Source organism: Rhinolophus ferrumequinum, chromosome 4 (genome assembly GCF_004115265.2).
Source record: "Rhinolophus ferrumequinum isolate MPI-CBG mRhiFer1 chromosome 4, mRhiFer1_v1.p, whole genome shotgun sequence".
Classification (NCBI taxonomy): domain Eukaryota; kingdom Metazoa; phylum Chordata; class Mammalia; order Chiroptera; family Rhinolophidae; genus Rhinolophus; species Rhinolophus ferrumequinum.
In genome coordinates this window covers 45,369,971-45,442,059 of record NC_046287.1, presented here as the reverse complement: position 1 = coordinate 45,442,059, position 72,089 = coordinate 45,369,971, and the positions used below count along the sequence as shown (strand labels likewise).

The 72,089-nt window shown below is 38.2% G+C and overlaps 2 protein-coding genes, 1 long non-coding RNA gene and 1 pseudogene across 3 annotated transcripts in view; 1 reads left to right on the top strand and 3 right to left on the bottom strand.

The window, feature by feature from the left end:
• PCCA (propionyl-CoA carboxylase subunit alpha) overlaps positions 1–25,181 on the bottom strand; it is a 341,190-nt gene extending 316,009 nt beyond the window's left edge. Inside the window, exons 1-4 of the mRNA XM_033104125.1 lie at positions 25,034–25,181; positions 11,723–11,800; positions 3,780–3,827; positions 3,604–3,672 (exon numbers count right to left, since the gene is read on the bottom strand). Of these exons, the coding sequence (XP_032960016.1) occupies positions 3,604–3,672; positions 3,780–3,827; positions 11,723–11,800; positions 25,034–25,138 (300 nt within the window). The 5' untranslated portion in view covers positions 25,139–25,181. The remainder of the gene's footprint in view (positions 1–3,603; positions 3,673–3,779; positions 3,828–11,722; positions 11,801–25,033) is intronic.
• On the bottom strand, positions 19,962–20,200 carry LOC117021262 (60S ribosomal protein L39-like). The gene has a single exon (XM_033104124.1). The coding sequence runs from the start codon at positions 20,198–20,200 to the stop codon at positions 20,045–20,047; it is 156 nt and encodes a 51-aa protein (XP_032960015.1). The 3' UTR covers positions 19,962–20,044.
• Positions 25,182–32,242: 7,061 nt separating the features above from the next.
• Positions 32,243–64,131, bottom strand: LOC117021265 (uncharacterized). Its single transcript, XR_004422825.1, has 8 exons — positions 63,518–64,131; positions 62,683–62,718; positions 62,105–62,156; positions 61,434–61,507; positions 52,149–52,286; positions 49,939–50,048; positions 49,599–49,761; positions 32,243–32,373 (listed from the first exon to the last, which is right to left on the bottom strand). It is a non-coding gene; the product is annotated as an uncharacterized LOC117021265 (long non-coding RNA).
• LOC117021260 (asparagine synthetase [glutamine-hydrolyzing]-like) lies at positions 37,738–40,342 on the top strand (annotated as a pseudogene).
• Positions 64,132–72,089: the final 7,958 nt, after the last annotated feature.

Here is a 72,089-nt window from a genome sequence, read left to right as displayed (position 1 = left end):
AAAATACTACAAAAGACATTTGGAGACAACTGGGGAAAGTTGAATATGGTTTGCATGTTAGATTATATTATAGAATAACTGGTAATTTTCTTAAATATGATAAGGTATTATAGATATGTAAGAAAATTTCCTTACTCCTGGAAATGAATATTGAAGTATTTGGGAGTGAAAAGTCACGATGTCTATAATTTACTTATCACATAAGTTACAAACAATAAGTTATTTAGCAAATTCTTTAGTAAAAAAAATAATGTACACATTATATTTATACACACACATAAGTGGATAGAAATATATGATAATGTGTCAAAATGTTAATAATTGGTGAATACAGGTGAAGGATATATAGGTATTCACTGTACTACTCCTCAAATTTTCATTATGTTTGAACAAACACTTAATATAAATGGCCAATAATACGAAAAGGTACTCAAAATCAATATTCATCAGGGAATCTAAATTTAACATAAATTTAACATAAAATCAGGGAATCTAAATTAAAACCACAATGAGATAACATATAAAGTCACTAGAACAGCAAAAATCAAAAGTACTGATATCAGGAGGTGTGCGCAAGGACGTGGAGGAACCTGAACTCTCATACATTACTGGTGGGAGTATAATATGACACCACCATGTCAGACAACTGTTTGACAGTTTCTTATAAAGTTGAACATGCATTTATGCCAGGGGTCAAAAAAAATACCACCCATGCATCAGCCAAATCCAATGTAAGGACTGTTTTGTACAGCCCTAAAGCTAAGAATAGTTTTTACATTTTTAAAGGGTTATAAAAAAAAAATCACACACAAAGAATACGCAAAGGAGACAGTATGTGGCCTGCAAAGTCTAAAATATATTTACTATCTGGATAGATAATATATTTATTATCCCAATATAAAAAGGTTGCTCACCCCTTACTTACCCAACAATTACACTCAGGTATTTACTCAGGAGAAATGAGAGCACACATATGTTCACAAAAAGAATCGCACAAGAGTGTTTATAGAAGCCATGTTCATAGTAGCTAAAAATTGGTGGGGGTGTGTGTCTGTAATCTGACCAGCTCACCCTAAAATTCACATGGAAAAGCAAAGATACAAGAATAAAGAAGACAATTTTGAAGAACATGATGGGAGAAGGGAAACGATGGAAGTAAACTGCACAATCATCAGCCAACTACTAACTGCCAATGCAGTTTCCTAAAAGTTGTTTTATATGTTGGGGTTCTCTATAAAACAACTTTTTTTCCATTAAACATTAATTATTTGTAAGTTACTTGGCTTTCCTTCTTTGTGACTTATCACTTAACAGTTGTAGTAACTGTTAGTCTTTTCCCCCTATTTAAAGGTTTAAAAATCAGCTGTTTTTAACATAAAACATAAATAGTATTTAAAATCAAGTGTTGCAGTTGTTTTCTACTGCAATAATATTTACATTTCAATTTGTGAAATTAACATATAAAGCATACAAGTTTTTTGACTCCAAGTTACATTTAAAATGCTCACCTCCTGAAAATAAACATCGAAACATTAGCAATACATCTGAATAGCATGAATTGTTCCTATTATCAATATTGTAAAGCTGATTAGATATGATGTTAACCTTTGTGATCACATGTTAAGGAAGCAAAATATGCTGTTAGAGGAATTCACCTTTTTAGCTTTCTTGAGACTGAACCAGAAACCAAACAGCAGATTTGGCGCTATGGCTGAGGCTTAAATTAAACTTTGAACATTCTAACCATCATTATCCTGCTTTTACTTATAGTATCTTTCCAGAAACTAACTTAAAGTAGGTTGTATTAAAAGGAAGTTTTGACAGGACATTCATTGCTTCCGTTGTGGGGCCAGACAAATCTTATTCTAAATTATGTATTATAATCTCTGGTATACTCACTATATAAAGTAGCTAAAAGTCTTTAAAATATAAAACCACCACCTGTGCTTTAAGAAAGCTATGAATGACCAAGACTTAAAACTTACACAAACTCTTTTGAAACTAGTTTTTTCAAAGCCTGGAAAGTGATAGTCTATCTCTAGATCAGAGTACAAAGCTAGAAACGTAAGAATGGGAAAAATTAGTTGTGCTATTTGGAGCAAAAACTTAACAGAAGTAGATTATTCTGTAACACTGACACTGAAATATAAATATATAGAAAAAAAATAAAATATAAATAATTGTGGACTATCCATGCCAAGAGTCACCTCCATGAGAACACAGAATAAAAAATTAACTACATTTTGATGTAGGAAAAAATAAGTGAAAGGTTACTGTGAGACTTAAAAATAAAAAGTCAGTGCCCATAATTCATTTTTCTCTCTTAACTTATCCACAAATGAAAATGTCTCCTGACCTAATACACTAAAAATAAACACAAAATGAGAAAAATTAATTTTAAATTTATTAACTAGCTTGATGGTGACAAACTATTTTCTAGAGGAGTTTGCTGTTAATAAATGCCTTGGTTTGCCAATCAAGAAAGAGATGAAAGTGATAGTTCTCATTCTTTCACGAATATCTTGTGAGGAATAGAAACTACTATTGAAACTATCACAGTTAAAGCAAATTATTAGTAAAGAAGCCAGAAACCAATATTCAAAAATATCAAAGAGAATATATAGAAAACAAGTTTATCTAATTGCTTTTAGGTAAAAACTGAGTATTTTTAAAAACTCCTATCAAATAGACTAGATAAATACTTAACCTTTATTTTGAGGAAATTAGAGTAGCTTGCAATTGTTTCCATTTTTTAAAAACCGAAGAGTCACAACGAGGCAAAATGAACAACATACTTCTAGATAAAATAAGAAATCACAAAAATTGAAAATTCTTTATATTAAATTACTATGATAAAAACTGACATTACCAATAGGTTCCATAGGCAAAAGCAGAATGAAAAACAGTAACGTGCATGAAAATTCATCTACTTATATTTCATTCCATAAAGCTCCAATGATTTACATTCTTTTCCCATGGGATTTTTTTCTACTCATTCATAGCTCATTACTGCTAAAAAAAAAATGCCTGTTGTGTTAAAAATCCCGAATAAAATTATTTATCATTCACTGCTTTATGCTATACCTTTTTTTGTTTCTGTCTAATTAGCATTAGCCTATATTTCATTTATCAAACTTTCAGCTGAACACAATAAAGCTTTTAGGCCGGTTAAACAATTACAGCAGTACCTTAGTGACACTGGAGTTATGCTATCGGGAAATGTGCTCTAGTACAGCAGCATTACATAAAAACATTTCATTAATCTTTAAATCTAACTTTCTCATGCTCTGCTTACATCTACTTGGTGACCAGCAATCAGTCCAGCAATTTTTTTGTATTCTATCCTAGGCTTTTAAAGCCTTAAAACAAAAAAAAGTTAAGACATCCATTGAAGACATTATAATGCTCCCATTTTGCTTAATACAAAATACAAGATTGAGTAATTAAGTCGTTTTTGGGTTTTTTGTTTTGTTTTGTTTTGTTTTGTTTTTTAATTGTGTATGCCCTTTTTAGGCCAAAGGAAAAAAACACCTACACATTTCACTTTTTTTCTATTTGACCCAAAATAAGGTCCTGATTTAAATAAAGCAAAAATATACTTACAGAACTAGCATCAACATCACTGTGGATAGCAACCGTCTTAATGCCCATCTTCTTGCAAGTTTTAATAACCTATTTTAAAATACATTAATGTTATCTATTAATAATGATTTATATTTAAAGGGATTTAATAATAAAATTCAGAGTAAAATGGAAAATAAGATTAAAATTCTACTCACCCTACATGCAATTTCTCCTCTATTAGCAACAAGAATTTTATCAAAAGTCTGAAAAGAGAAACACAATATTGTTATTCTCCCTTTGGGACCAGAAAATACCAACTCTTTCCACAGTTAACATTGGACATAATCCTAATAAACATTACTTCCCAGAGTAGTACTAAAAACTACACATATGTTCATTTATAACCAGGCTGCTACTAAACTCATCTGGTAGGATCTGGCCCTATAATTATTCTGCGAAAGTATCAATTGACTAGGTTCAATCATTTATAAGTGAATTAAGAACGTCCACTTGATTTATTTTCTAAATTCAGGGAAATTGTGTCATGAGTTCTTTATCAAAGGAAACTCTGATATAATTTATATGTTATCTCTGTTGGACTGGGGCATAGCATTAAATGATATTTTCAATAACTCAAACCAGTTAAAAATTCTGCTTATATCCAAAGATTCCCAGATCAAGCAGGTTATGCTATTTAAATACAATGTTAAGTTTGAATACCCATCAAATTTTGAAGCAGCTGAGGCCACATAATAGAAAGAGGAGTTCCATTCTGTAGTTCCATTATGCTAGAGACCTAAATTCTAAGCCCAGCTTTGTCACTTAACGACCTATTTGACTTTGAGCAAGTCAATCTCTATTGGTCTTGATTTCCACACATATACACTGATAGCATTCTTTTTCTTATCCTCATTAAACTTTGTTTTAATGGGTCTCAAAATTCTGTGACAGATTTTTGGTCAAGTTGTTTCCATTAAAAAGTACTGATTTTAAAAAAGGAATAACTTAAAAACTGCCACACACACAAAAGGAAAAGAAAAAGAAAAAAACCTAAATAGTCCAGGAAACATTCTCCTTTCCTTCTGAAGGTTTTAGAAAGCATTGTAATCATTAACCAGTCTTTTTTTTACTATCAAACTTAAATGGCCAATTGAGACAAACAGTTCTAAGGCTATTCTTCCACCACTGAATGACTGGGGTGGTCAGGTATAGGGATAATATTCATTTAGCCTTCTGAGCTTTCTGGGCAGGCTTGGTGACTTTGTCACCTCCAGCTGTCTTCTTGTCCACTGCTTTAATGACACCCATAGCAACTGTCTCACGTGACAAACAGCAAAACGGCCCAAAGAAGGGTAGTCAGAGAAGCTCTCTCAACACGCATGGGCTTGCCAGGAACCATATCAATGATGGTAGCATCACCAGATTTCAAAACCTTCGGCCATCTTCCAGCTTTTCCCAGAACAATCAATCCCTTTCAGCTCAGCAAATCTGCAAGCAATGTGAGCTGTGTGACAAGTCAGCACAGCTGCATATCTGGCACTGATTTGGATCTGGATGGTTCAGGAGAATCACCTGAACCGTGAAGCCAGCTGCTTCCATTGGTGGGTCATTTTTGCTGCCACCAGCCACATTGCCATGATGAACATCTTTGACAGACACATTCCGGACAATGAAGCCCCAGGAAGAACTTCACTCAAAGCCTCATGGTGCATTTCAACAGACTTTACTTCTGTTGTAACGTTGACTGGAGCAAAGGTGACACCATGCCGGGTGGGAGAAACCCAGTCTCCACTCGGCCCACAGGGCAGGACCAACACCACCAACTGTGTAGACATCCTGTTGGAGGGCTAGACACAAGGGACTGTCAGTTGGATGATTTGCTGGCAGGAAGCAATCCAGAGCTTCAAGTGGCATGGTTCCCCTGGCATTGCCATCTTGACGGGTAATTTGCCATTCTTTGAACCAAGGCATGTTAGCACTTGGCTCCAGCAAGCTGTCACCATTCCAACCAGAAATTGGCACAAATGCTACTGTGTCAGGGTTGTAGCCAATTTTCTTAATGTAGGGTAACTTATTTAACGACGTCCTCGTATCTCTTCTGGCTTTAAGGTGATTCAGTGGCATCCATTTTGTTAATACCAACACTGAGCTGTTTCACACCCAGTGTGTAAGCCAGAAAGGCATGCTCACGGGTCTGCCCATTCTTGGAGACACCGGCTTCATATTCACCACCACCAGCAACAACAATCAGAACAGCACAGTCGTGTTTTTTATAAAGTCTCTGCGTTCTGGGGTATCAATCGTGGTTACATAATGCTTGCTGGGCTCCAAAATCCACAGGGAGATACCAGTGGTGACACCACACTCACGTTCAGCTTTCCATTTATCCAAGACCCAGGCAGACTTGAAGGAGCCCTTTCCCATCTCAGCAGCCTCCTTCTCCAATGTTGCAATGGTTCTTTAGTTGATGCCACTACATTTGTAGATCAGATGACCGGTAGTGGTAGACTTGCCAGAATCTACGTATCCACTGTCAATGGTGTTGATATGAGTCTTCCTTTACCACTTTACCACTTTGGCTTAGATTTAGAGGTGGTTTTCATGACACCTCTGTTCTGGAGGTCAAACCCAACGCAAAAAAGCTACACTGATAGCATTCTAATGGGACACTATTTAATAAGGTTCTCTTCCTTCTCTAAAACTATATAGGCCAATCCTTTTTAAAGAAACACACACACAACAATAAGAAATTTGGATGCAATACATTTTAGTATATAATCATTTCTGAGTTAGTGAATTATTACAAGTTAAATGAAACTATAAAAAAGTTTTACTTATATTTTTAAAAGAAAAGAAAAAGTTATATATAATCTTAAAAGTATTCTTGTATAATTTAAAGCAATATTTTAACCCAACAGTGAGTCACAGACTCTCAGAATTGGAAAAGGCCTTCAAAGTCTTGGATTAACCTTTATGTGACACACGGCTTATTCCACCAAACAGAGGCAAAGCCTCTGCCTTAAAAACAGGTAAACTCCTAACTTGATAGAACTCTTAATTTGATATAATCCTGAGTCATTTAGAGCCTTGAACAGATGAGCCATTAAAATACCTTAATACCTTAATCTCACCTCAGGCTTGAGATTGCAAAATCATCTACCTTTCTATGGTCATGAGTAAGTAAGTCCCTGCAAACAGTAAGTGCATACTAAGAAAAAAAGTCTATACTTTCTTGCACTGCATTTTAAAGTGTGAATTCTTATTAAGTATTAAACACTACATCTGCTAAAAGCAGCACACTTTAAGTTACACATTAGACAACTGTTGTAGTGAATATAACAAATCATGATAACATTATAGGGATTAAGTAAAAATTCCATCTTAATTTCTACCCGACAAGCAGAATGGTGGTTAAGAGCCAGTCTAGAGCCAAGCTGCCCAGATTGGAATCCCAACGCTACCACATGTTGTTCCTGTGTGTTCTTCTGTGGGAAAGTCATTCTTCTTAACCCTCAGTTTCTGGTATATAAAATTAGAGTAATAATAGCACCTGCCACAAAAGATTATGAGAATATGAACTGCGTTTAGAATAGTGCCTAACACATAATATATACTTGGTAGGTGTTAGTTACAGCTATTGTTATTCACCCCTTTGGGCCACAAGCCAGAGTCCTACGAATCAAGAAGTGTGACCCCCATCTATCAGGGAAAAATATCACAACAAATATTTGCACCTGACACATCTCTATTCAGGGCTTGTGATGGTTAATTTTATGTCAACTTGACTGGGCTACAGGGTGCCCAGATTAAACATTATTTCTGGGTATGCATATGAGGGTATTTCCAGTAAGACTAACATGTGAATCAGTGGACTCAATAGACTTTCCTCCCCAATGTGGGGGAAGTATTAGCCAATCTGTTGAGATTCTGACAGAATAAAAAGTGGAAAAAGGGAGGGTTTGTTCTGCCTGGCTGGTAGAGCTGGAACATCTATCTTCTCTTGCCCTTGGACTGCGATGTACCCCATCGGCTCCCCTCATTCTCAGAGGCCTTTAGATCTGGACTAGAATTATACCACCAGCTTTCCTAGGTCTCCAGCTTGCATATGGCAGACTGTGGGACTTCTCGGCCTCCCTAATTGTGAGCCAATAAGTCTCCATATATATCTCCTACTGGTTCTATTTCTCTAAAGAACCCTAACTAATCCAGGACTATTAATGTAGTACCAATTAATACATGAACTCAATAAAGCTAATCATATCACTTAATCTTCCATATATAGGATTTTCTTTTAAATAAATAACATATATACATGATTCAGAAATTAAAAGGTCAAAAGGGGATATGCTGTAGAGACAGCCAGGCTCTTGCCCCAAAGGCTGCCTCTATTACCAGTTCCCTGGATATTCTTCCAGATAGGCTATGCATATAAAAGGGTATACAAATGAAGTTAAACCAACTTTAAAACTCCCCCTCTGCATCAACAATTATAGGTAAACATCAAGTGCATTCAATGTACAATAAGGCACAATCACAGCAAAATATGTGCAGCGCTATAATACCGCTGTGTGTAAGAGTCTGTTACATGCAGAGAAGGCAGACTGATGAGCACGGGTAAAGGCAGTAACACTGAAAGCAGAGGGTAGCACTAAAAACTACATAAAGATCAAGCGCAAAATATATATGGGGAGTGGTAGCAAAAAAAGCTAGAGTAAAAGGGCCAGATAATAAAAGGACTTACATACCATTTAAGGAACTGGAACTTTCTGAAGATACTCTAATGGTAGGGAGGGTGGGGGGAGACCACCTTTAAATCAGAAACCTGAGTCACTGAAGACAGAAGGGCTTTTAGGTACCATGAGAAATAAAGAACTTTGCAGCAGCTGTACTAATGATGTCATCGGGATAAGAAACACATTGGAAGTTTCCTGAGGCTCTTCTTGAAGTTATTTTCTTTTAATCCATTCTCTCTCTATCCTTTCTTTCTTCTTTCCCTTCGCTGTTTAGATCTTCATAGCTGGGTTCTAAAACCACCAAGGACAGACACTTCACTCCATTCAGAGATCAAGAAGGGCTGAGCTGGCCCATTCCACTGGGTACTTGGAGGAATAAGAGCAGAACTCCAGACATTGAGTCTCTCACCAAACGCTTGAGAAGGGGTACAGCACAGAAGGTAAATCTGTCAGCTCGGGAGAAGGACAGGCCTGAGTTTACACCTAGCTTACACTTACTATCTATGGATATTGAGCCTCAGTTTCCAAATGTACAAAATAGAGTTGTTAAGGATAATATTGAGCAGCTGACATTTAGGGCACATGATTGCCATATACCAGGTACTGTGAAAATTCCCTTCTGGGCACTATTTAATTCTCATAATAGTCCTATGAGGTCAGTTCTGATAATATCCCCATTTTACAAATGAGAAAACTGAGGCTTGATATGACCAAATCACCTGCCTAAGTCACTTACAAAGTTAACTAGTGGTAAAGCTGGAGTTCACACCCAGGTATTCATGCCAAAACATACTATGACATGACGTGATCAGAGTATAATGGTGCAAGTTTTAAACACTGTATTATTAATACCACTTAAGATCACATTTGTTATGGCAGGGCCACCATAGTACCATGTTTCCCCGAAAATAAGACTAGGTCTTATATTAAGTTTTGCTCCAAAAGACGAATTAGTGCTTATGTTCAGGGGATGTCATCCTGAAAAATCATGCTAGGGCTTATTTTCCACTTAGGTCTAATATTCAGGGAAACACGGTACTATACTGGCTCACATTAACTTAAGGCCTACTGAAACTTCCTGGTCTTTCTCTAAGCAAATTACTATTAAATATTCCCTATTCCCATGAACATACATGAGACAAGTTGACTTGCTAAAACTCAAGTCAAAAAATAATATTTTTAGTAATGATTAAATTTCACCTGATTTAATTTTGACTTGATGTGAGTCACTGATAAAATGTGAAGAAAATAGTCAATGGCAACTTCAGAGGAGAATCAACATAACAAATATGTATTAGCAAAGATTAGGTCCCCCCGGACTTAAGACAGTAACAATATACAAACCAGTGCAGTATTTAATGAGTGGCTACAAAGACAGCAAGAATCCCTGGAAATAGAGAAGTCTGATTAAATGTACCCCAAATGAAGGGCAAGTCTACCAACTTGCTCTAAATATGCACCTGTACTACCAGTCAGTGTGTATCACAGAATTTATGACTGAGGACACTACATTTTCTCCACAAATACCTTAGGCAAAGGAGATGCAAAGATAGCGGGCAGCAGATTTGATTTCAGATATTTACGAAAAAATATGCACCTGCTTAGTGGATTCTAAGGGAAGGAGACTCTCTTTAAAATGTCCTAAACCAAGATAGTTATACACATTTATTTATCTTTAGTAATTACCAATGACCACCAATGCGATAAGCCAGTTGGCTATTCCTGTAACCTATGAGGTTGTAGAGAAAATAAGTCTCAAACCAAACTCTGCCACACATATACATTTACTAATAGACATAACAATCTTAAAATCTGCTGGATAAGCTCAAGGAAGTCTCAATTTCCTACACTTTGTAATGCCCCAACAGTCTGCATGAAAGCTTTACCTGAAGCAAATGCATCACTATTCTGATTTGACTAACCATATTGTCAGAATCAGGTTAACAAGAATCCCTAACCCAGTGGCAGAACACATGCCTATTTCACATAGGAATCAAGCTTAGGTTCTATCCTTAAAAGTAAAGAATGAAAGGCCAGCTAGGTTGTTATAGACCTCTAATTCAGGGGCTGAGAATTTCTATAATAGCCAAAACACATATCATGAATACCACTAATGTCATCAGTAAGAGCCCATTTCTAACACCTACTATGCTAATGAGAAAGGCTATTGATGTTTACAGGAGAAAGATGTCTGAACCGCTTGAAGTATTTCCCCTCCCCACCCCACCCTTGAACGTGGCCTCTTAAATAAATGCTAGCTAACCACTTCTACAGTGTTCCCAATTAGGAAAGCTGATTAGCTCTAAATGGGAACTGAACACATGTGCGCAGAAATGTACATACACACATGCACCCCAAGGCATACTGTCTATGCTGAAGCTTTTATATTAAACTATAGATTTCATAACAGGGAGTTTATCATAGCTAATTCCTCTGGACCTGTGCCGTCCAATAAACTAACCACTAGCCACACGAGACCACTGAACACTTCAAACGTGGCTAATCAAATTGAGATGTGCCAGAAGTGTAAATTATACACTGGATTTAAAAGACTTGGTACCAAAAAAAAAAAAAAAGTAAAGTATCTCATTCTCATTGATACTTTTTATGTTGATTATATGTTGAAATAACATTTTAGATACTGAGTTAAAATATATTATTAATTTCATCTGTTTCTTTTTATTTATGTGGTTATTAGAAAATTTTTAATTATACATATGCCCTGTAACAGTGTCCACATTATATTTCTATTAACTGTAATGACGTAGACCTTTTCTTTCTCTAGATCTGAGTAGTTTCGTTTACTCGTTTACTTCAACAGATGAGTTAGAAGGCATCTCGGCTATTTCACTGTCAATCATTCATATCAGTTCTACTTTCATGAAATTCAACTGGAACCATCTCAACCAAAATTCTTCTCCTACCCTCTTTGATGCCTTTGTCACAGTAAATCATGTTTTATCTCTAATCACCACTTCTAGTTCCTTTATCTCTATTACAAGCCTCAAACATTATCATATATTAGGATTTTAATTGGAATTCCCTTGTCCCAAAATTTACAATACACATAATTGCCTTCAATCAAAACAAATATTGTAAATATTAAGTAAATGGAAAAAACAATAGTTTAATCAAAAATCTCTCAACTTTAAGAACACTATATTAGTTATTCTGCTAAAAACAAGGCAATCATTGTAAAAGTATTCAATTTTTGGTATAGATACAAATACAAAATTAAAGACTCAGGTTGTGGCCCACAATGAAAAAAGGAACAAAGATTGAACACCTATAATACAAAACCTATGTTAAAGCAAAAAATCATTACACAGCATTAATAAAATTTAATCTGTCCACTGAACACAGTGTGGGGACAAGAAAGCAAAACCACTAAACCTTGGCTGTGGAAAGTTTTTCAAAATACTTACTTTTTCATTAGAATCATATCCCGCTGAACAGAGATTACGGGACACTATCAAGTGCTGTCTTGAACAGTGTGAAACATGCTACAGAGAAAAAAAAATGAAATAAATTACAGGTATTTGAATGGGTTTTCAAAAACATTTCTTCACAGTAATGCTTCCAGTATGCTTCTAGCTAAAATGTTTTATTAATCAATATATATAGTTCTAAGCAACATGCCACAACTATGGAAGGTAAATCATAACCACAGACATCCCCTTAGCATGCAAGAGAAACCAAAGGCATCATAACAATTTCCAGAAAAATATAATAAAAGTCAATGAATCAAATAAAATGTGAAGACAGGTCTTTCTTTCTGATCATGGCAGAATAAGAATGTCACATACCACACAGAACTTTATATAACATAAAACAAGTCTTGGCTTTCAAGCAGCTTCCATTTTAAGTGACCAGAAAATAAATCAATTTTTATTTGCTGATGTCTTGAACATGGTTTCTTATTTTTTTTCTGGTACAAAAGCGGTTTGGCAGATAAAAGGGAAAAGGTAATACTAATAGAAATCAGGTAACCAAGTTCACTTCTAATTCATTGTTTATAAATGTTTGTGGGGAAAGCATACCTTAAGGACTTAAAACATTAAGAATAATCACTAATAAAAATTATAGGCAAGGTTTAGGAAAACAATTTACCCAATAGTCACTGATAAAGCCAGACCCAAAAAGGAGGGGGTAAGCAAAACTACTACCTCCTAGAACTTTCTAAGAGGATAACAACTCAAAAAAGTTCAATGTTTTTGTAGCAACATTTTTAAATGAACTCAAGGATTTATACAATTATTTTTTAAAATATCAATTCCCAAATTACAAAATGTAACCTTTACATAAAAGTGAAGATAATAGATACAAAAGACACATTTTACAAAATCAAGCCTACACTACCAAGTAAAAGACTAGTGAACAATGAACTGAGCATGGGAAGAAAACTATTACTCTGTCCTTTTAAAGAGCAAAACTTACTCTCGTATCCCTGCACGCATACCTGAGTTCAAGAGTATTAGCCGTTATTGTAAAAATAAGAAAACTGAGTCTCAAGAATTTTAATTTTTCACAAGTCACAGGGCTAGGCTGTAATGGTTACAAGATTTAAACATAGGCCTGTTAAAAGCATTCTGAAGTTATTTTTTATTTTAAGATAAAAATAGTGGCACCTCCCACATTAACACTAATGTCTATGAAAAGATATGGTTTGGGGTGAAAAAACTACAGTGTACTAAGAGGATCGGACCATTCCGTATGTGTTCAAATAAAAATTCAGTCTTCCACTGCCTTCAGCAGTATAGCTATAATTTAGCAACTTTACTCTTACATCCAACTTACTAGGATAAAGAATATTCCTTCCCCTAAAAAGCATGTCTTATGTTGACAGCCTTAGCCAATACAGAAAAATTAGGAATGAGAGACAAAAGCTACCTCGAAATTTCTCACATTTATACTGCTGCAAGGTAGCACCACGACATTTACACTAGAAAGCGTAGAGCGTACCAGCTTCCTAGCAATGTAATAAAATGGAACACAAAGTAGTTTCCACTTTTTCTCTAATACTGTAAGGTACATAATGGTCTGTTGTGGGAATATGTCAACACATCCTTTCACAAAAGGCAAAATCATACATATGTCTTTAATCACTAACAAATAAAGAGTATAACTGATTCCTGGTGGAAAAAAATCAACTGTGAGTCTTCCATAGACAAAACACAATCTGGGACAGACATTTTAAGTATTCTAATCAGCTTTGGAGAAAGAATAAACAGTGGCGTTTAGGTCTGGGGAAGGGAACACTTCCAAAAGCACCATACCACCTGGGAAAGAACTCTAGGAGAGGAAGTCAAGAAACCTCAATTCTAATCCTAGCTCAGCCTGACACTATTTCTACAACTGGAGCAAACCACTTTTAAACACCTTTGCTCTCTAAGAAATTCAAGCTTAGATGACTTCTCTCTAGGGTCCCTTATTAACCTAAACCACTATTATTCAAAAAAACAAAGCTTAGTAAAAGGGTATCTAACATATGCAAGCATTTGATGATTGTTGAAGGATATGCAGTTAATCCCAACCGAACGTGTGGGCCAAGAAGATAGAGGCACGGATTTCACTTACTGCTGAACTACTCTGAGAATAACAAAAAAAACAGAAGAAAAAAAAAACCACGCAGCGCTACGTGGTGGAAATAGAGCTAATGACAGCTGATATTGGAACAGCACAGGGGTTAGGGATGTCCAACCCTGCACTGTTGAAAATCCGCGTTTAAGTTTTGACTCCACTGTGGGCCCTCGCATCCATGTATTCAGCCAACCTAAGACGTTTTCCATCTGCGGTGCGAATGCCAAAAGACTGTTTTCAATGCACGGTTGGTTGGATCCTCAGCTTTGAAACCGCCATACAAAGGGACAACTATATTTCTTGCAAAAAGCTCCACGTATAAGGACCTGTGCGGTTCAAACCTGTGTTGTTCAAGGGTCAGCTGTACATAGATTCTAATAAATATGAATTACACATTAGGTTTCTAGGATACCTTTGGAATAAAAACCTCAGGATTCTACTAGATGGGCTCATGAAGAATAGACTGAGTTACACTTCATCCAACAGGAGATTTCTGAATCCCAGAACGATTCAGAAATGTCTAAGCCACCAAGTTCTAAGAAATGTTGGGTTGGCTGACTCAATGTATACTACGTTTCCTGTCAGGAAACTACGAATAACATAAAACATCTATGCCACACAATTCTTAAAACTAAACCAACTCTGTTATAAGTTACACCTGGCCAAAATGTAGGAAACCATGTAGCACTATACCTAATTGATCAGAACCTTTTTGGAATCTTATTAGTATTTAAAAATACTTGGTTCTGAAGATCTTGGGGACTATATTTTACCACCATTATCAAAAAAGAAAGCATACAGCTTTGTACACATGTGAATTGGTGATAATCTGGTCCAAACTTTTAAAAACCATGGATGTCCCTGGTCAGCCAGGTAACTAGAAGTGAAAATGGTACAAGCAGACAAAACTGTAAGAGCAGAACAAGTACTAAGGAGAAACAAGGGCTTGGGCCTTTCCCACAGTGAGTATGGATTGGTTTGTAGTTAGCCCCATAAACACTCTCTTTGTTCCTGTTTACTCCTAGTGGACTTTCATGGAAATTCAAAGTTATAAAGAATATAGGTCAAAAATCAGACAGTTTTGTAGAACTACAACATAATTTTTTTTCCCCTGCAGGGAATAAGTTGGCAGAAATCTTCTAATTTGGACTTATACACAGAATTATGTTTATTATTCTTCGTTAAGCATATAACTGGCTACAAGCCCAGTCCAAAATTCTTTTAAGACACTTCCTAGCAATGGGAGTTCTAGAGAAAACTTTAATCAACTCCATTTATAAAGACTATTTAGCCTATCATAGTCAAAAGGAGAAAGGTCAGCATATGCAAAATGACTTCCCAATAACATACTGCATTAGTTATCTTCTGCAAGAATAAAGATTTCCTATATTTTCCACACTTAGAAAGGAAATGCCTGCTAACACATGGGAAGTAGCATGACCTTCAGAGTCACAAGACCTGGGTGAACTCTTTGCTCTACTGCTCCATAGCTATGCAACATTGAGCAAATCATTTCTCTGGACTCCTGTTTCCACCTATAAAATGTAGGTGATGACATCTCCCCTGCTTTCCTACAGACTTGTTAAAAGGATTAAAGGAGACTTTATAAACTGTAAAGCACCAAAGAAATGTAAGGTATTATACACAAAAACTAAACCTAATTATGCAGGAAAAATCCCCTTCTTTCCTAAAATCATACCAGACCATTGGGAGTTACCTTTAGAGTAATAATGTAGTAATTAAGAGTTCTGCTCTAGCCTCAGACAGATTTTGACCTGGGTTCCAATGTTGGCTCAGAATTTCTTAAATATACAGGACATTTCCTCATATATAAACTGGGTGTAATAACAGTACTTATCTAGGACATAGGAAGCTATGAGGATTAAATGAGAATGTATAAAATGCTAGCATGGTTTTGCTATACTAGAATAAGCATACAAAGTCATCTAAGCTTTTTTAACAAACAAAGGGTGAAATATACAGCTTTTAGACAAACTAGATACCTGCTTCCAGCCATTGGAAATGGAGAAACGAATATCCTTCTCTAAACTAAAATAGAACCTACTTTCACATTCTAAACTTGACCTCATGTGCACAGCCAAAACTGGTAAAATTCAGTAGCGATTATCTTAAAGAACAATTTCAACACTAGATCTGCAAAAACTACGGTTGCTCTCAACATATCCACAGTGGATTCAAGTGAATAACAGTAAAACCATTCTGTTAACAGGTTAATTCCTTATCAAGATGCACTCTGCTTTGAATAAGAAACTATCTTCAAAACTGAGTCAAAAGAGCCATAAAATGATCTTACCAAAATAAAACTAAACCTTGGTTAGTGCTTCAACTTCAAAGTGTCCAGGTAAAGATCCTCTCTTCCACATTTCATTACGCAGAGCTAGGGAGCATCTGCTGAGTACTTATTTCAGCTTTTCAACAAACCCAGAGGGACCTTTTGAGGGAACGCCCTCTGAAAACACTAATCGAAGTCAGGTTTTTTCACTTAATTAAGCACAGCTTTTTCTTTCAAATAGACATTAACTATGTATTTAGTCCTCAGGACCTCACTACCATGTTTCCTCGAAAATAAGACCTAACCGGAAAATAAGCACTAGCATGATTTTTCAGGATGACATCTTCTGAACATAAGCCCTAATTTGCGTTTCTTGGAGCAAAACTTCATATAAGATCCGGTCTTATTTTCGGGGAAACACGGTAGCCGGATATCCTAATCTTCAACTTTTTACCAAGACCTTCTGTTAAAAGTGAGGCTGAACACCCAGTATTTGAGGGAGGGGGTCCAATGTCACGATTATCAGGCTCTGCCTCCGTAGTAAGCCAGAGCACCAGGAAACTATACACGTCAACTCTGAAACTTCACTGTCCCACCATGGCTCTTCTACCAGGCCATTCCTCCCCGCCCTGCAGCCCATGCTATTGGTGCCCATCCAAAGCCTCTTCACCAGTCAGCACAGGGTCCCATCGCAGGGGTAATTAAGTAATTAGGCAGTGGCTCACACCTACTTCCTAGTCTGGCCCGTTTGCTTCAATCAGACTGAGGTTCTGCATCAAGCCAGGGAGCTCCCCCTCGCTCAGCCCCCATTCTCAAGTCCAATGACTGACTAACATGGGGTTCCAAAGGCCGACCCCCTCGCCTCAACATGGGACCAATCTGGTAGTGCAATCTGTGCTTCACAACTGGCTGTCCAACGTGGCTGCCACCAGCCACATGCAGCTACTGAGTACTTAAAATGTGACAATTCAAATCCCAATGTGCTCCGAGTGTAAAATACACATCACACTGGAAGACTTAATACCCAGGAGAAAAAATGTAAAAGACCTCATTAACAATTTTTAAGTTCCATGTTGAAATATTTTGAGTATATTAGGTTAATATTAGTTTCACCTTTTACTTAAGTGGTAGATAATTTCAAACTACATTTGCAGTTCGCATTATTCTATCAGTGCACAATCTAGAGCGATGTGTCTCAAGCTTCACTGAGCATCAGCACCACCCGGGGGGCTTGTTAAAACACACGGCAGACCCCCCCCACCCCGTTTCTAACTTGCAGGCCTGGGGTGCTGCTGGAAAACTTGCATTTCTAACAAGTTCCCAAGTAATGATGCTGCTGCCGAGAACCACTGCTCCAGAGTTCCTCAGGGGATGAGACTGAAGCTAGTCTCCAACTGGGGCGCCTTCCTTGCTTAGCTTTTACTCCGCAGCTCTGTCCTGCTTGCTTCACTCTTCTCTTGACCACTGTCTGCACAAAATCCCTTTTCAGGCTCTGCTTCGAGGAAACCGACCTATCCCGCCTCCACGGAACTGTTTTTACACAACTATAACTTTCATAAAGTGCCAGATTAACAGCAACCAGTGAGATGGGAAACATCACTGCATTTTTTTTTTTTTTTTTTGTAAAATGAGTAACAAAGAAGGTACTTATTGAATTGCTAGGACAGGTTTGTTTATCCTGATGAACAAATGCTCTTTACTGTAAGACACAAACAGCTTTATTGCTTAGCGCATTCCTCGTTTCCATTACTATTATGAAGCTCCAACTAGTTTTTGTGCCCAAAACATATAAATTTCCCTTTTCTCTTTTTTACTAAGTTGGTTAATATGGTATAATAAAGGTGCTGAAGTTATATCAAAGTTTGAATCACGGATCTACCACTGAATTGTTGTGTGACCTTGGGTAAGTTACTTAACCTCAGCTGTAAAAAGGAGAATCATTTGAAGGTGATTTGATGATCAAATATGAACACAGCTCTTTTCTCCTTTGCCATTTTCAGTTAACCCCACAATCATCTATCAACCTGAGAAAGTGGTTTCCGAGGACTTCCCCTGTCCCACACCCATTACATGACCCCACAAATGACAAATAAGATCAACCATCCTCTGTATGTTATAAATTCAATCCAAGTTTTTTAATGTAACTATTGTCTTGATCTTCATGCTTCAGCCTTCCTAATCTCTAAAACACCACACTCAGGGGCTTAGGTCAGTGACTTCAGGGTCATTTTTTTTTTTTAATTGAGATATAACTCACACCCCATAAAACTCATCCTTTTAAAATATACAACTCAGTGGTTTCAGTATACGCGTATTCACAAAGTTGTGGAACTATCACCACCATCTGATTCCAGAACATTTTTTCATCACCCCAAAAAGAAACCCCTTAGCTGTTAGCAGTCCCATCCCCACTCCCAACCACTAATCTACTTTTTGTCTCTATATCTGCCTATGCTAGACATTTCGTGTCAACAGAGTCCTACAACATGTGGCCTTTTGTGTCTTCCTTTTAAGGGTCCTTGGTTCCTCTCTTTCCTTACATGTCCCTTCTAACCCAACAGCAAGTACTATTGGCTGTAGTTCCAAAGAACATCCCACGTCTGACCAGTTCTCACCAACTTCAGTGCTGTCACGCTAGTGCGAGTTACCACCATCTCTAGCTTGAACTTCCACAATGGTCTCCCGGCTGGTCTCCCTGAATCCACTCTTTCCAATTTTGTAAATCCATTTTGTTTAGAACTTTTAATGGACTCTATTAGGATACATTTCTAACATCAGCTCCAAAGTGATTGTTTTACCTTCCTCATCTCCTAACATTCCGCCCTCATTCACTCCACTCCAACCACACTGGCCACACCACCTCTTCATGAAATTACGCCAAACTCAACCTCACCTCAGAGCTTTTGCCTGGACCTTCCCTTAGAAAGCTAGTCTCCCAGATTGTCACATGGCAAATGGGTCAGTTTTCTGTTCAAATGCCACATGCTCAGAAATGTCACTCCTGTTTCCTTAGGTAGCCCCCATCCAACCCCACAACACCGCTTTATCCCATTATCTTTTTTTCCCTCTCAGAGCAATTACCACTCTTTGACCTTATCTATGTATATGAATACTGTCAGTCTCCGCTATTCAAATATAACCACAATGAAAGCAGACATGTTTAGTATTATGGCCCCAGCACTAAAGAGTATCTGACACAAAGTAGGGATACTGGATTGACTGGTGGCCCCAAAATGATGTGTCCATATCCTGGAACTTGTCAATTTGACCTTTTTTGAAAAAAGGGTCTTTGTAGATATATTAAAGGATCTCGAGATGAAATCATCCTGGATCCTGTCATGGCCCTAAATCCAATGACAAGTATGTTTTAAAAAGGAGAGGGCACAGAGGGAGAAGGACGAGAGAAGGCTATGTGAGGGCAGAGGCAGAGATTAGAGTGGTACAGCCACAAGCCAAAGAATGCCTGGAGCCACCCCAAGCTCCAAGAGGCAAGGAAGGAGTCTTCACTAGAGCCTTCCAAGGGAGTGTGGTTCGCTGCAACTTGATTTCAGATTTCTGGTCTCCACAAATGTGAGAGAATAAATTTGTGTTGTTGTAAGCCACCGGGTATGTCCTATGGATGCTGTATTAGTTTTCCTCACTGAAATTATGAGTCTATATCTTCTAACATTTTTTTTTTAGAAGCCTCACATATTTATTACTGAACCAACCTACTAGTGCAGAAACATATTAAAGACAAAACTCATTTTCCCTATAATTTCCCAATAAAACACATCCAACTGTTCAGATAGTAGCGATTTTTTCAGTGCCACGGTTAAGATCCAAGCAACCCTGACACAGCAAAAACACGTGGTGCCATCTCATGTGCGATTCCTTATAGACCCAGCGTGGTTCTTCTCCAATGTCTCCTCTTGGAGTTGTACCTGATTTTATTACCAGTTTTCATCCGAATCCATTGGGGAATGGGCCAATTCTGATTTTGTTTCTTGGCCAGGAAACGCTTGATCCTGAAAGTCTTGTGAGAAGACATGGCGAGGAAGAGTCAGCCGCACGCCCTACGATGGCTGCGAATAAAGAGAGCTAACATTTTTGAAATTCACTTTTATTTTGATCTTATTATACTGATCCCATCACAGTTTATGGTCATTTTTATTAATGAAAAGGTCAACAGGAATTCAAAATAAATATAAACTATTTTTTTTAAATCCTACAATATGCTCATTTTTTTTAAGTATATATTTGCTTCAACTATTGGAGAGTATCTTCAATATAAAACAATACTACTGAAATTATTTTCGTTAAAGACCAAAGACTTGATTAAATTCTTCCTTCAATCTTTATTTTTATTCCCTCACGTCTCTACGCCAGGGGCCAGGGACATGGTGAAGCAGTATGTTTTAGTTTGTTCTGATCTGTTCAGTGCATATCCTAAGCAGTTAGTAGATGCTCCACAAACACTTTTTTTTTAAGTGGAGAAGTATAATTTTTTTTTTTTTTTTTTTTTTTTAAGATTTCATTGGGGAAGGGGAACAGGGCTTTATTGGGGAACAATGTGTACTTCCAGGACTTTTTCCAAGTTAAGTTGCTGTCCTTTCAATCTTGGTTGTGGTGGGCACAGTTCAGCTCCAAGTCCAGTTGCCGTTGTTAGTTGCAGGGGACAGAGCACACCATCTCTTGTGGGAGTCAAGGAGTTGAACTGGCAACCTTGTGGTTGAGAGCCCACTGGCCCATGTGAGAATCGAACCAGCAGCCTTCGGTGTTAGAAACATGGAGCTCCAACCGCCTGAGCCACTGGGCCAGCCTACAAACACTTTTTGAATGGATAGATAACCATATCTCTAGCTAAATGGATGGATGGATGAATGAATGCTATGCTGCCTCCTCTCAAACTGTTCCTTTATATCCTATTGTCTCTTCTTCCTCCTTTCAAATCCTAATTTAGGGTAATAAGATTGAGTTTATTCCATTAAATCCCTTGGTATCCATGGGTGATTGGTTCCAGGATTCCCCACAGATAACAAAAACCTTGGATGCTCAAGTCCCTTATATAAAATGGTATAGTATTTGCATATAGCCTATATTTGCGTATAGGCTACAAAAGAGTATGACTACACATCACTTCGTTCACGTGGATTCAGTGTAGTAGTGTTCAGAATGTGGCAAATTCAAGTTTCGCTTTTTGGAACTTTATGGTATTTTTTTCTGAACCTTTTTAATCCATAGTTGGTTGAATCCATGGCAAAACTCTTAAATACAGAGGGCCAACTGTATTAATTTACCCACTATATCCCTCAGAGTTCACTTATTCCAACTCTTTTACCTCAGATCACTGACCCAAAAACCAGCCAATGGTTTCCCTCTTTCTTCCCAGCAACTCAATATGACTTTTGTAGTCATCTAACTCCAGATACCTAAAATGAAACACTATGTTTCTACAAAAAAAAAAAAACCCTTCTCAAATTTCCTTTTTCAACCCTGTTCTCTCATCTACCCCCATTTTTTAATACAGGAATCATTTAGACAACTAATTTCCTTCACTGTCTTGATCAAAAATGTCACCATGTTTTCCCTTTAGAAAAGGGTTTTACCAATCACTCCTCTATTCTGAACCTCTTAAGAACAAAATAAAATCCAAAAAGCATATGTATAAATACATAAATGTCCATAAGCATTTTATTATACCAGAAACTGGTTTCTGTAATAATCTTAAAAGATTTTTTTCCCCAATGATTATCAGAAATCTATCAGCATGTTGGAAAGATTTACTTCCAGGCAATTTTAAAGTATACAGAAATACTTATACATCTCTTCCTATGACTAGATAAGAAAATCATAGACTTTAGGGAACATAAGACTTACCCATTCGAGCATTTAGATGCATCATATAATGAGACCATCACTCAAATGAGAGACAAAAGCCATGCGTTGTTGGAGTTATACCATCCAAAATACAAATCCTACCTCAGCCAACTGTATCCTTAACAAGTTACTTAACTGCTCTGAGCTTTGTTTCCTGTTATATAAAATTGGGATTTTTTTTTACCTAGTTGTTATGTGGATAAGACGTAATATATGAAAACCATATAAGGCATAAAAAGTTCAAAAAACTGTAGCAATTACCATAAACCCAACATGCTGGAGCCACTGAGAAATGTAGACAAAAGGAAAAACTGGGTATTTAAATAGAATGTGTTTAAAAAGCTGACACAGGGTATAAATGTCTAACTATTACATTGTTTTTTACACCTGAAACTAATAAAAAAATTAAAATAAAAAGCTGATACACAAAACAAAAATAAGTAAAGGCTAAAAGGTGAACTCTACATATACCCCAAAAGCAAACAAATTCTGTTAACTGGCTAAAAGAATAGTTAGAATTCTCTAGACCAGAGTCTAGAATTAGCAGTCTGCTTTCCAACCAAATGGTTTGCAGAGGTAGAGGAAGAAACGGGAAGAATAAAATCTTCAAAAGGTTCTGCTTCAAACATAGACTCAGTGGAGCATATTTCAAGTTCACAGAAGAGAAGCACGGAGAGAAGCTAAGCAGCATCTCAAGTTCCCCTAAAGCGATAGTGAACTACAGAGATTCTTCCCACCTCCAGGTGAAATTCTTTACTGGCAAAACATAACTCTCTACTCCAACCAGTATCGTCACACATTCAGCACCTATTTTGTCAAACACTGTGCTAAGAACACAAAAATAGACAAGATGCAATCACTGCCAACACGTTGAAAGGAAGAAACCAGGTAAGAAAAATCAAAGCTTCTATATCATACAGTAACTGTATAATAAGTGCATTTACAGTAAGTACAGTAACAAATTTGCTCTCTCAGACTCTCCAATCTAAAATACAGCAGTGTAATCCCTCCTACCTCCAACATGAATGGCTTCCCATTGCTGTAAGCTAAAGACCAAACCTAATAGCATGGGCTACAAGGCCCAATGTGGTCTGACTCCTATCTGTCTCCCCAGCACCATCTAGCCTCAGAAGGCTTTTCTCAGTTCTTCTATCTTGTCATGCCCTCTAGCCACAGGACCTTTGTATATGTTATTCTCTCATACATAACACTCATCTCCTCTCTCTTTGCCTAGAAAAGTCACTTTGCCCTTCAAAAGTTGTTTCAGTTATCACTTCTAAAGGAAAACACTCCCTTACTTTACACAAGCAGTATGAGTAAGAGCATAGGTCCTAGAGTTCCAAATCCTCGCTCTGCCACTTACGAGTTCTGTAGTTTTGAGCAAGTCACATAACACCATGCACCTCAATTTCTTCATCTGTATATGGGGATTATATTGCTGTTGTGAGAATTGAATAAATTAATTCAAGTAAAGTATCATAACAGTATGTAGGGCACAGAGCTCAATATCTCGACTTGGTCAAATCCCTCCATTCCATTTTCTTACAGCACCAGGACTTCTCCTCTAACAGCATTTTACACTTATTTGCCTCTCCCTAATATACTAAAATTTCTAAGAGAGCAGAAACGATATTGTTCCCTAGAGATGGTACACAGGAAGTACTCAATAAAGATTTCTTGGAAAAATTGCTGAAAGGAAGAAGCTGAGGCCCAACTAAGTGACTTGTCTAATATAATACAACACTTCATCTGTGTGACTCCAAAGACCATGCCTTTCCAGTACACCATGCTGCCTCCTATGTAAATACATCAGTCTGACAACTGAAATTGATGTGGCCAACAAAGATTAAAAGATTAAAGAATGGTAAAAATTACAAGACACAAACAACATCATGCTCTTTGATTGTCAGCATTCTGACGTTGACACAAAGGAAACACAAGTGCAGGCTTACTTCCATTGCCATGATCAGCTCCAGCTCTCACATTGCTCACCTGGGTTCCCTCCTCTTTACAAGAGTAGGACGGGCCAGATCATCTCTAAAGTGTCGTCCAATTCTAAATTTCAGTGACAATAAATCAAGTCATGTGGCAATTTTTTAAATATTTTTTAAAGGAAGTTTAACAATCAGACTGAACCAAATGACAGGTGGTTTTCAGGGAGACCTTCATTTTAAAGAATTTGTTCAAGTGACTTAATAAACCCTATTCACAAAGTAAGCTAGGTAGTCTTTGCTTAGAAATTACAAGTGACTCCATGTTGAGAAAAAGTGTTAACAGCCACACACAAACACTCCAACATATGAGTTCAGGCTGCCACCGTGAAACCCTAGGACATACAGAACAGTGGCGAAAATGTGTTTAAAATGTGTTTTAGAACAGTACAAAATTCAGGCTGAACAGAACATAGAAAAAAGATAAATTCACAGGATGCATATACAGTATACTAGGATGTAATGCAATCAAAATAGGCTTTCAACTCAAATGTAAAAGATAGTAGCAATCCTGACATCCTATACTTTAAAACTTGAGAGAAACTCACTTCTGCTGCAATCCACAGCGTCCCTTCAAAGCAGGAAAGAGGCAAGAGAAAACGGAAACTGTAACGACCCTTAAAAATACACCCTGGAAAGCTTAAGCCAGAGCCCAAAGACACAAGATCGTCTGCACGAGAAATGCAGGTACATTGCTGCCAGATGGCTGTCAGCCACTCCCAGAGAGAGAGCAGAAAACATGCCTGCTGACTCTCCGGGCCCCTCTGCCACCCAGGATCCTCGGAGTAGTACTAGCTGCAGCGAGGGACGCCTACTCTGCCCTTAGTCCAGCGCGGACTCCAGAAGGAAGGGAGTAAGCGGCCCGGACCTCCGCGGAATTGGGGCCGCGGATGTCGCCCGGGAGCCATCCGGGAGCCACCCGGGCGCTCTCTCCCGCACTGGCCACCGCCAGGCGGAGCGGGCCTGGGAGACCAGTGAAGTCCAGGCCCGAGGGGAGTCTTGTCGCTCCTCACCTTCAGGGTCCACAGCGCTGCGCTCCGCATCAGCTGATGCGGCGATCGCTGCCCACGCCGTCCCGCCGAGATCAGAGATGCTGCGCCCACCCAGAGCCCCGCCATTGTCGCCCAGGCCTACCGGCGTTCTGCTGACCTCTCACCCCTCCGAAGGGGGCGGAGAAGGGGAGAGGCACTGCTTCGGCCAATCACGAGCCAGCGATCGGCGGCCCCGCCCCCTGCCGTGCAGGAAGGGTAGGAGCTGGTCTGGCAAGTCCTCAGGAGCTGCGAGCCCCGCAGCTGTAAAGGCGCGCGCTGGGACCCCGAGGGAGGCGGGAGGGCAGGCGGGGCTGCCGGCGGGACCCGATCCCGGGAGTGAGCGAGGCGGGGAAGACTCTGGAGTTCTGGCAGCAGTTAGTCCCCGCCTGTTTGAGGTAAGCCCTATACTATACCAGCGTCCACTCTGCAGCCGACATGCAGCCAGGCTACTCAACGCCAGGGAGTCACCTCTACCCGGTGATCACGCTGCAGCCTTGAGTGTTCTAAGTTACAGACATGTGCCCAAACTATGGTCTTGTATGTTTGAAGGCATACATCGCAAAATATCAAACAAACTAAGGTAAGGTTTTGGACAAGTGCAGTAACATACAGAAATTACATTCTAGGTCTAGCAATCAGAGATGCGAGCTCAAGTCCCACCTCTGCCTCTATAATATCTGTGTTTTTGAGGAGCATTAGCCATAACCAGTCAGTTTCTATCCAGTCAGTTCTGACCAGAGTCAGTTTCTGTTGCTTGCAAACTGATGCTTGCAAGCAGGCAACTTTATTAGTACAATTACTGAGGGCCAGACCTTGTGCTACATGTCTCAAATTCTGTCTCATTTAATCTTTTTTCTAATTTATTTAAGTTTTTTTTCTCTTTTCCCTTTCCGCCGCCCCTCACCCTTGCCTGCCCTTGGTTCAAGCCATCGTTTCTCAGTCTATCCCTGGCCCATGCTGGTATTATGAGCCTTGAGCTCCCCAGGGGCTGTCGGTGGGGCTGCTCACAGCAGCTCATGGCAGCTTACGGCAGCTGTCGCCGGCCACTCATGATCAGGATGGCTGCCGGCCACTCATGGCAGCCCACAGCAGCTCATGATGGTTGCCAGCCACTCAGGGCAGCTCCAGAGAGAGCTGTTGTTCAGTCTTAGCTGGAGAGGGGTGCAGCTCACTGGCCCATGTGGGAATCGAACTGGCCACCGCTGGGGCATTAGGAGCACAGCGCTCCAACCACCTGAGCCGCCCGGCCAGCCCCCTAAATTCTGTCTCATTTAATCTTTAGGAGAACCCTAATGGTTTATATATTATGCCCATTTTGAGAAACTGAATTTATGGAGAGAAAGTCACTCAGCTAGAAAATGGTTAAACTAGGTTTTGAACCCAGGTTGTGTTTAGGGACTAGGCTTTTGTTTTATTTTGGAAATTTTTTAACATACACCAGAGGAAAAAAAAGCAATATTATAATCACCCAAGCACCCATCACATAGCTTCAATAAATTAACATTTTATCAACCTTGTTTCATCTATTCTCCCTTTTTATTCTTTGTTGGAGTATTTTAAAGCAAATCTCAAACACCAGGTCATTTCACCTATAAATAGGCCAGTAAAAGGGGCTCTGCTCTAACTATTTTGCTACTCTTACAGAGTCACCTCGAGCGAGTTACAAAGCTAAGAATGACCTACAATGTGTTACAGCATGGCAAATGCCAACAGAGATACAAACAAAATATTTGGAGGTATCAGAAAAGTGACATTTAATGGGACTTTAAAATGTAAGCAGGAACTCCCATGACAGACAAAATGAAAACGAGTATCAGTTTCACAGGATTTCTCATTTTGTATCCAAGACTGGAATCATTTCCTACTGAGGAAACCTGCTTTTCTTTTCTCTTGCTTTTTCTTCCTCCAATTTTTAACCCTTTGGATTGGTTCTCTTTAGATCCTGTCTGTTTTGTTTTACAGAAGTTCTTTTCATGAAAGGCATTTGTAGCAGAAATTACTTGTTCCAATCATATCTATTCTCCACTCATTCCTTTAGTAAGAGAGTTCCTGAGTTTTAGATAAACACATGGCCACATAGCTAAAGGCTGCAATATCCAGCCTCCCTTATTAGAGGTGTGGCCATGTGACTAAGGGCTGGGTTATGGAATGTAAGGATTGTGCCCTTAAAGAGTAGGGGCAAACCGTCTATTTGCCCTTCTCTCCTTCCTGAAAGAAGATATGCTGGTTGGTGCTGGAGCAGCCATCCTAACCCACAAGACAGGAGCCCTGTGTTGAAGATATCAGAGCAATAAGATAGGAGGAGCCCAGGTTCCTAACACCACGGAGCCATCTTATCAGCCTTCTTTCGCTAACTTCAAACCATATTACAATGCTATAGTAATCAAAACAGCACCTATGGTATTGGCATAAAAACAGACACAAAGATCAGTGGAACAGAATAGAGAGCCCCAAAATAAATCCATGTATATATAATCAATTCATGTATAACAAAGGAGCCAAGAATATACAATGGGGAAAGGACAGTCTCTTCAATGAGTGATGTTGGGAAACTGGACAGCCACATGCAAAAGAATGAAACTGAACCAATGTCTTACACCATACACAAAAAGTCAACTCAAAATGGATAAAAATTTGAACATAAGACCTGAAACCATAAAACTCCTAGAAGGAAATATAGGTGGTAAACTCCTTGACGTTTGTCTTGTCAATGATTTTTTTGGATTTGACACCAAAAACAAAGTCAAGAAAAGCAAAAATAAGTTTTGGGTTTTGTTTTGTTAGTTTGTTTTTAGCTTTACTACATCAAACTAAAAACTTCTGCACAGCAAAGAAAACCATCAACAAAATGAAAAAGCAACCTACAAAATGGGAAAAAATATTTGCAAATAATATATCTGAGAAGAGGCTAATAGTTAAAATATATAAAGAACTCACATAATTCAATAGAAAAAAGAACAAAACAATCTGATTAAAGCATCAGCAGAGGAACTGAACAGACATTTTTCCAAGTAAGACATACAAATGGCTAACAGGTACATGAAAAGGTGCTCAAAATCACTAATCATCAGCAAAATGTATACCAGACCTACAATGAGATATCACCTTTAGAATGGCTGTCATGAAAACGACAAGAGATGACAAGTGTTGATGAGAATGTGGAGAAAAGGGAACCCTTGTGCATTGGATGGGAATGTAAACTGATGCAGCCACTATGGAAAACAATATAGCAGTCCCTCAAAAAAATCAATAGTAGAATGATCCAGCAATCCCACTTCTGGGTATATATTCCAAGAAAATGAAAACAGGATATTGAAGAAATATCTGTACTCCCCTGTTCATTGCAGCATTATTCACAATAGCCCAGATATGGAAACAACTTAAGTGTTGAAGGATACCATTTCCCCGAAAATAAGACCTAGCCGGACAATCAGCTCTAATGCAAATTTGGAGAAAAAATTAATATAAGACCCAGTCTTATAATGTACAAGACTGGGTCTTAGGTAAGACCCAGTATTATATTATATTATATTATATTATATTATATTATATTATATTATATTATATTATATTATATTAATTATATTGACCTGGTCTTATAGTAGAATAAGACCAGGTCTTATATTAATTTTTGTTCCAAAAGATGCATTAGAGCTGATTGTCCAGCTAGGTCTTATTTTCGAGGAAACATGGTAGCAGAGTTTCCCACCCCAAAATACGGACTTTGGGATATTGATTATTTTAGGATGGTAAATTTTAAGACACAGCACATCTAGGAGAAGCTCTAAAAACCCAGTAGAAGTTACCTTTTGTAAAAGGACATTTACATTTGTAAGGGAAATTGCTACCTGTAAGGCTTTCCCTCCTTGTACCAGGCCTGCCTTCACTATTAGTGGAGAAGGTGTGGACTTAATCTGACTAACAGTCTTACCCTTGTGTACTGTGCTTTTCCTGATACCTCCCAAAACTGACTCTCCACCCCCAACATCTTTGTCTTTAGCTGAAGGTGGTATTTAAGGTAATGGCTTCCACCATTGTGGTGAGTTACTCAGTGTTCCTGGCTGTCTCCCAAGTATACAGGAGGTATACATGTTATTAAACTTTGTTTTTCTCCTGCTAATCTGTTTTGTGTTAATTTGATTATCAGTCCAGCCAGAAGAACTTGAAGGGTAGAGGGTCATTTTTCTTCCCAGATAGTGTCCATCAACAGATGAATGAATATATACAAGGTATGATCAAACAATATGGTGAATGTTTAAATTTTTTTAAAAATTATTACAGTAAAAGACACATTGCCGTTAATCCCCCTCAAAATACTCCCCCGCGCTTCAAACACACTTATCCCATCTTTCTTGCCACTTTCTGAAGCAGTTCTGGAAGTCCTCTTCCATAAGTGTCTTTAGTTCTGCTGTCGTGGCTGCTTCAATGTCCTGAATTGATTCAAAAACGTTTACCTTTCATGGTCATTTTGACTTTGGGGAGAGCCAGAAGTTGCATGGTGCCAGATAATGGTCACTGCAGATCACCAAAAACTAATTTTAACATTTCGTGTGTTTCTTTAGCACTTTTTTGCAGTTTGAAGCAAAATTTCATGCACTGTTAGGATCCATGATTTACGATACACTTTAAAACACATCTTCTCTCAACCGTAGCTCACACCCAAATGACTGCACCAAACAAGTTGAAACTTGTCACACAATTACTAAGATTCGATGCGCCACTTTCCGTATTGAAGATCCCTGCCTTTCCATTGGATGGCACTCCGCAGCAGCATTCACTGTATTTTGTGGTTACATCTTGTATAAATGTGGCCAAATGGCACATGTTGCTGGACTACACTTGGTGTAACACTCCTCTCTCTAGGTAGATAGACAAGCAGATAGATAGATGATAGATAGATAGATAGATAGATAGATAGATAGATAGATAGATAGATAGATAGATATAATGGAATATTATTCAGCCATGAGAAAGAAGGAAACCCAGCCATTTGCAACAACATGAGTGGACCCTGAGGGCATTATGCCAAGTGAAATGAGCCAGACAGAGCAAAACAAATACCACATGGTATCACTTATATATGAAATCCAAACAATAAGAAAGGAAGTCAGATTCACAAAAACAGAGAGTAAAAAAGTGGTTTCCAAAGGCTGAGTGACAGGGGAAATAAGGAGAGTTTAGTAACAGGGTACAAACTTTCAACAGTAAGGTGAATAAGGTCTGAGGATCTAATGTAAAACATGATGAGAATAATTGTATTATAGAATTGAAATTTGCTAACAGAGCAGAATTTAATTGCCAAGAAAAATGAATATAAAAATAAAAATATGTATGAGTGTGTTAATTAACCAGATGGCGTGAATCCTTTCACAATGTATACTTATATCAAATCACCATGACGTGCACTTTAAATATCTTACAATTTTGTATGTCAGTTATACCTCAATAAAGCTGAAAATTTTAAATAAGTATGTTTAAAAGACTCCTCAAAATTGTCAAGTTCATGAAAAATAAGGGAAGACAGAATCTATCACAGACCAGACGTGGCTAAGGAGACATGATGACTAAATGCAATGCAGTATCCTGGATTGGATCCTGGAATGAAAACCTGTAAAAACCACTGAAATCCAAATACAGTCTAGAGTTTAGATAATAATAATGCACCGGTGTTGTTTTCTTCGTTTTAAGAAATGTACTGTGTTAATAGAAGATGTTAACATAGGGGAACTCCGTGACAAGTGCAAGGGAACTCTCTGTATTTTGTCTTTACAACTTTTCTATAAATCTAAAATTATTCCAAAATAAAAAGTTGATCACCACTAAAAAAAAAAAAAAAAGTAATTGAAATGTAAGGAAATGATATTCTGGATAAAGGACTTCCAACACAAATCACAAATGGTAGGACTTGAGCAAAGGAAGTGTTTAGAGACAAAGCTGAAGGGAAAGGAAAGGGCCAGGTCCTGAAGAAAGTAAATATTATACTATGAGGTTTGTGGTTTTTATCTTTGAGGCCAGAAATTACAATGTGGCAAAAAGTGAGCCATATATGGCACAAGGCTACATTTGGTCTTCAGTGTGTGTGTGTGTGTGTGTGTGTGTGTGTGTGTGTGTGTGTGTGTGTGTGTGTGTGTGTGTGTGTGGTGTGTGTGTTAAATTGAATTAGTTAACCAAAATGTCCTTCGATAGATGAATAGATAAAGAAGTTGTGGTATATATACACAATGGAATACTATTCGGCAGTAAGAAAAGATGATATAGGAACATTTGTGACAACATGGATGGATCTTGAGTATAATGCTAAGCGAAATAAGTCAGACAGAAAAAGCAGAGAACCATATGATTTCACTGATACGTGGTATATAAACCAAAAACAACAAAAGGAAAAGACAATCAAATGAGAAACAAAACCTCATAGACACAGACAATAGTTTAGTGGTTACCAGAGGGTAAGGGGGGTGGGGGGTGGGAGATGAGGGTAAGGGAGATCAAATATATGGTGATGGAAGGAGAACTGACTCCGGGTGGTGAACACACAATGGGATTTATAGATGATGTAATACAGAACTGTACACCTGAAATCTATGTAATTTTACTAACAATTGTCACCCCGATAAATTTAAAAAAAAATAGGAAAAAAAAAGAATTAGTTAACTATATTCAAAATATGGCAGCTTTTATATAAAATTCCAAATTTTCTACTTCTCTTGAGATATCAAAAGGTTTAACAATGCAGGGATTCCCATCCAAAAACATTCAAAGGCAACTCCATTTGCCATACCTGGTCCTTTTCTCTATAGGTGGGTGCTTGTGTTTTTTATTTTTATCCCTATTCTTTAGGTGGGAAACCTGAAGCATCTTAACCCAGGAAGTGATATTATATTTGCATTTTAGAAAGTATTTTGCATCATTCTAGAACTAGAGCAAAAATGTCCATGTGTATAAATACTACAAAGATGGAGGGGGAAACAAACATAAATAAACTAAAAACAAGTTGCAGAAAAATATACACAGTTGGATACCATTTTTATCAAAGCTTTAAAATATGTGTAACAATCTCATGAAAGAACATATACATAAGTAATAAAGGGATGCGATAAAGTATTGGAATGCTAGTCTATAAATTTGAAAAACAGGTTACTCTTCCCAAGGGACGCTGTATTAATAAAATACCACAGACTGGGTAGCTTAAACAACAGATTTATTTTCTTACAGTTCTGGAGGTTAGAAGTCCAAGACCAAGGTGCTAGCCAATTCAGTTTTTGTTGAGAGCTCTCTTCCTGGCTTATAAATGGCTTTCTTTTTGTGTTTTCATATGGCCTTTCCTCCACGCACATGTATGCAAGGGGAGAGAGAGAGAGAGATCTGTTATCTCTTATAAAGTCACTAATCCTATTGGTTCAGTGTCCCACCTTTATGACCTCTTAACCTTTAATTACTCCCATAAAGGCCCTATCTCCAAATATAGTCATAACCAAGGTTGAGTCTCCAACAAACGAATTTGAAGGGAACACATTCAGCCCATAACACTTCCTAAGAGGGGTCACATAGAGCACACTTTTCCCCCAGCAATGAAAATGTGTATGCAATGTTTCTGCCCAAGAAGGGCTATTAGAGACTCAGTGACCGACATTTTTATTGGGGGCTGGTCACGTAGATGCCCTCTGCGTAGCATGGACGATTCCCAGAAGGAAACCAGGTATTCAGCATAAACCACATTGTTTGCACCATCTAAGTACAATGGCCCACACCGATCAGTGGGGTACAGTGGGAACACCCTCTTATCCAACCAAGAGCCAACCGCCAACCTTGCAAGCAGGCCCTTCTTTTTTTTTTTTCCCCTTCTTCCACCTCCCACCCCCCACTCCAATTCAAGCTGTTCTCAGTCTAGTTGTGTAGGACACAGCTAGGAGCATGGCACTCCAACCACCTGAGCCACCTGACTGGCCCACAGGGCCTTCTATAGATAGTCCCTTCTGCACATTTACCAATGACCTCCTCAGCTCTGCTTTATTACCCCCACCTCCTGGATTAAGATTACTGAGATATCCAATTGCTAAACATTAAAACTAGTAATTGTGTACAAATTATTTAGAGTCTACTTTCCAAGACCATTGTCAATCAAGGACAATCATAGTACATTTATGACTTCAAAGAACCTGGAGGTTCATCAATGTCCTTACTGGCCATAACATGTTCTCTCTCTTCCAAGGTAATCATTGATTATATCCTTCTAAATTAATTGTGTGTCGTACTTCAAGCGAGAATCCCAGAGTGCTAATGAACATAGTAGGCAAGCTCTTCAGTCTTTTTACCATAGCAGATACAACTTGGTGACCACCTTAATCCAACAAGGGGAGTGGAGACACTTTAAAATATAGTCAAGGATGCTTCTAGGGCATACCCTCCTACCTGCAACCAAATCCTGCCAAAACTGTAAAGAGAGAAAAGACAATAGAAGCAAAACTTCTCTGAACACCTCCAAATGGATTGTATAAAATTGCCCAACAATGGGATGGGAATTCAGGGAGCTGGAGCTATACATTGTCATATTTCAACATTACTACCAATAACGAAACATGGGAATGAAACATGGGAATTCAGGGAGCTGGAGCACTGTCGTATTTCAACGTATGTACGCTTTCTTAATTTTCCTATTTTCCTTCACCTTTTTTAGTGTAAGGCTCTGGATTGTTGACAAACAGCTTGTTACCTCTTAACTATGGTACATATAAGCAATGGTTTGCTGAGGCCAGATAGAAACGGCTTATGAGAATCAATTGCTAAATTGTCAGGAATCTTGCCAGCTGTTTGTTAAGTCCTGGGTAGCTTGAAATCAGCCTGCGGAAATACTTACACAATGGAAAGCAGCAAACACTACAATCAGGGCCTCCTCGACTCCCACTCTCCCAGAGAATCTATTGTTAAATGTTTATCAGCACACCACTGCCTAGAAAGTACCCATCCCCATCCCTAATATTGCCCTTTGCATTCTTAGTCACTTCTAGGCTTATGTCCAATACTGGCTACAATTTGCTTATGACGTGGCTAAAACATGCAATTAAACCAACTGTTGAGTTTGTAGTCACTTTCCTTTGGCGACCACCCTGGTTCATTTGGTACCAGTTTCTAGGTATCAGTTGTTTCCCTTGATAATTAGACTCAACCACTAAGTGACTTTTTAGATGGCAAACACCTCAATAGGCCAGAAAACCAGAAATCTGAAATTCCTTATCATATTGTACAAGAAAGGAAGATTCCTATCTCCACTTGTGGACCTTTCATGGGTACTAGTCTTTGTAACTAAATTTTCACAGTAACAGAGCTTTACAAAGAAGTAGGAAACAGATGGCACATATTCAGAGGTTATCTCACCTTTACACACCCTGCAAGACTGGCATCTACTTAAGCTCAACCTTGAGTTCTTTTGCTTTAGATCTGGCTCATAATTTCTCTACTGGCAACTACTCACAACTAGCAAATGGCTTAGATGTAGCATCTGTACATTAAATGCTTTTAAAAATAAATTCAGTCACTGGCACTAACCAGACCAATCTTGATGAGTGACACTATTTTTTTACTCAAGGTCCTGCTGGACATTTATTTCCCTTGAAAATTTACTTCGCTTGAAATTATGCTTTTCTTTCACAACTTTGTTTTGCTCCAAAGCAGGATGTTTCTTGTTAGAAGGAGATTGGAAGATACAAACATTTCTCACGTCTGGGAAAGGCAGGCACCACTGCTTGTCAGTACAAACCTGGGCATCTTGACACAGGCCTGTGCATTTAATTCCTCTCATTAGAAAACTGATACTCCCACACAGGTGGAGGGATCCCAGTTGTTTCTTTTCAGGCACAAGTTCCCCTCACTCTGAGTACCTATTCTTTCTTAAAGTGGGCACTAAGTATTTTGGCTTAACCATAAGGCTGCAATTTCAGGCTGGGCTGCTTTTCAGGCTGGAGAACTTCATATGTTGAATGGTAATGGTGTAAACTCTTGGCAAAATGCTAGGCTTAATTCCACTGTAATTATTTGTGCAATTATGAAATTGATATATATTCCTATAAATATCATCGTAGTGACTGTTCCTTTATTATTCATTGTTATATCTCCTATGCCTGACACATACAGTAGGTATACAATAAATGTTTGTTGAATTAAAACTACATATATTTCAGTTTATATTGATAGGTGCAATTCAAAGTTAACATTATAGTTCTTTTTTACTTGGCTTAACTTGGAAATTCTGATCCCTAATAACATTAATTTTTACTTATTTTTACTTGTTTTATAGTATACAAAAGTATATTTTTATATTTTATAATATACAAAAGTACAAAAACAACGTTACCAACAATAAACTTATCGAATGCAGTTCAAAATACTTTTGCAGTTTTTTCCTTAGAGTTTATGTAGAAAATGTTACAGTAGTCTATGTTCCAAAGTTACTTCAATTTTCTCAGTGTGATTACATTTTATATTTAGTTCCGTTCATTTGTTTGTGTCTGTGTTCAATGTTAGGGTTTGTTTTTTCTTATTTGACTTTATTTTATTTTTGAATATGTAAATTTTGATTCAGAAATCAAAACTATAAAAAAAAGACACTCAGAGAATTCTTGCTCCTACCCTTATTCCCTATACCCATTCTACCCATCCTCTATAAGTAACTATTTCCGTTTTCAAAAGTTTATTTTTTCACAAAATAAGCATATAGTGTGTGTGTATATATATATATATATATACACACACACAGATACATATATACATATACACATACATACTTATACTATACATACAGTATGTACATGTATATACATGTATAAGTATTTGCATATGTGTATATGTGTGGACATGCCCTCATTTATTCAACCAGTCATCTATGGATAGATAGTTGGACTTGTCTTCAAGCTTTTCCTATTACAAATAATTTCACAATGCAGAGCACAGCGCATATCACTTTGTATTTGCGTATCTTCAGCTAGGTTTCCAGAAGGATCACAATGTCAAAGGGTAAATGCACACATAATTTTGTTAAATATTGCCAAATTTTCCCTCCAGAGGGGTTTTGCCCTTCTGTGATCCCACCAGCAATGTGTAAGAATACCTGTTTCTCCCCAGGCTTATCAACAGAGTGTGCTGCCAAGTTTGTAGATTTCTACTGGTCAAGAATTGGGAAGGGTGTGAGATTTTACCCTCCTTGTATACTAACAAGTCAGACGAATATGGTTTTGTGGGTGCTGCCAGAAGACATTAGATTTCTAGGTCACAGACAAGAGAATCTATTATTTACGGTGCAGCAAGAGCCTGAGCTTCATGTGGCATCAGTTCGACTTGCCCCCGAAGTCCCAAGGGGATGAGGAGGAGTGGCCCAGGTGGATGCTGAGCCCCGGTGGATTTGTGTCATAGCAGAGGAACACCAAACTTAGGAAACCCCTCATTCTTATAAGGGGCAGCTAAAAAACCTGTCCAATCTTTACCGCAAAGGAAAATATTATCTTTACTATCTTGGTCAGGAAATAAATCTGCTCTCTGTCCCAAAGGGAGACACTATTTTTGTCCTCCCAGGATGTTTGCTATACAAACATCTTTGAAAAGATAGTTGAGAACAAAAGCTGTCACTAGATATATAGAAACACCCTGGGGACCGTCTCCCAACACTGCCAATCTGGTAAGTGAAGAAGAGTATTTCAGTATATTTTAATTTGCATTTCTTTTATAAGGACTGATGCTGAGTATTTTTTCAAACACTTTTTTCAAACACTTGAAAGGCATTTGCCTTTCATCTTCTTCTGTGAACCATCTCTTAACATTTCTGGTCATTTTCCTACTGGGTTTTTGTCTTTATCTTTAAAAAAAAAGTTTTATTATGATATTTACATATCATAAAGTTTACTTATTTGAAGTATATAATTCAATGATATATAGTATATTTATATTAGTTGTGCAACCATCACCATAATTTTGGAACATTTTTTAATAACCTCAAAGAAACCTCATACCCATCAGCAGTCATCCCTCATTCCCAACCCCCACCCATACCCAACCCAGCCCTAGGTGACCACTAATCTATTCTCTGTAGCAATAGATTTGCCTATTCTGGATGTTTCATATCAATGTTGTATAATAAGTGATCTTTTGTGACTTTATCCATTTAGCATAATGTTTTAGAGGTTCATCCATGTTGTAGCATCTATCAATACTATATTTTTGAGTTATTTATCTAGGATAGAAATTAGCTATATCATGTACTTTAAACTGCAAATATTTTCTCCCAGTTTTCAATTTGTCATCTTTTGACTTTACTTATGATGTTTTTGCTAAGGTAAAGCATATATGCATATACATATATATATATGTATATACATATATATATATGTATATACATATATATATATGTATATATGTATATACAGAGGGTGCCAAAAAAATGTATACATATTTTAAGAAAGGAAAAAATCTGTTAAAATTGTAATACTCAATATATACTGGTAACAAAAGATGAATACAAGTCATGTGTATACATGTTTTTGGCACCCTCGGGTGTGTGTGTGTGTGTGTGTGTGTGTGTGTGTGTGTGTGTTAGATATGTATTTGAATGTATTAATCTTTCTCTATGGCTTCTGGAATTTGAATTAGAAAGGCTTTCCTTATGTCCAGGTTACAGAGAAATGGACCTAAGTCTTCTCTTGAACTTATGTTTTCCGTTTTTCACATTGAAATAACTGATCTATTTGGAGTATATTTTAATGTAAAGTAAGGGGCATAAATCCAAACATATATTTTTTCAAATGACTCTCCAGTTGGGCTAACACCATTTTTTAAAAGTTAAATCTTTTCCCTCAATGATTTAAGATGCTACTTTTGTCATATACTAACTCTCCATATGTACTTAAAACCATTTCCATTAGTTTGTCTAGCTAGGCATCAACACCACACTGTTGTAATTATAGGGTCTTCATAGTAACTTTTAATATGAAGTAAGGCCAGTTCCTTCTTATTGCTCTTCCTTTTGAAGACGTTCATTGGTATTTTTTGCTTATTTACTTTTCTATATGAAGTTTAGGATCCAGTGCCAGGAAAAATTTCACTGGAATTTTTTTTTGGAATTGCATTAAATTTATATGTTAACTTGGGGAGACTTGACATTTGATAGTGATCGGTCCCATCAAAAAACAAGGAATGTGTTTCTATTTTTGTTTAATCCTACTTTTGTTATTTTTCAAGACTGTTTCAAAATCTTCTTCATACAGGATTTGTGAATAACCTTTTAAAGCACAGTCATTCCATCCTCTATGTGACCAGGCCAATTGAGTATGACCAATCAATTAACAACCCTTCTCTTTGAGGAGAGGTGAGGAAGTGGGCTGACAGAGAGGTAAACAGAAGAGCAAACATTTCCCTGACTTTTTCTTCTATTAACTCCACTGAGGGTTTTGCATATATTTATGTTGCCAGCTACGCTATTATATAGTACTCACTGAGACACTGTCTTTAATAAGCTTTATTGGATAATATGACTGAACATAAAGAGAGATCGGAAATAGACTACATAGTAAATTTTGGGATCTAGTGTATTAACAGGGCTTTGGAGTTAAGTTATTTCTACTCAATTCAGAGACTTCTGAAGGGACACCTCATCTCCCCAATGAGTTGATTCCAGAAGTAGTCAGAGGAGAAATAGCAACAATCAGTAAAGTGGTTTCACAAAGAGAAAAGCAGGATTTCCCTGATACTCTGTTAGATTCCTCTCCTTTTAAAGATAGCTGTACGCTAGGTTAATTCTAGGCTTGCTTTAAAACTTAATGGAATAATAGAGGGTGTATAAAATAAGGAAGTCCAGGGGGAAAGGGAAAACCTATTTCTTACTTCAAATCCTTACTGCTCCTCTTCAACTCAGAGAACAAAAAGGTTTATTATGTAAGACCACCAGCAATCTTGTGTTAATAATGTTTGATCATCTCTCTGTTGGCACCATCATGTCAGCCTCTTCTGGGACCCTGAAGTTCCCCCACAGGTTGTCAAAATAAAAGACCTCCTCTTCCAAAAGGTTTCCCGTGCTTCCAGTCTTTCCTAGTACCCTTGTTCCCCCTTACAATGTACCAGAACATCCATACAATGAGGTACTACTAAGTACCTGTAAAAAGGAATGAGGAAAATTTCTATATGCAATAGTCGAGTAATTGCTAGGGCATATTGTTGAGAGAAAATAAAGCAAGGTAGAGAAAAGTATGCACAGTATGCTAGCATTTATCTAAGAAAAGACTATCAATATCTATATATGTTTCTATTAAAAACAAACAATGGAGACAGCCCACAGCCCTTGCCTCCACTCTTCCCTCCAGCCTACCTGCTTCTGCCCAGAGAGCCTGTAACTCCAGTTCAGCATGTGTGCCATTTGGGCCCTTTTGGGCAGTGACAATTGTCTCTCCGATTAGTGTCTGAGTGCTATGAAGATTGCGCACAGATGTCCAGATGCATTTCGTCCTCAGAATGTCAATGGATACACCAACTGCCACTTCGGATTTCACCGGTTGGTGGTGGTTGACAACGTGTTTGGAATGCAGCCAATTCGAACAAAGAAATATGCTTATTTCTCAGTGGCTCTGTTACAGTGGTGAAATCTACAACCATAAGGAGATGCAATACCATTTTGAATTTTATTATTAGACCAGAGTGAATGGTGAGATAATGCTTCATTTTTAGGACAAAGGAGGAACTGAGCAAATAATTTGTATGTTGGATGGGGTGTCTGCATTTATTTTATTGGATACTGCCAATAAGAAAGTATTCCTGGGGAGAGACCACTATGGAGTCAGACCTTTGTTTAAAGACATGATAGAAGGTAGATCTGGGACTGTGTGTTCAGAAGCTAAAGGTCTTGTTACCTGAAGCACGCCCCAACTCCTTTTTTCAAATGCAGATTTTTCTTTTGGAGACACTATGAAGTTTTAGATTTAAAACAAAATGGCAAAGTTGCATCAGTGGAAATGGTACAAATCATCACTGTAGAGATGAACCTCTACATGCCCTCTAAAACAGCATTGAGGAACTATTCCCAGGTTTTGAAATAGAAATTGTGAAGAGAAGATGAGAATTGGAGATGGCAAGTGTGGACAACTCCTTCAAGGACTTTGGCTATAAAGGAGAGTGAGGAATAGAACATGAGAGATATTACAGCATATACAGATATGTACATGCTTTAAATGATCCAGTATAGAGGAGAAAAACTGATGGTTCAAAAGACGGGGAATAATCCCTAAAACTAAAACCCAATCGAACAAGGAATACCTGCTGTGATTCTGTTGGGGTAAAATAATTAGTGTTTGTCTGGGGTAGGGTTTCCTACCCCAGGAAACCCTGGGAATTCTTTTCACTTTCCCATTCTCAGGAATTCTTTTCACTTTCCCATTCTCGAATCCTGAGAAAAGTTGGTCGGGAAATCAGGAAAATCGGCTCCTTGAACCCAAGTGGTTGGTAGTATCGGCCGTCACTTTGTGGAAATGATTCATCGTGGAGAATAGAAAATAGTTTATATCTCAGGATTCGGGAACAGGAAAGTGAAAAAAATCCTGAGAATGGGCAGGAATTCCCACCTGGAAATCCTAGTCTGGGGAAGTAGATTTATTTGTGTTATTTTTACTTCTTTATATAGATGCATAATTCTGGATCCTTTTTAAAAATGCTATTAAGAAACATTTGATGGCAAGCAGAAAGACTGGATGCCTTTGGTCAGGAGGCCTGAATTCCAGCTTAGTTGTTGCTACCCTGTTGAGGCAGCTAAAAGAGGTTTCAAGTACAGTACACTCTCCAGACATTTGCAAGTGACATGGAAGACAGTCCCAACTTACTGGCTCTAAGAAAGACGGCAAATCATATTGGGAGTGAACACTATAAAGTCTTTTTCATTCTGCGGAAGGGGATTGGGTCATGGATGAAGTCATATTTTCCTTGAAAACTTATTATAACAGTTCACGCTTCAGTAGGTATGTATTGCATTTTTAAGTACATGTGGAAGAACATAGAAAGCACAGTGATTTCTGAATGTTCAGATGAACTTACACTGGGTGATATTTTCACAAGACTTCTTAAAAAGCCAAGGAAGAGAGTGAGAGACCTCTGGAGAAACTATTTGTTTGATGTTCTCTGCACAGATGGAAATACCACTGCCCACGGCTTTGAACTGAGTCCCATTCCTGGAACACCAGTTTTCTTCCTATTACTTGTCTGTGCCACCAGAAATGAGAATTCCAAAGAATGAGATAGAAAAAGAGATATTTGAGGACTCTAATCTGATACTTGAAAAGAATCTCTGGTGACCAAAAGAAACCCTCAGTGATGGCATAACCTCAGTTAAGAATTTCTGGTTCAGACAAAAGACGCTGAAAAGTCAAAGCAACATTGAGAAACAAGAACAAAGTTCAAGGTATCACACTACCTGATATCAAACTATACTACAAGGCAGTAGTAATCGAAACAGCATGGTATTGACATAAAAACAGATATATAAATCAATGGAGCAAAATAAAGGGCCCAGAAATAAATCCATGCCTATATGGTCAATTAATCTATGACAAAGGAGGCAAGAATATACAGTGAGGTAAAGACAGTCTCTTCAATAAATGGTGTTGGGAAAAATGGACAGATACATGCAAAAAACACCAGACCAATTTCTTATACCATATGCAAAAATAAACTCAAAATGTATTAAAGGCTTAAATATAAGACCTGAAACCATAAAACACCTAGAAGAAAACATAGGCAATAAACTCTTTGAGAGTGGTCTTAGCAATATTGTTTTAGATATGTCTCCTTGGGCAAAGACAACAAAAGCAAAAATAAACAAATGGGACTACATCAAACTAAAAAGCTTTTGCACTCTACAGGAAACCATTCACAAAATAAAAAGAAAACCTACTGAATGGGAGGAGATATTTGCAAATGATATATCCAATAAGGGGTTAATATCCAAAATATATAAAGAACTCATACAGCTCAACATCAAAAAAAATCCGATTTAAAAATGGGCAGAGAACATGAATAGACATTTCTTCAAAGAGGACAGACATATGAAAAGATGCTCTATATCACTAAACATCAGAGAAATGCAAATTAAAACCCCACTGAGATATCACCTCACACCTGTCAGAATGGCTATCATCAATAAATCAACAAACAACAAATGTTGGTGAGGATATGGAGAAAAGGGAACCCTCGTGCACTGTTGGTGGGATTGAAAATTGGTGCAGCCACTATGGGAAATAGTACGGAGGTTCCTCAAAAAATTACAAATAGATGTACTTGATAATCCAGCATTTCCACTCCTGGGTATTTATCTGAAGAAATCCAAAACACTAACTCGAAAAGATATATGCACCCCTATGTTCACCGAAGCACTATTCACAATAGCCAAGATATGGAAACAACCTAAGTACCCATCAATAGATGACTGGATAAAGAAGCTGTGGTACATTTATACAATGGAGTATTACTCTGCCATAAAAAAGAAAAAAAAGAAGAAACAACAAAATCTTTCCATTTGCAACAACATGGATGGACCTAGAGGTTATTAAACTAAGTGAAATAAGTCAGACTGAGAAAGACAAATACCATATGATCTCACTTACATGTGGAATCTAAAGAACAGAATAAACGAACAAACAAAACAGACTTATAGATACAGAGAACAAACTGATGGTTGCTAGAAGGAAGAAGGCTTGGGAGGGTGGGTGACAAACGTGATGGGATTAGGAAGTGCTAATTGGTAGTTACAAGTCACAACGATGTGAAATACAGTATGGGGAAAAAAAATACAGTATGGGAAAAAAAATACAGTATGGGAAAAGTCTGACAATGATGTTCCTGAACTTGTTGCAACGATGTTGCTAAACTTCTTTGATATCAGAGGGATTATTCATTATGAATTTGTACCAACTGGATGGACAGTTAACCAAGTTTACTATTTGGAAGTGCTGAAAATGCTGCATGAAAAAGTTAGCCGACCTGAATTTTTCGCCAGCAATTCATGGCTCTTGCATCATGACAATGCACCAGCTCACATGGCACTGACTCTGAGGGAGTTTTTAGCCAGTAAACAAATAACTGTATTGAAACACCTTCCCTACTCACCTGATCTGGCCCCCAATGACTTCTTTCTTTACCCGAAGATAAAGGAAATATTAAAAGGAAGACACTTTGATGACATTCAGGACATCAAGGGTAATACGATGACAGCTCTGATGGCCATTCCAGAAAAAGAGTTCCAAAATTGCTTTGAAGGGTGGACTAGGCACTGGCATCGGTGCATAGTTTCCCAAGGGGAGTACTTCGAAGGTGACTGTAGTGATATTCAGCAATGAGATACGTAGCACTTTTTCTTAGGATGAGTTTGTGAACTTAAATGTCAGACCTCGTATGCTACAACATGCATGAACCTTGAGGATATTATACTAAGTGAAATAAGCCAGTCACAAAAAGACAATATTGTATGATTCCACGTATACTTGGTACCTAGAGTAGTTAAATTCATAGAGACAGAAAGTAGAAAGGTGGTTGCCAGGGGCTAAAATGAGGAGTTATTGATTAATGGGTACAGAGTTTCAGTTTTGCAAGATGAAAAAAGTGTACATTATTCATATTTTTATTTTAAATCATGTAATGTATTATCTATTAAAATGAATAGATTTCTCAGACAAATAAATAAAATTTATTCAGATATGTTCTTCCCTGCTTCTCAATGAAAACTAAAGCATGTCACAAGACTTTTGTCTTACATATTTAATGGTCCTATAGTTACTTTAAATCACAGTCTCAATTCCATTTTAAATAAAAATGTTAGATCACATAAAATAATGACAGCTTCAAAGTTAACTTAATGGTAGGTCTTGTCCTATCCCACAGATGGGCTTGGGAGCGGGTTAACCCCTTTCAATAGCAGAAGGGAGCACGGCTCTCTTTCCCCTCTTCAAGCTTCCTTATTGGAATTTTACTAACCTTCCTTGCTAACCCACCCAGAGGAGAAGGGAAATGTTCTTATTTTACAGGTAAGGTCATAAAATGGGTTCATGCTTTCTATGCTTGCAGATATTTAAAGCTGACTCTCTTTGAGGGCTCCTCATGGGTTCTTCGAAAACACCCCCCACAAACCATCGTTGGAATTCATCTGTGGTTTCCTTGACTTGAAAGGATGCACTCCATCCCTTCATTCATTCCCAACCACTAGGAGTTCGACAGGACTGCCAGCTTCTCCTCTCTGAGCTTGTTTGCCAATTATGTGGCCTTTGAGTCAGATCATGCAATGACCCCTGACACGCTCTCTTTCACTTCTGGTTCATGGGAAACATTCGTGCACTGGTCGCCTAACAAACTCTGGAAGAACTGGCTGATTCCAATATACTAGGAACTCTCCTTTGCTCCACCTACAAGCAGCAAGCCAGCCTTTCTCTTGATGTCTAGATTTCCTGAAAAGAAGTCAGACACCAGTGAACTGTGACCTGGTAAATCAGAGGACACATATTAAGCTTTCTACGTGGTATCACTGAAACCTCTCTCTTTTGACTTGAGGTGAGGAGGAAATCACATGTCTACCTCTATTGAGACGGGAGCAGGGTTCAAAGCCCACCAACAGCTCTCTCCAAAGAAAGCCTTTTAAAAATGTCTCTCCTTTATAGTGGAGAAATTGCAACACCTTGGCAAAATTATCAAAATTAATATAACCAATGAGAGGCAGGTAGATACTATGTACGCAAGTTGTGATACTCTGAGAAAAAGATCATTTATGTTGGATTGGGATCATAAACTGAGTATAATCATGAGAAAACAGCAAACAAATTCAAAATAAGAATTGTTCTCTTAAAAACAAATTTTTTTCAGCATTCTTTAAAACTATCATTGTTATAAAAGACAAAGAAAAGCTTGGGAACTGTTCCAGATGAAAGAGACTAAAGAAACAACTAAATACGATAAGTACACTGCAACCTCTAGTGGAGGAAAAAAACAAATGCTATAAAGGAGATTATGCAGTTGACAAATTGAAATGTGGACGGTAAAGTGTTGTTTCGAAATTTCCTGAAGTTAATAAATGTATTGTGGTTATGTAACAGAATGTCCTTTTTCTTAGAAAATATATAATGAAGTCTCTGGAAAGAAAGGAGTGTGATGTATGCAACTTATTCTCAAATAATTTAGAAAAAATATATATATACATATATATAGAGAGAGAGGGACGATAAATCTCTCTTTAACAAAAAGGCAAGATAAAATGTTAACAATAAGTGAATCTGTATAAAAGATAAACAGGTGTTTTTGTACCAATCTTGCAATTTTTCTGTAAATTTGAAATTATTTCCAAATAAAGAGCTTTTTATTTAAAAAAAAAAATCTCTCTTCAAAATCAAGAACACTACCCATTTGAATCCTTGTTAAAGGTAAAAGGACCAAGAGTCATACATCTGATTTTTTAACAAATCCTTCATCTTTGTAGTCATTTCAATGTGAAAATAGCACACGAATAGAAAAGTGTATATTATGAACACACGGTTTGAAAAATAATAACATGAACACCTGTGTACTTAGTAGGGTGTAGCCTAGGATGACAAAGCACTGTCGATATTTTAGGAGCTCCCTTACCCATGCTGTGCCTTTTCCAATCACTCTGCCATCATTCCACCCCAGGTAAACACTATCCTGAATTTTGTGATAATTGTGCAATCCTTTTCTTCATATTTTTATCACATATGTATATAGAGCTTAACAAGGTATAATTTAACAAGGTAGAATTTAATTTATAATTTACACTCTATAAACAAATAGAATGTACTATGGTCTGAATGTTTTTGTTTCCCCAAAAATTCATATGTTGAAACCTAACCCCCAAGGAGATGGTATTAGTAGGTGGGCCTTTGGGAGGTGATTAGGTCCATTTGTGTGGAGCCCTCATGAATTAGAATAGTGTTCTTATAAAAGAGGTCCCCGAGAGCTCTCAAGCCCCTTCCACCAAGTGAGGACATAAGGAGAAGTCTACCACCGGACAGGCTCTCACCCAACCAGCAGGCCCCTGATCTCGGACTTTCAGCCTCCAGAACTGTGAGCAACAAATTTCTGTTGTTTATAAGCCACCCAGTCTGCGGTATTTTGTTACAGCAGCCTGAACCGACTAAGACAGAATAATATAATATTTACTTTTCTGTGACTTGCTTTTTACACTCAATACTACATTTCTGAGATTCACTTCATTCATACTCATGAGTACAGCTAGGGTTCCTTAATTTTCATTGCTATAAAACAGATCAATGTATGCCTATGCCATAATTTGTTTATCCAGCTCACTACTGATTTGTGTTGCTTCTATGTTTTTATCATTATTAAATAGTGTTGTTGTTAATGTTCTTGCACTTGTCTCTCAATAAACACGTGCATGAGCTTTCTCTAAGGATACATTCCTAGGAGTGGAATTGCTGGTAGGCACGGGCATTCCACTTTCCTGTTGACTACTATTGTCAATTGTCATTATATAAGGTCAAAAAATGTTTTTTAAAGTAATTGCAGCCATTTAAATTCCCACTAGCTGTGTAGGATAGATCATTCTGCTCCATAACCCCTATTATTCAACATTTGGTGCTATCCAACTTTAAAATGTTTCCATTCTGGTAAATATGAATGATATTTTATTATGGTTTAATTGGCATTTCCCTCGCTACTAATGAATTTGACTTCTTCACATATACTTATGGGTTGTGTGTGTTTCTCTTTTATGAAATACCTGTTCACATCTTTTGCTCTTTTTTCTGTTGAGATTTCTTTTTCTTATTGATCTAAAAGATTTTTTTATACATTCTGGATATTAATCCTTTTTCAATTATATATGTTACAATTATATTCTCCCAGTGTGTAGTTTATATTTTTATTTTTTGACATCTTTTTTAAATAGAACTTTCTCATTTTGATATAATCAAATTGATTAATCTTTCATTTTTGGTTTGAATTTTGATATAATCAAATTGATTAATCTTTCATTTTTGGTTTGAATTTTTTTGTGTTTTGTTAATAGATATTGTCTTTTAAAAGTTTTATCGCTTTGCCTGTCATATTTAAATCTTTAATTTACTGGGAATTAATTTTTTTATATGTTTTTACCTTGTTTTTCTTCCAACTAGATTGTACTTGCACCATTTTTTGAATAACCATCTTTTCTGCCCACTGATTTGCAGTGCCCTGGATGTCCACATATGTGGGGCAGGGGGTGCACTCTAGATTCTCTGTTCTGTTCAACTGGTCTTGTTCTCTATTCCTGTGTCAGTTCAACACTGTCTCAATTACTGTAACTGTAGAGTAAACTTTACTGTCTTGTAGCAACCTTAATTTCCTCAGGAGTGTCGTGGATATTCTTGGACCTTGGCTGTTTCATATCAATTACAGATTCAGCTTCTTAAATTCAAAGAAAAACTCTGTTGGGGACACTGAAATTTCAATGACTCTTCGGGCAGAATTACCATTCTTACAATACTGAGTCTTGCCAATCAACATAAAAAAGCTCTACATTTATTTAGACCTCTTGAATAAACTTTTTGTTACATTTTTCTGAGATACTTCATAATTTTTGGTGTTATATGCAATTTTTTTTTAAATTATATTTCTAACAGATTTTTTCTGGTGTTTAAATGTAATTGAGTTTTTAGTTGTCCTTTTGTATCCAGAAACCGTGCTAAACATTCTTATTTATCCTAATAATTCATCTGTTGAATATTAGCTTTCCTACACTGACTATCATATAATTTTTTAAAATGTTGGTTTCTTCTTTGCAAATGTTATACCTCCTTTTTCTTTTCTCATTACTTGAGAATAACCCTTAATAAAAAATCTGAATCGAAATGATGGTTTGGGGCGTCTTTGTCTTGTTCCTAACGTAAAAGAAACGTTATTAACATTTCATAAGTAAGTATATTTGCTGTGTTTTTTTGGGTGGGGGAAGATGGGCTTTATCAGGTTATGGGAGTTCCTTTATATTCCTAGCTTTTTTAAAGTGTCCTCTTTTTATTTTTCTGCATTTATTGAGATGATCATATGGCTTTTATCCTTTATTGTCTTACTCTAGTAAATTACATATATTAATTGTAATAAAATTGATTTTTCAAATATTAAACTTGCATTGCTGGGTGATTCCAATTTGCTCATGATGTAGCTGTCATTTTTATTCATCACTGGATTCAGTTTGCTTAGATTTAACTTAGGATTTATGAATAAAACGGGCCTATAATTTTATTTTCTTGTACTATCCTTGCCAATTTTTGGTATTTCTCTAAGTCAATCTCTTTCATAAAAAATAATGAAAATTTCGAAGATAAAGAAAAGTTACTGACCATGACGATAGATAAGACCCCAGATATTAGAATAATTGCCCTTACCGTCTTCCTATTCCCTTTTACTTATCCCCTTGTCACTTATACAGAATAATGTAAAAGAATAATGATACATACTATGTCACATCTTTTTCTTCAATTTTTCATATTTTATAGCAACTGAGCAAATACAAGGAAAAAATAATGACCAGCAGAATTAAATTCTTAAATTCTAATCCCCAATTTCTAATCAAACTATTCACCTAAAACTCTTGCCTACTAATATGAAAATTTACACTTTGGAAATAAATCATTATTCTATAATTTCCCACTGAATTCTTTAGGATTATTTCTTAATACCATGTCATGCCAGTAGTTGCTGTGATTCTAGTTAGAAAGATATGTTGGTGAAAAAGCATGAAAAATAATTTTAAGAAATATTGATAGGAAAAAAACTAAAATAAAGCCACAGACCTACATATTTTGCTGCTTTCTCCAAAAGCGTAACTTTGGCTGCTGAATGCATTCATGTACTAGCTCTAAACATGAAAAATAATTTTAAGAACTATTGATAGGAAAAAAATTAAAGCCACAGACCTACATATTTTGCTGCTTCCTCCAGAAGTATAACTTTGGCCACTAAATGCATTCATGTACTAGCTCTATACTACAGGAGAGAAAAGTTAGACTTGAAGTGATTCCATGCTTGTCAAGTGCAAACAAAATTGTTGACTCAGTTCTCAATAGGGAAAGGCAATGTCCTTGTCCCAGGAGTGCAAAAACCAAAAACAAGCAAACGCTGTACAAGCTATCTACTGATAATCTGGATGAAAATAAGGTAATTATGTTCCAACCCATAAGAATAGGAACCCAAAACAAATGCATAAAAACTCTACCTTATCTTGAAACTGTGAGACATTCTTTTCTCAGATTGCTACTTTAAAAGTTAGGAAAGCGATGCTAAATCTCTGAGTTAAAAATATACCGTAGCATTATTGAGGCATCAGTTCTCATACTCTGGACCCGTCCACATGTCATATAGCTACATGATATTCCCAAGTCATGGATTTTGCTGTTTGATCTCTGATGCAGCTTGAAGATATTTCAGGGCTCCAGAAGCCAGGCAGTTCTCTGAATACACTAAGTATACATATGAAGCAGCTCAAATGTACAAGTGCTTCCATCAACAATCACTTCAAAGGTCATTAATAACTTACAGGTGTTAGAGTGGAAATGCCCTCTGCACTCTTCTGCCCCTTCTTGAACTCTGGTTACTCTCTCTGGGCCATTTTTCCAACAGTGAATTCTTAACTTGATATTTCTCTTTCTCCATTTTTTTCCCCTGGCTCTGGGGCTTTAAAGATGACATTCCAAAATATTCTAGGAAACACAAAAGCAGAAAGAAAAAATGCTTCAGTATGTTAATTGTAGGGTTTTTTTTTTTTTAATCCTTATGTTATAAGTGTATTGAGAGTAGAGGGAAGCAATTTAAATCATTCTTGAGAAGATACCTATAAAGAAATGGAAAGACAGAACAGGTGGATAGTGAAAATCTACCTGGTTTGAAACATGGAAAAATTCTGATGGACTCTAGTATCTGCTTGGTTTCTACCATTGCTGAAGACAGGCTCCAAAACTTTACTAGCATCTCCAAAAAGGCCAACAAACTGTGTGAGAGAGAAGCTTAATTACAAATCTAGATCAAAGTTTCTCAACAGTGCAACTATTCACATTCTGGGCCGGATAATTTTTGATGCTGCATTGCAGGATGCATAGCAGCATCATTGGCTTCTATCCACTAGATGCCAATAGTATGCACGCGTGCTCGCAAACACACACACACACACACACACACACTCGTACACACCAGTTGTTACAACCCAAAATGTCTCCAGATATTGCCAAATGTCCCCTGAGGGACAAAATCACCCCCATTTGAGAACCAATGATCTAGATGGAGGTGTCTTCTGATTCTCAACCTATGAATATGCATCAGCTCTACATCAAGGCACACCTAGTAAGACAGGTAAATGTGTGCTTACTCACTGGTAAAGGGATATTTGCACAGTGCTGAAGTACCACTCCATAGATCTTAAAGAAGAAAATGGTAGAATTGGCAGTCACCACCTTAACCAAGTGACCTAGTAATGTAGCATCACTAATAATAGGAAAACTGACATATATATTTAGTCTGAGTCTAATCAAGCCTCTAGACTTACAGCACATTTACAGAAAAGGTATAGACCAGGTTAAGTGACATCATGAGGAAACAATCAAACACAGAAATTGAGACACACTATAAGAAAAGAGCCTAGACCTTTCAAAAAGTTAATGTAATAAAAAAATAAAAAGGGACTATTCTAGATTTTTTTTTAATGAAAAAGGCATAACAATGTGGAGACTTTGACTATATCTTTTTTTTTTAAGGAGGGCTCAGCTCTAAGTGGCCCATGCAGGAATTGAACCAGCAACCTTGGAGTTATTAGCACCATACTCTAACCAACTGAGCTAACCAGCCACCCCGTGACTATATCTTTTTTTTCTTTAATTTTATTGGGGAACAGTGTGTTTCTCCAGGGCCCATCAGCTCCAAGCAGTTGTCCTTCAATCTAGTTGTGGAGGGCACAGCTCAGCTCCAAGTCCAGTCACCGTTTTTCAGTCTTTAGTTGCAGGGGGCGCAGCCCACCATCCCATGGAGGGAATTGAACCAGCAACCTTGTTGTTGAGAGCTCGCATCGTAACCAACTGAGCCAGCCAGCTGCCCCTGACTATACCTTTTTTTAAAAAAAGCTATAAAAGACATTTGTTGAAACAACTGAAGAAATTTGAATATGAACTGAATATCAGACGGTGTCTACATTGTGTTAATGGTAATATATTTATATTGGAGAATGTCCTAATTCTTATTAGGTGCATACTGAAGGTTTTGGGGTGAAGTTTCATGATGTCAAATAGTTCATCCAAATATATTTGAAAAGTTTCAAAATAAAAAATTAGGAGAAAACAAAAGATAAAAGTGTTAAATCTACAATCTAATTGAAAGGATTACTAGTATTTATATTATCACCAATAATTAGTATTTATTGAGTGTAATGTACCATAAGCAATTAAAAATTATGGCAATACACAATCCTTGACCATGAAGGGATAAATATCAATTCCTTTATGAAAATTAAAAAAAGAAAGAGGGCAGTGAAAAGTATGTAATAATTACATTGGAATTTAATCTAGTTTGTTTGGAATCTGATCTGTATAAATACCAATGCTTGAGAAAACTATTGACAACTTTTTATTGTCCGTCAGGTATATGTGTTGTCTGGCCTAGCAGTAGCCTGAGAGACTGCACCACGAGTTCTCAAGTTTCTTCCTGAATAGTCCTATTCTATAACTATGCCTCACCCTATTTGCCAGTTTGGTACTCATCTCTGCTGTTTTTGCTTCAGCTTCTCTCTAGGCTCTCCATCTTGATTTACCTACTCCTGTGCTCTCCAATCTTCCATTTCACCTCCAGGTGCTTGACTTGTCTCTTCTCTACAACATTGTTTAGAATGACTCACGCCTTCTTTGTGAAATTTCCCTGTGAACTGACTAGGAAATCAGGCAGATAGGTCCAAGGTTTCTAGAACCTACCTGCTTCCTAACTCCAGCTTCAAAATTTCAAAGGTGACTTGATTGCACATCTCTTCAAAAAGACTGTAACAATTTCATTGTCCAAGGCTGAGCCATATTGTCACGTATTTTATTTTAACTTGGGTACTCACAATTACCTTTTAATTTTTGCTCCATTTCATAGATGAGAACAGTGAGAATCAAGGGGGTTTAATAACTTGTCTGATTTCACCTGACTAGTGAACATAAGGGCTAAGACACAATCCCAAGTATTCTTTAGTTCTGCTGAAATGTACCTAAGAAGGAGAAATGAAAATATGTGGCATAGGGCAGAAAGCATGGTTTTCCAGACAGGGCTAAATGAAAACCTAAATTAAAGGTAAAACTATCTTTTAGATGAAGTTTGATATCCTTCCCCCCAATACAAAACCTCATGCACTCAAGTACCTTCATACTGCTCCTTAGTTGCCCAAGGGCGCACCCCTAGAACACACTGTGGCCCATTATTGTGACATTTCCCAATCCCCTGACTTCCATCAGAACTTTTCTGAGTATTCCATAAAACTAATCAACTAAACTTTAGATTCTAAAGCATATAAAAGTATAAATGGATGATTATCTGGGTTAGTATGCTACACATTTGCATGTTAACTGGGACTCACTGAACACAGCCCCTTAATTCAAGTCAAGGACCCAAATTAGAAACTTCAGGCACTTTGGTGGCAGACCAACGGTTCATAGCATCCTTGAAGTTAGGCCTTATAAAAACGTGTTCGGGGAGGAGGGGGTAAGCTGTGTGCTTCATGAGGCCTTAATTTTACTATGTAATATATTTTTATGATTCAAAAATCAAAATAATGTAAAAACGTATTCACTAATGGGTTTCAGCTACCTCTCCAGTCCCTCTTACACTGTGCAGTTAACCATTTTTATTCATTTTTTTGTCAATCCAGTATTTTTTTATGCAACACCAACAAAACATATTTCCTCCATTACACTAAAGGTAGCATAATATATAAAATTTTCAGCTCTTTGCTTTTTTTCACTTTTTAATATATCCTAGAGATCTCTCTATATATCGGTACATCAAAATCTTCCTCATTCCCTTACGTTATATTGTATTTTGTGGATATACCATTGTTTATTTAACCAGTCCCCTCTTACTAGACACTTACATTGTTTCTAATCTTTGGCTATCATAAGCAATGATATCCTTATATATGTAGATGTATCTGTAGGATAGATTCCTCAGAGTGGAAATGCTATATCAAAGGTTGTGGTAGACAGAGTAAGGGCTCCCCAAAGATGTGGACATCCTAATCCAAGGAAACTGTGACTATGTTACTTTGCATTCTAAAGAAACACTACAATGTAATTAAGTTAAGGACCCCCTTACTTCCATCCCAGATTATCTGTATGGGCTATATGTAATCACAGGTGCCCTTATAAGAGGGAGGCTGGTCAGACAGGACAGAAGATGCTATTTTACTGTCTTTGAAGGTGGAAGAAGAGGCCACAAGCCAGTTTCTAGATGGCCTCTAGAAACTGGAAAAGGACAAGGAAACAGGTGCTCACCTAGAGTCTCCAGATGGAATGCAGCCCTACAGACCCATTTTAGATTTCTGACCTCCAGAACTATAAGATAAATTTGTGTTTTAAAACCACTAACTTTGTGGTAATTTGTTACAGCAGCAATCGAAAACTAATATAACGGGAAAATACACATGTAAATTTTGCATAGCGGGGGTGCCAAACAAACATATACAAGTGGACACTTTGGTCAACGTTGCTCAAGCAGTAGTTCGCCGTAATCAGAAGTGTCTGGACGCTGATGGTAACCACTTTGAGCACCTCTTGTAACTGCAGAAGTCAAACGTGACTTGTATTCATCTTTTGTCATCGGTATACATTGAATATTACAATTTTAATAGTTTTCCATTCTTAAAACGTGTATACATTTTTTTGCACCGTCTGTATATTGCCAAATTTCCCTCCATAAAGTTTGTATCCTTTTGTACTTTTACCAGAAATGTGCCTATTTCCTACCATTTCTCTAACAAACTGTGTTATCAAACTTTTCAGTTTTTGCCCATATGATAGATAAGAAATGATTCATCTCAGTAGGGTTTTAATTTGTGAGGTTGAACATCTTTTCACATATTTAAAAGACTTCTTTTACTGAAACTATCTGTTAAAATGTCTCTACAGTTTTCTCCTGGGTTGTTACTCTCTTCTTTATTTCTAAAAATTCTTTATATGTTAGGGATCTTACCTCTCTGTGACATGAATTACAAATATTTTTCCCACTTACTTATTTGTCTTTTCACATTGTTTGTGGTATTTATTGTCATGCATGAGTTTTATTATTTGTATTTATTTTTACTTAATGTTTAAAGTTTTCCTCATATAGGTTTTGTATATTCAAAAGATTTTAGCATGGCCTGTGTTAGTTTATCAATAATCCATTAAAATTGATCCCTAATCTCAAGGGCCAAGTATAGTAGTTGACTTGTTTCCTTTCTTCCTTCTACAGATATTTCCAATGGAGGAAAATTCCAGTGTGAAAAATATACAAAAGATGGCAAAAGAAAATTCCACAAGAAATCTAACAATTTTTAGCAATGTCATTACTGCTTACATTCATTAAAATAATCCATAAATTTGCTGAGAGAATTATAAAGTATTGCTACACAAGCACTTTTTTTACTCGTGTATGAGGTCTGACAATTAAGTTCTCAAACTCATCCTAGAAAAAGTGCTACATACCTCATTGCTGAATATCACTATGGGCACCTCTGAGTACTACCCTTGGGAAGCTATGCACCGATGCCAGCACCTAGTCCACCCTTCAAAGCAATTTTGGAACTCTTTTTCTGGAATGGCCATCAGAGCTGTCGTTGTATTTCCCTTGATGTCCTGAATGTCATCCAAATGTCTTCCTTTCAATATTTCCTTTCTCTTCAGGTAAAGAAAGAAGTCATTGGGGGCCAGATGAGGTGAGTAGGGAGAGGGTCCCATATAGTTACTTGTTTACTGGCTAAATACTCCCCCACACACAGTGCCATGTGAGCTGGTGCATACATTGTCATTATGCAAGAGCCATGAATTGTTGGCGAAAAGTTCAGGTTATCTAACTTTTTCACACAGCCTTTTCAGCACTTCCAAATACTGGTAAACTTGGTTAATTGTTCATCCAATTGGTACAAATTCATAATGAATGATCCCTCTGATATCAAAAAAGGTTAGCAACATCATTGCAACAAGTTCTCGAACTTAATTATGAGACCTAGTATTCTTTTGAATTTTACTTTTGAGAAATCCATCCCTGTATCTATAGCAAGATATCCTTTCTCTTAATTACAATGAGGCAACAACATTTAACTGAGTTACTACTGATTAGGATAGAAATTTAAGCAACTCAAAAAATGGAAGCTGCATTAGATAACTTTGCACAAAATTTGTTCATAATTTAAAAATTGTTGGAGGTGGAAAAATATTATATTTACTTTTTATACTATGTTGCTTTCAAGTTTTAGTTTTCAAAAAAATGTTTGTAGTTGTAGGGATTTTTTACTTTAAAAAAATAGTATCTGATGATAAGGTTATGGAGGGAAAAAAACGCTCTTCTTATTGTTCTTGGGAGTAAGCCTCCATTAGCCTTTGCATGGAGGCTTATTTTTACTGCTGAGATTCTACTGTGTGGTAGCCACCAGGCACGGAGACCAGAAAATGGGGGGCAGGAGCCAGAGCACAGCAAGTTGTAGTGAGCATTTCCTCTACTCCTGTGATGCCCATGGCCATAAAGGTAACTTTGAAGTCTGTGACCTGCCTCCTTAGCAGATGTGCACTTCCATTCGCCTTCTTGATATCTCCATTAGGATATCCCAAAAGAACTAAAATATGAATTTTAATAACCTTAAGCCAAATGCATCATCATCTTCTCCCCTAAAATCCGCACCTCCTTCTGAGCTCTCTAGTTCAGTGTGATCATTCCTTCATCTTTTGCCTCATCAATTTTATCTTACCTGTCCTACTTTTTCATGTTATATAGCTAAATTAGCTTTAAGCACTTGTTTAATCTTTCTATGAAATACATTTCAAGAGCTTAACAGTTTAATAATGATTGTATGTCTATAATATTTGTAAATCTTTTAACTGTGAACTATTTCTAACATATAGAAAATATCAGAAAATTAAATGATATCCAAACATATTAAGATTTTGCCATATTTGATTCCTATCACCTTTAAAAAAAAAGAGGAAAGAATGCTACAGATACAACTAGTCTTATCTGTATGCTCTTTATCTCCACAGAGATAACCACTATCCTAAAGTTAGTATGTATTCTTCTCATGACTGTTTTTGTACGTTTACATGTTCGTTATTGTTTTATGTTTTTAAAATTTACACAAATATACTTCATGTATCATTCTGAAACCTTTTTTTCATATATTATGTTTGAGACCCATGCTGATCATATAGATCCAGTTCATTAATTTTAAGTGCTGTATGGTGTTTACTGTATAAATAAACCACAATTTTATGTACTCATTTCCCTGTCGAGTGGTACATATTTCCACTATTTTGCTATGACAAACAGTGATGCAACGAATCCTTGAACATGTTTCCTGGGGTAAATGTCTTAAGAATTTCTCTAGAGCAGATATTTTTGTACCAGAACTGGGCTAGAACTTAATCACATGGCCACACCTACCTGTAAGGGGGGGATGGGAAATGCAGTCTTTATTCTGAATGGCCATGTACCCAATTAAAAATCAGGGTTTAGAACAGATACTGATATTTTGATAAGCAACTACCTACCAACCAGCAGTTGCTGCCATTTTAAGTATTTCCAAATGTCTTTGAAAAAGAAGTTATTCCAATTTATATTCCCATCAACAATGAATAAGAGTCTCAATTTCCCACATGTTCTCCAATAACGTGGGCTACCAAATATATTTAGTGTCTCCCTGTTGTTTTAATTTGCATTTCCCTGATTACTATCAAATATAAGCATCATTAACCATTGTAGTTTCCTCTTCTTTGAAATGGCTATTTAATCATTTTTCTATTTGGTTGTTCATTTTTTATTATAGAAGTCTATATACAAAAGGTGCCAAAAAACTATACACACATTTTAAGAAAGGAAAAAACTGTATTAAAATTGTAATACTCAATATATACCGATAACAAAAGATGAATACAAGTCATGCATACCAGTATATTAGGTTGGTGTAAAAGTAATTGCACTTTAAAAGGTTAAAAATAATTGCAAAAACCACAATTACTTTTGCATCAACCTAATACATTTTTTGGCACCTTTGGTATATTCTTGATACCAATTTGACTTGAAAATAACTTCTAGCAGTCTTTGGTTTGAGTATTCAATTTTTTTGATGATGTTTTTTATTATGAAGAAATTTTAAAATGTAGTTATTACAGACAATGCTAGTTGTCCAACCTCCGTTCTCTCCTTCCACAATAATAGTTGAAGCTAGACATACTCGTATGTCTACTCAGCTAAGCTACATTCCTCAGCCTCCCTTGCAGTTTGGTGACTTAGTTGCCAACGAAGGAATATACCTGGAAGTAATGTGTACTGCCTCTTCTTATAGGCATTAAAATTTGGGGCGTATGTGATCACAATCTCTTCACCTTCCTTCACACTGTCATGTTAAATGCTAGAAACTAGAGAAAACCTCCTGAAGCTACATGTTGAGGATACCAAAGTTACCCAACTAGTCTGGTTCTCCAGGATGGCTCCGTGGAGCAAGGTCCTTCTACCTACCCTGAACTGTTACATAAAAGACCTAACTTCTATCTTATCAGCCACTGCATTTGGTTTATCATTTTTATAGATACTTTGCCAAATACACCAAATATATTTAAGAAAGATTTGTATATAACATACAAAGAATAATTATTTTAGGGTGATTGCTCTTTGTGTCTAGTATAAGAAATCATCCTTGAAATCATAAAGATATTCTTTTTTTCCTAAATTTTTTAGGTTTGCTATTTCAAATGCAGGCTTTAATACTGGAATATGGTTTGTGCATAGTTGAGGTAAGGACTTAGAGTTTTTATGTGCACTTAGCCAATTATTGCAGCACTATTTATTAAATATTCCATCCCACTGATTTATAATGCCACCTCTGTCATATAACAAATTATCATTGTCTTCTCTTCTATTGATCTCTGCTTATAACCTTGTGCCAATCTCACACTATTAAAATTAGTAAAACTTTATACTAATTCTTGATATTTGGCAAGACAAATCCCTCATTATATTTCAAAATTATCTTGGCAATTCTTGACATTTAACTCTTCCATTTAAATATTAACATTCACCTATAAAATTACACACATACACAAACATATACACAACTGTTAGAACTTATAATGGAACTGCATTGAATACATGAATTAATGCAGGTAGAAATTACATCTTTACAAAATTGAATCTTCCCATTTATGAGCATGTTATGTCTCTATATTATGTACTTAAATAAATTTTTAAAAATAATTTTCCCCATAAAGATCTTCAACATCTTTTGTTAGATACATTTCAAAGTCCCTTAGGTTTTCACTATTTCTATGATACTTTTTAAAAATTGCATTTTAAACTTGTTTGTTGTTATAATAGTATATAGAAATGTTGGGTCTTTTGTATAGTGATTCTGTAATCTATAATGTATTAATTTTAATGGTTTGGTTTTCTTGAGTTTTCTATATAGGCAATCATGTTGAAAAATTAACAACTTTGACTTTCCTTTTTAGCCTTTGTGTTTTTATTTATTTTATTATTTTTGGGGGGGAGGTAGGTGAGAGCTTATTTTCTTTTTCTTTATTTTTGTTCATAGTTTTTTAGTCTTTATGTTTTTCATATCTTTTTCTTTTTTATTGCCTTGCATAGAATATTGCCCTGCATAGTAAAATGTGAAACACCAGTCATGAAATTGGCATCTGTCTTGTTTCTGACTTAAAAGGGAACATTTTCTTAAGCTTACTCTGAGTTTTACAGGATACTCTTTATCCTGTTAACAGAATTCCTTTAACATTCCTATTAAATTTGTATTATGAATATGTTTTGAATTTTACCAAAACATTTTTCTGAATCCTTTGAGGTGATCATATCATTTTCTTCCTTTAATTTGTAAATGTGGTAGATTATATCAGTAAATTTTCTACTGTTAGACCTTCCTTGAATCCCTGGGATAAATCCTCCTCAACTAAGATTGTGTTTTTTATACATGCCACATTTAATCTGCTCATGTTTTATTTAGAATTTTTGCATTAAAAACAAAGTTTATAAGTGAAACTAGACTATAATTTTTCTTTTTCTTACTATCCTTGCTAAATTTTATCACCCTTGTCAAATGAGTTGGAAAATTTTCCTTCTTTTTCTAAAAATTTTATTAAACTGTTAGTATAAATAGGAGTTATCTGTTCCTTGAGCCCTAAAGGTTTAAAAGTATTATGGACCTGGTGTGTTTTATTATGGAAAAATTTTAAACAAATAATTCCATCTGTTTAATGATTATATGTTCATAATAGGTTTTCTATTTCTTCTTAAAGCAATGTATCAGATAAATCCGTTAGGTTCTAGTATAATATTATACAATGTTGAATAGAAACAGGTGAGAGCTGACATCCTTATATTGTTCCAAATCTTAAGGGGAAAGTATTCAGTCTTTTCCTTTGAGTATTATATTAGCTGGTTGTTTTGTTTTGGTTTGGTTTGGTTTGGTTTTTTTGTTGTTGTTTTGTAGATACTCTTTATCTAGTTGAGGAAGATGCCTTCTTTTGCTGAAAGTTTTTATCATGAACTAGTCATATTTATTTTCTACATCATATTCTCTCAGTTTTGCTAAGTTATGTTCCCATCACGTTTTTAAACATCCTAAATTAGTCAGCACCATTATTATTTTATATATGCAATAATTGTTTCAATATTCCCACTGTCGATGGTCAGCTTCTTTATGCACCATTTCTTCTCGCAGTCTACTCTGTCCTTCTGGATTTAACAGACTTCTTCCTCCTATACTTCCTATAACTTTCTATAATAATTATCAAAGGTGAGTGGTAAATTCCTTTTTTTTGTCTGAAAATGTTTTTATTTAACCCTCACTTTTAAATAATAGCTTAGCTGGGTATGTCATTCTGGGTCACAAGTATTTTCTCTCAACCCTTTTAAAATATTATTGCTTTGTCTTTAGGTATCTCTTGTTAATGTTGAGAAGTATGCTACTAGCCTAAATGTTGTTTCCTTGTATTAGGTTGGTGCAAAAGTAATTGTGGTTTTTGCAATTATTTTTAACCTTAAACTGCAATTACTTTTGCACCAACCTAATATATAACCTTTAACAGTTTGTGATATTATCTTGTCCATCTTTGAACATCCTAAAACAATTCATGGATATTTCTATTAAGTCACTTACTATACTTTATATTATTTAGTCATTCTCCATACTTCAGTATAACTTTCCTTGTATTATTTAGTCATTGTATATAATTGCCTTAACTCTACCATTAGAGAGCAAGCTACCTGACACTGGACTAAATGTTGTACATCTTTTCCTATAAAGAGGCACCATGTTCTCCTAAAGAATTGGGAGTGAAACATAAAATTTTTTAAAAATCAAAATTAGAATGCCCTGAGTTGAGCAACAGAGGCTTATCTCAAAGAGTGACTAGATATCAACTTGTTGACAACTGGTTAATGTCTAAGTACAAATAACAAATGAGTGAATTATCTATGCATTGATTATTCACAATTTGTTGTTTGGCTTTCAACAGATGGTTGATATTCTTACTATGGACTGTTTAAACATCAAAAAGGCATTTGTTAAACTCAGCAAAGTTTTCATCCACCAATATGTGAATTTATTAGTACGTATGTAGATTTAACTTTGAGTGAATTTATTGGGAAAGGGAATATTCCCAATTATTTCCCAGCTATATAGTCTAAGCTGTTTCCATTATCTGGGTTCATGCATATCTGAGCAACTCTGAAAGAACAGGAAAACAACCACCTGCAATCTATTTACATGAAAGACTGAGAAGCCTCCTGGGAGTAAACTTATTATCTTAAGCAGAAAGAAGATTAGATAGCTTGATCTTGAAACAAAGTCTTGGTGCTTACAGGAGATGAGTAATTTTGAACGTACCATAGTTCCTGAGACTGGGCATTATCCCTAGCTCAAACCACCATGGATTTAAATCTAGGTTCTAAGGAGAGAGAGGGCTGCAAATAAAAATGAAAATACCTGTCTATATTAAAACCACTGACAGAGTACATTGCAGACCATTTTGGAACCTCTGACAGAATATATCCCAGATAACTGACAATGAACACTGCAGAGCTTTAGCATCTCCATATTACAAATACATTCATCACCAGCTACATCTAGAAGCAGCAGCAACAATGTACACAAAAGAGATACCTGATAAGAGGGGCAACACCCAGCAAAACTAGCAACAGTGCGTGCAGATGAGGCAAAGGGCGTGGGAAAAAAACCTACAGAAGAAAGTAAATTATTGAAGAACGGATTTAAAATGCCATATACTATTAACTATTAAATCTGGTAGCTCACCAAACTTGATACTGAAAATACCTAAGACATCTCTTGAGCACCCTAGAAATATTTGGAGGGAGTTTTACCAAGGACACAGCACGAGGATCAGGACAAATTTAACAGTATGGTCAAGGTATGAGGGAGAGACACAAGGCCTCAAATTGAGAATGTCGAGGGGAATATTGTTTGGGAACGTGAGTTGGTAACCTACTCCTCAAATCTGCAATGTAGTCAATTTTTCTTAACCAACCACATTGAAGATAATTTCACTCCCTAGGAGTATGATGTTTTAAAATTAAGATACTTCTGACTTTATGAAAACATTCCACTCCTTTAATAACTGAAAATGTCTACATTTTCTTCTAGTTTAGACATTGTAACAGCTAAAAATAGAACGTGCACCGAAATCTTTCACAAAATGACAACCAAGATGAATAATGTCATCCAAGGAACTAAAGTACGGGGATACCTCTAAAGTTTAATCTAATTTCAAAACAAAACATATGTCATTTTACTGTAAAATAATATGTTGTACTTACCTTCCTCAGAGGTTTTCAAATTGTGTTAGGGCAACATCTTTCCTCAGTTTTTCTAGGTAAGAGAATGAATACAAAAATTTTAAATGATTTGCTAGCCCAGATCCCACATGTAATGCCCGTACCTCATCTCTCCTAGTGTCATTTTTTGCCAGAAGCCACACTAACCCTCATCCTAACGTGGGGGGTGTGGAGTGTCAGCAATGTCACAGCAGCAGACACTCTGAGAGAGAGGGGCCTGAGTGGAAAACACAGAGAGGTGACTCCAAAATACTGAGTTGAGATGTAAGCCTATATTACACAGACTCTGCAGACCACTTGAACTGCTCTCCTGGAATGCGCAAAGGCATTTCTAGATAGGGATGAGTACAGACTCAAAGAGAGTAAACTGAGAAAAGGAAAGGGCTTCATGACAGGCCACATAGTCTCCGAGTAGTTTTCTCACTACAATTCCACAGCCAAAAACAACCCAATAGTGAAATGCAGCTATGCCAAGTACTTCAGGTATCAGTTAAATGTCTTCCTCTTCTTTATGAATTTGTATTATTTATAAGACACTTGACACATGTTTAAACACTTACATAGCTCCTCAGTTTCAGGAAATATGGCTTGTTCAGCTGAGGGGAAAAAGGCATATAATGAGGGAGTTAACAAGGGCTGATATTTTTTTACAACATTCTTTTAAAACTGAAAAACCTCTTTAAACACCAGGAACAGCTTAAATAGTTCACTAAGGCCTGCGGGCCCCATGTGGACATTTCCCTCTCGATTCCTTTTCTGGCCGTGTTCTCCCCGGGTTTCATCCGAGACGGTGGGCCTGACAGGCGGCACGGACGGCCACGTGTGTCCTCGAGGCCTCATGGCCACCGTCCTCGGGCCTTGGGGCCCACGGCGCCGCGCAAGGCCAAATCCCGGAAGGTGGCCGTGCGCTCTGTGACCTTGGGCGCGCAGGACGCCGGGCGCAGGGGGAGGTGCGGCACCCCGGCGGCGCGGCCTGGAGGACGCGGCTCTACGGCCGCGGGGCTGGCCTGGGCGGCAGCTGTGAAGACGAACGACGCCCGAGGCGCTCGGCCGCCAGCCCTACCCCCGGGCCTAGGACGACCGCCGGAAAGGATGCAGGAGGCCGGGAGGCCAGCGCCCCGGCCGCCGCCCCACCCCTCCGGGGGCGCGCGGAGCAGGGAAGGGTTCCTTACGGAGGAAGGGCCCGCGCGGAGGCCCTGCGGGCGGCCTGTAGGCCGGCTTCGCGAACTCGGGCTTTCGCGGCCGTTGTTTTGCGGGAGGGAGGTCGACGGGAGCTGCCTCCCAAGGGTCCGGAATCGTGAAGCCGGGCCTCAGGGCCCGGCTGGCAGGAAGGAGTGAGAAGTGCAGCCGCTGAGCGCCGCGCGGACGGCGCCGCTGCCTGTCGGAGGGACGCACCTGCCTCCGCCCACCTTGACCTCCAGACGGCCGCCCTCCCACCGGGAGCAGGGCTCTGGGCGCCCCTCGCGGGCCCTCCTCGCGGATATCGCAGGAGGACGAAACCCGGAATCTCGCAGCCCTCGAGTGCTCCCCTGCCAGGGGTCCCCTTGACCGAGCCTCGCTCCCCAGGGCAGACGCTCCCAAGCAGGGAGTATCAATGGAGGAATTCTTCTTGCTTTGCTTCCAGAGTTGAAAGCTCGGAGGCCGTCGGTTCTGCAAAGAGGAGCAGTCGGGCGCGGGCAAGCAAACAGCTGATGAAAATAATGGTCCTCGTCGTACACACAGCCTTGCGCGTGTGTGTACACACACACACACACACACACACACACACAACTTGCCTCATCTAGCTGCCCAACCTTAGTATTCCGAGCATGCGGTTTTCAACAACTTGCTTGACACAATAACAAAGACATTTAAATGCCAGGACGCAGACTTCACTTTTTAACCTGCTGAGAGGAGCTACTTTCAAAGCTTCCCCACCGCGAATAAACTGACAAAAAAATATGGGGTGCACTTATAAATTAAACACCTTATCCTCAAAGCAACGTGTGTTAATCAGGCTTCTAAGGCAATAACCATCGCTGTCTTTTCCTATTCACCCAAATAATGCCCCAAGAAGGAACCCCTTTACACAAGAGGGAGCTGGGGGGGGGGGAATGAATTATACCCATTGCTAGTAAAAATCATCTTAAATCAATAGAGCACCACTTGAACTTGAGTTTGCATTGTTTCACTGAATCATCAATGTTTTTAATTAAACAGAGCTACCCTTTCTGTTGAAACCTGACATAAAAGGGTTAGGTTTCTACTTTTGTTGCAGCAGCTGGCGTTTGTTGGCTGTTGTGTTTGAGCAAGAGACTGTTCAATAGCAGCGAGAAATAGCTCAACGCGCTCTTAATAGACCTGTTTCCACAACGTACCTTGAAAAGGAATACATTGTGTCATTGTGTTACTTTGCTACAAACCTATTAAAAGAAAAATAGCGTCCATCAGGTCTAACAAAACGCATTTGTATTATAAGTACTTATCTGCTTCAAATACACTTCTTGGCACAATGTCTAGAATTCAACTAGATCATCAAGAGCTGGACAGAAGAACCCATACCAGTTAGGTAATGATACACCGGCTAAAAATAATAATGAAGGAAGGTCCAAGCAGACGGTAATCGCTACTTTTTGTTTGTTTATCATGAGAACTAGAGGCAACCGTGCTACAATTGAAAAATATATTGCAAAAGTGTGCACTCTTCTGATGAAAACAATTTTAAAAATATTTCTAGCAAGGGAATATTGATTCAAATGCCACATTTGGAACGAATCTGATACACTTTTGATAGCAATTTGCTTCAGAGAGGATTCAGGGCAGAAGCGATGCGTTTTTAAAGCAGAATTAAACAGCGCAAAGAGCCCGGTTCTTCAGGGAAATGCGTGAAACAAACAAATCGAAAGCAAGGGTTCCAGCCAAGAGGTTGGGGAGCAGCGCTGTCTGGCTGTAAGAAAGGAAGTGCTTCTTGAAAGTGCTCTCTTAAAAATGATTTTAAAACTTATTTTATTGTATTTTAAACACAAAACGAAACCTGAAGCAAAGAAATAGGCGGCTTTGCCACTATGAAACAGAACCTATGGTATGTTTCAGGGTGGGCTGGCACTTGGACCACAAACCTTAGAAAAACAGAGTGGCAAATGATGAAGCTAATTTACCTCTGAGAAACGCTTAGCAGAAAAGACTCTCAAAGTAGCATCTGTCAGAGGGAGACATCTTTTGCTTCCAAGAAAGGCAATCAGTTTGATTATCAACCTCAGAGTGCCCAACATTCAACTTTCCAGTGCAAAAATATTGGAGGCACAAGAGAATAGTAGACTGCCTACAAGTGTCCAAAAAAAAGTAAAATTGTCCAAAAGAAGGAGAACTCACATAAATTACAATAGTACCCTATGCAAAATATCTGTTAACAAATAGATGAAGCAATATTTTGCCCAATAAGGCCAATTGTTTTTTACATTCTGAATTAGTGAATTATCACATGAAGATTTAGAAAGATGTCACCCTGAAACTTTAGATGATATTGTAAAATATCTATGTTAGACTTTTCTAGAAGGCATTTGAAGTCAGATGGCTGATTTCAGTTTAGACATTTTTCTTTTTTCAAGAAGGTTGTGTGTATGTATGTACTGGGAGTTAGTTGAGATGTGTTTGATTTATACTTTAAGATTTTTACCTGCTAATGTCTCTTCTCTAGTCCAAATCAATTTTTTAATTAATTCCCTTGGATTTAAAAAATGTAAATGAAATCATAAACCCCAATTGCATATCATAAAATTAGTTTCTCATAAGATTGACAGAACAGTTGACATTTTCAAGGTGAGGTGTTTTTGTTTTGTTTTGTTTTGTTTTGTTTTTGATGTATCAGGTAATCTACCAAAAATGAAAGGCAATTCAGATAAATTGGTTTGGCTCTGACATGAAATGGTGTTTACTAAGTCTTTATAAAAAGTCTTTGATTTTCATTTAGAACTTTTAGAAATGTTTGGTTGTCAGAAGTTAGCTATCTAGGGGGAAATATTTAATGCATTTTAATTTGAAGAGATTGTTCAAATAAATAAAAATATCACCCAACAGATCATTTGAAAACTCAACAGAGGGAATAAAATGTATTTTAGAAGAAGATACTAATTTGATTCCTTGTTTTGTTCTTCATCTTGAAAATCCCTGATTCCTCACTCTTGCAAAGAATTTTCAATGATATATGAAGGCTAAATATGTTATTATTTCTGTAAAGTAAAAAAACAACTCCAAATAGTATGTACTATAATTTACTTCCCCTTAAAGAACAGGAAGAAGAGGATGGCATATAGATTATTTTCTATATGCCTCCCAAATTCTTCCTTGAAAGAGACTTCTAGCTGTTAATTCATTGTCACTAATATGTAGAAAAGTATTACCCAATCGAATCATAGAAAAAAATCTTTACTGAAATTGATCCTAAGCAGCTTCTAATTTGAAAGATTCTGTAGAGTACATTTTCAAAGCATTAAGTCTCTTTCCAGTTTGTTGGTCTGCCTTAGGTAGGTAAATTAATATCGGTTTGAATTTCCTTTCGGCTTCTTTTGCCTTTTAGCTCAGAAGTAGGAGAAATAAGGGGAGGGGGGTAATATTTTTAAACATTTCTGCAACACGCGATTCTTTCAATGCCATTCTTTGGTGTTGTGTCTGAAAAACGGGTTGCTGAGCCCGCTGCCCGCAGCGCCAGACATTTAGCCGGATCCACCCCGGGCACAGTCGTCAGAGGGAAAAGATTCAGCTTCCAAACTTGATTAAAAACAGCCTAACAGTTTCTGCCCTTGTTAAAGGATTGTGTGGCTTGAGAAGCTGAGTAAACTGCCTCAGAGAGGAGCGGCTGAAGTCTATATCCCTTTCACATGAGAGTCGAGAGGAGCTCAAAAAGAGCAATAGATAGTGGGCTGCAGAACAGCTTGTCCACCAAAATCCACAGCTAAAATCACTTTACACGACTGAGGTGCTGAGAAAGAACCATTCTACCTTGTTATTTTTCACCTTAGTTTGAAGAGAAGAAGGAAACACATGTACACACCAAAGACCTACTGAGATGCTTGGGAAATGTTAACTTGTTTCTGAGTTCCTTTTTTCCCCTTCCTTTTGGCAAAATATTCTTCTCCCCTTGAAGTTATATTCTGGAAGATACAATTAAAAGAAAAATGCTAAGATGGAAAAATTACGTAGAAATGAGGAGTGTGTAGATAGGCGAAAAAAGTAAATGCCTGTCAGCATCTTCTTAAAGATATGTTGTTTTGCTTGTGGTATTTTTATGGTTAAAAACTAAAGACATCCACACAGTAATTCAAATATGAAGAGAAGTGGAGGGTTTCCCCAATGTGTTTCAATAATAAAATGAAAATTGTGTCTGTATGTGCCTGTGTGTTCCCCTTCGATTTGAAATTTTATTCTAGAAAGTGGTGCAATTTGTTACTTTTTTTGTGGGCACAGGAGGAGGAAAATATGATACATTTGGGGATTTTTCAGTAGAGCTGTGTTTAGTTTTAATTTTCCTGTATTTTAAAATAAACACTTTGACCAAAGCATGTTTGATCTTTGCAAGAAGGAAATATACATTGTGAAGGAATGTGCAGCGGTTGGGTATGAAAATGGGGTTGTGACTCACAGCTGCAGGCAGAAAAAAAAAGGCGTCGTGGTGTCAGCCAGAGGTGTTCAGTCTAATAATTCAAGCTGTAAACTGTATCCCCTAAAATTACCTACATAATAAATCATTGTGTGAAGAAAAAAAGTTTGGGCTGAAAAGTGTAAGTGAAACAGAATCCTCGGGAGACTTCAATGCTGGGACCTATTGGCAATGATGTAAAATATGGGCTTATTTCGTCCAAAACTTGAAGGATCAGAATAATACTGGAAATTATTCTGGTACAGCTGATTTTTTTTTTTTTTTGGCCTTGGGTTTCAACACATTTCTACATAGCCTGTTGCAGAAACAGGCTTGCTTTTTTTTTTTTCTCCTGATCACACAGCCGAAAACTGCTTTATGGGATTTACAGTCAATTTATACAGCTTCAAGAGAAAACTTAATTCAAGAATGGCTTTAAGAAAAATAGCATAACTAAGTTATCAGATGCATAACAAGAATGGAGGTAGAAATCTTTCTAGAAATTCTCTTAGGTCTCTGTCTCAGATTCCACTGTTGTTTATAGGTACCAAAGAAAACACTACATTTACGTAAACTAGTGAATTAGCTTGTCTAAGAATTCACTGCTAGATTGAAACACTTAGACCCCGCGGTTGGCAAAGCCACTGCCAAATCCTGGAGACTTGAGAAACGAGCAAGTTTGGGGACGGAATGCACCGGTTTGGAGTAGAAAGGAGTTCAGTGCCCGGGGAAAAGATGCAATTGTCGAGAGGAAGTTTAAAGGCCAAGGACACACGAAGTCTTTGAAACAATAAGGGTGAGGAAGTCAAGAAGCAGACTCCCCAAAGCCACATTGAAACAATTTATTTTATAGGATCCCCTACATTTCCAGAATTAGTGAGCAGAAGAAGCGCCACGCTGGGAACGCGGGCTGTGGGCTCTCGCGTTCACACGGGCACTGCGAGAGGGAGCAAGTCAAGCTGACACGGGTCTCTTTCGCCTGGGCATTTTCAAATGAAAATATAAGGAGGAGGGCGGGGAGAGAAGAAGACAAAACCGAGCTCGAAAGACTGACTCCAGCGAAGTCTGCAACAAAGATTAACTGGAAAAAGGAAGTCCATAGCAATTAAAACTCCTACCCTGGCTCATTAGTATTCAAGACCGAATGTCCAGCTTTTCTGTTTATCTTTCTCGCAGGATCAATATCAGAGCAGCGTGGGTCTGGGAGGAGCCCAAGCCGGGCCCTGCGTGAGCCTGACCTTTCGCGCCCTCCCTACAGGTCAGAGCATCTTCAGAACCGCCTGGCCAACGCCGCGCCCATGCTCATTAAAGCCACCATTCATCTGCCAGCGGGGAGAGGGAGAGGGAACAGGCGGGGGAGGGGGGGAGGAGGAAGGAGGAGGGCAGCGGGCAAACAGACCCAACCGACTCCAAGAGTTTCGAGAAACCACACTCCGCCACACCAACCACTGTGGGCCCAGTGGGCCAGGAGAAAGAAAAGCAAAAGAACAAGACGCGTCTGCAGCAAGAGGCCCAGCGCGGCTCCTGGACAGGCCCTCGCCGGCTCTGCCAGGTTCCAGACCAAAATTTTGTTTGTGGGAAGCAACATAAAAGACTCCTCCACCACCACCCCCAAGAGAACCCCACGCCTCCCCCCACGTCGGTGCTGTCAGGAGCTTCCCCAGGCCTCCGCCCGCCTCTAAGGAGCAGCCCAGGCGCAGAGCGTTAACTACGATGGTTATCTTTGACATTAGCATTACTATTATTTCTACCCCCCACCTTCTCTAGTGGCGCGGCGCTTCGTCCTGCTCCCTACGACCACCGCCTTGGCCCCAGGGACAAAAAAAAAAAAAAACTGGCTTCAGGTGGTTAGGAAAGGAAGAGGCTGAGGCAGGGTTTGGGGAGGTGAGAGGTGTGTGTGTGTGTGTGTGTGTGTGTGTGTTTGGGGTGGGGGGTAGGGGCAGTAGTCAGCTCCTCCTTCACTCTCTCCTGGTTTAACTGAGAGGTGAGGGGGCTTCCCCCAACGGACACCCAAGGTCAGAGGGCCCAAGGGCAAGCCGGACAGTCTGGCCCGTCACATTCCCCGGGAAGTGGGCTTGAGGGACCCCAACTGCTGTAGGCCCCACTCAACTTAGTCTCACACTGGTGGCTCGAGGTGTGGGCTTGGGAAATGTGGCCTAGGCTGTGGACTGTGAAAACCGAGTTGGTTCCACAGCGCTGGGCACCTGGCCATCTCGGAGGGAGGCGGGAGGAAGATGGGAGAGCTGGGAAAGTGTGGAGGGGTTAGGGGAGCATCTCTCGATGGTTCCTCCCTCCACCAACCCCCAATCTCTGTGACTCAGGGCCATCCCACCCACGCGAGTCCGTGGAGGGGGGACACCGAAGGAGGTAAGTATGTAAGCATGTATGTGTGTGTATGTTGAGGCATGGCGAGAGATTGAAAGAGAGAGAGAGAGAGAGAGACTGCCCGCCTGTATGCACGCACGCAAGTCAAGGGGCGCCCCCAGCTTTGGCCTGCGAGTTTCGTGGAACCTTATCCCTAATGGCCCGGCAGGCGTGATGCTGGATGCGGGACAAGGGCAGGACGCAGGGCTGGAGACCAAGTGAGGTGTCACCTCTTCAAAAGCTCGTCCGCCCCTGGGAACAAAAGGGGAACGTGGGAGGGCGACAAGGTGGCCCCAGCACGGACAGTTCCGGGACTGGGCCCTGTGGGGGCGGGGAGGGAGCGGGAAAGACCCGGGCCGGTGGTTCCCCGCCCGAGATCTGGGCCGCGGCGGCGCAGGGGCGGGGCATGGACACTGCGGCCACTGTCGCCCCACAGCCTTGACCATGAACTCGAACCCTCGGGCTGCCCTGCTTTTGGTTTACATAAGTGATTATTCGTAACACCTTGTTCAACCTGCTATAGCTGCCTTTTCGTTCTCATGCGCTCGGCGGGACCCGCCTGAGGGTTTAGACCGGATCACTCGATCCATTCTAAAAGGATCTAGATTCTTCCCTAAAATAAAAACTGGGCAATAATCTGTTGGGGGTGAGGAGTGGGGAGGGAATTTAGAGAGGAGGGCAACATTTCTCCAGTCACTTTCTGAGCTGCAAGTTAAAAATAGAAACCTTTCATTGAGGTCTGCTGGGGGTAGCAGTGGGAGAAGGAGTTCCAAATTTCTGTGTAACCAGAGCGATATTATCAAACTCCAATCAACAATTCACCAGTATTTGTTGAAATAAATAAATATCTACTTTGGATCCTGAGGGTCGCATTCCGGGGCAAGTGTCCATTTAAGTAAAAACGCATGCAAGGGTTCAACCAAGTCTTGGTGGGGTTATTTTGAGGCCTTTTTTTCTTAGCTCTTGGACACAGGTCTAGCGTGCCCTTTGGATTGTTTCGATGGCGTGATGAAGGGGAGGGTAGGACCTGAGTCCCTAGTGAGTACTTGGGCATCCGCGTGTCCTGGTATGCTACTGTAGTGCGCTCATCAGGGACCCACCATAACACGTTTCCCCAGTCCTGCCGACCTGGGCGGGCGACAAGTCGCCTGGAAAGCCCAGGCCTTCCTAGCCACTCCATGATGCAGGAGAACAACGAGGAACACAGGGAAACCCGAACCAGTCCAGCTTGTGATCTGCCCTTGATCTCCGAGTTTTGTGAGGAAAATAGACCACTTGAGACTGAAACCATTCGTCTGAAAAGAGACAAAGGGGCCAGGGGTGGGGAGTAGGAGGAAGAGAAAAGGTGCCAGCAGAAAGGAAAGGGGCCAAGACAGCGTGCGACAGGGTGTGCGGGACCTGGGACCTGTTTCCTTTACTCGCGTCCCGCGGGACCTCGGCCTCAGCAGCCTTCCCTCGCTTGCGCCCGGAGCAGAACCCGCCCGGCCTCTGCTCTAGGAGTGACCTCCTGCCAGCCTGGGACTTCAGGGGACATCAGTGAACCGGGAGATGCTGATAGCGATGCCAGTTATCATTGTAGTCATTAATAATGCAGTGAGGATCACGATAATTAATAATAATAATGACGGGTCTCCCGAGGGGCGTTTCAGCTGCCTCCGGATAAAGCGACTCTCAAGTTGAGGGCAGTTATTCAGTGGTGGTTGGAGCGGAGCACGAAGAAAGCGAGCGAGCTTGGGCGCTCTGAAGTTCAAGTTGATGGCGGTGACAAGCAGAAACAATCTTTAGGTTGCGGCAGTCGGGTGTCCCGGAGGGCAACGAACCACAAAGCAGCTCTGGTTCCCTAAGGGAGGCGAAGACGGGCTTCATTTTGTGGTTCTGGAGTCAAGGCAAGGGCAGCTTAGGCGGTGAGATTAGGGGATGGGGGAAGGGAGATGCTGAACTCTCCCCCACCCCCACCCCCACCCCATCCCCAGGCCCAGGCGCCTCATT

Coding starts and splice junctions, on each gene's coding strand:
- LOC117021262 (XM_033104124.1), bottom strand. CDS start 20,200: ATGTCTTCTCACAAGACTTTCAGGATCAAGCGTTTCCTGGCCAAGAAA.